The sequence below is a fragment of the Octopus sinensis genome, linkage group LG29, assembly GCF_006345805.1.
Source record: "Octopus sinensis linkage group LG29, ASM634580v1, whole genome shotgun sequence".
Classification (NCBI taxonomy): Eukaryota; Metazoa; Mollusca; class Cephalopoda; order Octopoda; family Octopodidae; genus Octopus; species Octopus sinensis.
Window position 1 is genome coordinate 15,768,660 of NC_043025.1, and position 56,703 is coordinate 15,825,362.

The following is a 56,703-nucleotide window of genomic DNA, read 5'->3' on the forward strand; positions in this document are numbered from 1 at the left end:
GGTTCCTCTCCAAATCCCCAACATCAACAGAGCCCTGACTGTTTGTCTTGATTTGTATCACCTAACAACAGAAGATGATGAAGATTTCACACACACATACCAGAGAACTCCATAAATACATAAATATACAAATATATATATATGCATATATATATACAGGAGCGGCTGTGTGGTAAGTAGCTTGTTTACCAACCACATGGTTCCGGGTTCAGTCCCACTGCGTGGCACCTTGGGCAAGTGTCTTCTACTATAGCCTTGGGCCGATCAAAGCCTTGTGAGTGGATTTGGTAGATGGAAACTGAAAGAAGCCCGTCGGATATATGTATATATATATATATATGTGTGTGTGTGTATGTTTGTGTGTCTGTGTTTGTCCCCCCACTATCACTTGACAACCTATGCTGGTGTGTTTATGTCCCCGTCACTTAGCGGTTCGGCAAGAGAGAACCGATGGAATAAGTACTAGGCTTAAAAAAGAATAAGTCCTGGGGTCGATTTGCTCGACTAAAGGTGGTGCTCCAGCATGGCCACCGTCAAATGACTGAAACAAGTAAAAGAGTATATCATGGCCTCTGCCCTTCCCTTGGATAACATCAGTGGCGTGGAGAGGAGAGGCTGGTATGCATGGGCATCTGCTGGTCTTCCATAAACAACCTTGCCTGGACTTGTGCCTGGGAGGGTAACTTTCTAGGTGCAATCCCACGGTCAGTCATGACCAAAGGGGGTCTCTGCATATATATATATATAAATTAGAAAAAAATCACCTTTTATCAATTCAAAATGGACAATTAAATTACGCCATCTAGAAAATTACATATAATAAAAATATTAAAATTAAATAATAGTTATCGCCATACTAATAATAATATACCGATGATTAAGTAAATTGCAAAATAATAAATAAAACGTATAAATTTGTATATATGGATTTGTAGTGGACTGTCGGTTGTGGTTGAATGTCTTCATAGTGTATTCTTCATTTGTTCTGATATTTTTCGTACCTTTCTTTAATTTATGGGGCTTAGATGTTTTTCGTATTTTTCATTAGTAAATAATTTTTGCGATTTTCATTGATAATTTATTCTGTTTACACTAAGACTTCACACGTTTAATTTTTATAAACACTAAGACCTTTATATTTTTCTACGTTTAAAATTCAGTTATATTATTTTCCTTCGACAAGCTAAGTAACGGTTTTTGCTTATAAATATTATTTGGCTTTTGAATTATATTGGGTTTGATTATTATTGTTATTATTATTGTTGTTGTTGAAATATTATTATTTTTATATATATTGATAGATATAAGTTATGATGGTTATTAATTATATCTATTTATTTAGAATACTTTATTATTTTTATAAAGGGACTTAACATATTACATATAATTTAATTTGAGAATTAGTTTTGTTAGACAATATATTATTTAATAATTAGGTAGTATATTTATTAAGTAGTATTACATTTAAGTAAATTAGTTTTTATATTAATTGATATTTGGTCAACTATATTATTGAGTGATATATTAAATCTATAGATATACATATATATTAATTATATAGTTAGTTTATATAATGGGTGTGTGTATATTTGAACCATTTCTTATTTTTGATTCCGGTATTTATGGCTTGTACTAGCATTGTGTATATTAATTAATTTTAAGGATTTTACTATTAATTGCTTAATGGATGTTAGACTGTATTTGGATGTTTATTAAATAAATATATTAATTAATAATTTGATTTAATGTATATAGTTTAAAGTGTTGTATTTAGTTTTCACTTAATGTATATTTTTTATCATATATATATATTTTAAAAGATTATTTACATATATTTATTAATTAATCATTTTATTATTGTAGTTATTTTTAACCTGATGAGTGGCTATATTTATATTGAAGTGATTTTACTACTACTACTATTATTTTTACTATTATCATTTCTTAAATATAGCCACGAAACATGTGTCGTTATTATACCAAATATATACATTTTATTTATTATTTTGCACATTACTTAATCATCGGTATATTTTTATCCTATATTTAATATTTCTATAATATGTAATTTTCTAGATGGTGTAACTTAATCGTTCATTCTGAATTGATAAAAGGTGTTTTTTTCTAATTTATATATATACACATTTTGTGAAATTTGATTTAGTATTTCTAAATTGAATTTTTCCCTGTAAGTTTGGAATAATATTCCCTCAAATTATTATTATATATATACATACATGTTGCTGAAAAGAGCTGAGTACGGAAATGGGCAAAAAGAGAAATGACCAATGGACCTAGTTATGGATTCCATTAGTTATTTACATTTTTATGCAGTGTTTTGGTTTTACAATCTCAATACTGTTGTGGTGGTCAGGTCTTTTCAGGGACATGTGTAACTAAAGAATTTCTACTCCCAAATTTAAAACCATTTTAAAGGGTATTTTTCTTTTCTTTCTTCTTCTTCTCATCCTCACACTGTCCTCACTTACCTCTGATCCAATTTCTCTCCACGGTAAAAGATTTGAGTGATGCTCGAATGGTCCCGCAAAGATAACCTTCAAGGAAAAAACAAGAATCAATAAATTAAAGCATAAATATACAAAACTGTAAATATAGGCACACGAATGGCTGTGTGGTAAGTACCAACTACACAGTGCCGGGTTCAATCCCACTGCATGGTACCTTGGACAAGTGTCTTCTAATACAGCCTTGGGCTGACCAAAGCTTTGTGAGGTATTTGGTAAAAGGAAACTGAAAGAAGCCCCGGTGTGTGTATATATATATATATATATACACACACATTGGGCTTCTTTCAGTTTCCACCTATCAAATCCACTCACAGGGCTTTGGTCAGTCCAAGGCTATGGTAGAGGGCACTTGCCCAAGGAGCCATGCAGTGGGACTGAACCCAGAACCATGTGGTTGGAAAGCAAGCTTCTTACCACACAGCCACACCTCATGTTTCAGTCATTGGACTGTGGCCATGCTGGGGCACTGCCTTGAAGAAATTTTAGTCGAATGAATTGACCCCAGTGCTTTCTTTTTTAGCCTGGTACTTATTCTATCAGTCACTTTTGCCAAACTGCTAAGTTACAGGGACATAAATACACCAACACCGGTTGTCAAGCAGCAGTAAGGGACAAACATTGACACAAGGACACACAGACATACATCATAACTTAGCAGTTCAGCAAAAAGAGACCTGCAGAATAAGTATCAGGCTTAAATAAAGAAGTATTGGCGTCGATTCATTCGGCTAAAATTTCTTCAAGTCAGTGCCCCAGCATGGCCACAGTCTAATGACTGAAACAAAAGATAAAAGATAAGACAAAAGATTGGCTTTCACACAATTTCTGTCTACCAATTCCACTCACAAGACTACAGAGAGACTTGCCCAAGGTGCCATGCAGTGGTCAGGAAGTTGCTTGTTCCTTCCCGAGCCATGCCTGGAGCTTAGGTGTTTCGCTCATAAACACACACATCGCCCGGTCTGAGATTCAAACCGGCGATCCCTTGATCACATGTCCGCTGTTGTTTGTTTGTTCCTTCTCGAGCCATGCCTGGCTCATAAGGGCCGGTTTCCTGGTTTCCTTGGCGCATAGGTTCCCCACCTGGATGGGACGCCTGTCCGTCGCAGGTGAGCTGCAAGGTGCTGGGGGAAAGAGTGAGAGAAAGTTGTGGCAAAAGAGTCAGCAGAAGTTCACCATAACCTTCTGCCGGAGCCGCATGGAGCTTAGGTGTTTCGCTCATAAACACACACACATCGCCCGGTCTGAGATTCGAACCCGCGATCTCTCAACCGCGAGTCCGCTGCTCTAACCACTAGGCCATGTGCCTCCACATACAAGACTATAGTAGGAGATATTGCCCAAGGTGCCATGCAGCGGTTGGGAAGTAAGTATCTTAACAAAATAAAATATAGAAAATACCAATAAAATTTTCTAAAAAAATTATAAGGACTTACAGGGGGTTCCTTAAGGTCCAGTGAGAAAATGAGTTTGTGAACGGCAGCGGTGGTACCACTACCCACGAATATGACAGCATCATGTTCGCTGGCGTTAGCAGCATTTCGTATGATATCTCTAGAATAAGAAATACAAACAGTATATTAATAATATAGGTTTGTGATTTTGCTTTATGTCTATTTTTCAATGCCTGCATGGGTTTGATCAGAGGTTCTCAAACTTTTGGGGCAACAACCCCACCCTTATGGCCACATAATACCCTCAGTGCCCCCACCCCTATTTTTATGTATAAATAAAATTTTACATTTTACCAATTTATATATACTATGAATAATTTAATATTTAATGTAATATTATATAATTTGTATACAATACTATAATAATATTATAAATTCATAAGCGTCCCCCAATGCCTCTTTTTTCTCTACCACCCCCCCTTAGACACCAGTACTCACCTAGACCCTCTCAATACCCACCGGGAGGAGGGGGCAGTAATGCCCACTTTGAAAACCTATGGGTTAGATGAAAACATATTACTGAGGCATTGTTTCACAGATGGATGCTCTTCCTGTCACTAACATTTATCCGTTTTTTCCCCCAAGTGAGGGAGTTTCCATTACACTTTACGTCCAAAGCTAAAAAAAGTATTTATCAACAGGTGTTTCTTATGTGCCACCGACACAGGTGCCATTTACACGTCACTGGCAACAGTCAAAGACAACAGTTTCATTTGGCTTAACAAGTCATCATTTAATGTCCATTTTCCATGCTGGATGGCTAAAAAGGAAGTGGCAAGGCCAGGGGCCACACCAGACTCCATAGTCTGTTTTGGCATGGTTTCTACATCTGGATGCCCTTCCTGATGCCAACCACTCAAGAATGTACTGGGTGCTTTTTATGTAGCTCCCGCACTGGTATCGATTCTGCTGTGGCAGATGGGCCTTCTTGAGTATAGCCAATGCCCCAGATATCTCGGTCCTTAATCATTTCCTTTTCATAAGGGTCAGTGTTTTGAGATTGGCCTTCCTTCAATACTTTGCCCCATGTCTTCCTGAGTTCTCCTCTTCCACAAGTTCCAAGTGGTCAGCACTTTGACAATGATATTTTGGCCTTTGTGTCCAACATCTTATGATCAGCAACAATTACAGAGCCAAGCAGACTTAAGCCAATCCAGCTCCTTAGTCCAGGGTGCTCAGTCACCAATCCGCAATATGGTCACATTAAATGGAGAGCAATTTTTTAATACATTTAAAAACAAAGAAAAGGCAGCTCAAATATCAGTAAAATATGGTGCTGTTGGCACATAGAAAGCACTCAATCCACTCAGTAATGTGGTTGGTATTAGGAAGGGCGGTGAGCTGGCAGAAACGTTAGCACGCCGGGCGAAATGCATAGCCGTATTTCGTCTGTCATTACGTTGTGAGTTCAAATTCCGCCAAGGTCAACTTTGCCTTTCATCCTTTCGGGGTCGATAAATTAAGTACCAGTTACGCACTGGGGTCGATGTAATCGACTTAATACCTATATCAGTCCTTGTTTGTCCCCTATGTGTTTGGCCCCTTGTGGGTAATAAAGAAATAGGTATTAGGAAGGGCATCCAGCCATAAAAAACCTGCTAAAACAGACAGAGAAGCCTGGTGCAGTCTCCTGTCTAACCAGCTTCTGCAAAACAGGCCAACCCATACCAGCATGGAAAACAGACATTAAATGATGATGATGATGATGATGATAAATGTAAAGAAAACAATGCTTTCATTAATAATAATAAAAAAACCCATAAAAATTATAATTTCCATTTCATCAATGTTCTACAATTCTCAGTAAATTTGGAAAGTGATTGATTCTCCAAGACGGTGGTGCCATAACTTACCTTGCTTCGTGTCGATACAAAGTGGTCTGCAGGGAGGTTATGCTGGTGGTAGTGTGAGTATTTCCATACTCTGGTAACACTTCATTCCTTATGTAGTCTTCAATGAAAGACAGAGCTCTGGAACGAAACAGAGAAGGCATCATCTTTCAATAACTTACTTTATTGGTCTCTTCTACTGAACTGCTAGGTGACAGGGACATAAGCAAACTAACAACAAACACAAAGACAAACGCTGGCAGAGTAAAGGAGCACTCTGTCGGTTATGACAACAAGGGTCCCAGCTGATATGGTTAACAGAACAGCTTGCTTGTGAAATTAACATACAAGCAGCTGAGTACTCCACAGACACTCTCTTTACTCTTTTAATTGTTTCAGTCATTTGACTGCGGCCATGCTGGAGCACCGCCTTTAGTCGAGCAAATAGACCCCGGGACTTATTCTTAGTAAGCCCAGTACTTTTTCTATCGGTCTTTTTTGCCGAACCGCTAAGTGATGGGGACATAAACACACCAGCATCAATTGTCAAGCAATGCTAGGGGGACAAACACAGACACACAAACACATACACACACATATATATATATACATATATACTTCGGGCTTCTTTCAGTTTCCGTCTACCAAATCCACTCACAAGGCATTGGTCGGCCCGAGGCTATAGCAGAAGACATTTGCCCAAGGTGCCACGCATGCGTGCGTGTGTTTGTGTGTTTGTGTTTGTCCCCCTAGCATTGCTTGACAACCGATGCTGGTGTGTTTATGTCCCCGTCACTTAGTGGTTTGGCAAAAGAGACCGATAGAATAAGTACTGGGCTTACAAAAGAATAAGTCCCGGGGTCGATTTGCTCGACTAAAGGCGGTGCTCCAGCATGGCCGCAGTCAAATGACTGAAACAAGTAAAAGAGTAAAGGAGATCATTTACATCCACTGGATCCCTAGAGATAGTACTTTGTGGAAGTTTTGAGCAAGTCCAGGAAAAGAATTCATCACAAATAGACAAAGGCACCTGCACCAGGAAAATGGAGTCCACGGTTCCATCCTGGTAACCAACCTCTTGACAAAGATGGGCATCAAATCTGTCCCTCGCCCTCCTTACAATCGGGGCCTTGCTCCCTGTGACTTTTGATTGTTCCACAAGTTAAAGGAGAACCTCAGGGGCAGCTGTTTTGAAGGCATGGAGAAGATGAAGGAGGTTGTTACAAGGGTCCTGGGCCCTTCCACTTTGAAGGTCTTCCATAGGGCCTTCACAAAGTGGCCGGAACACTACAAAACGTGCATTGAAATCAGAGGACCCTACGTTGAAGGGGATTAGAGTTTTGTACTTCTTCGAAATAAATAAATGTCAGGAAACTTCGGGAATGCATCTTGTGTGTGTGTGTGTCTGTTGATAGACAGACAGACAGATGGTCATGTGTGTGTGTGCGTGTCTGTAAGTTTCTCCTTGTCCTGACTGCACATGACAGCTGTAAACAAGAATCGCTGTAATGCAAGAGGTGCCCTTCATTTCCAATCTTCCACAAAAACATGTCTGGCCAAGGGGAAAGAGGTGAGGGTTGGTGACAGGAAGGGCATCCAGCCGTGGAAAACATCTGCTTCAACAAATTCCATCTGACCCATACAAACTCAGAAAACTATGATGGTGATGATGATGGTGGCGGGGCTTAAATATACTGATGTGTATGTGTGTGTGTGTGCGCGTGGACAGATGTGCATTCACTTACCTTCCGGATGCCACGTAATCCAAATAGAGAACTGAAAGGGAGAAAAGAAAAATGAGAGAGAAATAAAGAACACATTTAAATGATGATGATGATGGTGGTGGTGGTGGTTGTGTTGATAACAATGATGATAATGATGATCGTGATGATGATGATAGTGGTAGTGATGATAAGGCGGTGAGCTGGCAGAAACGTTAGCGCGCCGGGCGAAATGCTTAGAGGTATTTCGTCTGCCGTTACGTTCTGAGTTCAAATTCCGCCAAGGTCGACTTTGCCTTTCATCCTTTCAGGGTCAATAAATTAAGTACCAGTTACACACTGGGGTCGATGTAACCAACTTAATCCGTTTGTCTGTCCTTGTTTGTCCCCTCTGTGTTTAGCCCCTTGTGGGTAGTAAAGAAATAGATAGTGGTAGTAGTGGTGATGATGATGATGAAAACCAGAAAAAAAGAAAATACCTTCAAAACATTGGAACAGAACAAGACGGCAAGCTGAGAGAATCGTTAGCACAGCCAGGGCCAGTTTTTCCTTTCAAAACTAAGTACCAGTTAAATACTGGGGTCAATTTACACAACTTAGCTCCTACCCCAAAACTGCAAGCTCCATGCCAAAATTCAAAACCAGCCAGTTTTGAAACCACTACACTCAGGGAGTGGTTGGCATTAGGAAGGGCATCAAGCCGTAGGAACTTTGCCGGATCGGATTGGAGCCTGGCGCAGCCTCCCAGCTTCCCAGACCCCAGTCGAACCGTCCAACCCATGCCAGCATGGAAAACAGACATTAAATGATGATGATGATGATGATGATGATAAACTCGAAAAACCAACATGGCGCATCAATTTATTAGTTTATTCTTTTATTTGTTTCAGTCATTTGACTGCGGCCATGCTGGAGCACCACCTTTAGTCGAACAAATCGATTCCAGAACTTACCCTTTGTAAGCCTAGTACTTATTCTATCAGCCTCTTTTTGCCAAACTGCTAAGTTACGGGGATGTAAACACACCAGCATCGGTTGTCAAGCGATGTTGGGGGTACAAACACAGACACAAACATATATACACTTATATATATATACTCTCCCTATATATATATATATATATATATATATATAGGGAGAGTTTACGAAAAAACAAAAGATGAAGACAGGTGGTGTACAAAACAAACAGATGTATTAGTATAACGCTCAGGAATAGAAAAAGTCTTTTACGTTTCGAGCCTATGCTCTTCTACAGAAAGGGACACAGAAAAAACAAGGAGAGAAAAAAGATGTGTGTAGTGGCTACCGATCTATCATGGCGTCTCATGATATATATATATATATGTGTGTGTCTGTGTGTGCGTGTGTGTATACAATGGGCTTCTTTCAGTTTCCATATACCAAATCCACTCACAAGGCTTTGGTCGGCCTGAGGCTATAACAGAAAGCACATGCCCAAGATGTCATGCGGTGGGACTGAACCCAGAACCATGTGGTTGGGAAGCAAGCTTCTTACCATAGAGTTACTGTCATTGGAATGTGGCCATGCTGGGGCACTGCCTCTAGGGTTTAGTCAAACAAATTAACTCCAGTACTTTCTTTTTAAGTTTAGTCCTGTATTTAAAGCTGTGGATCTTTTCAGTTTGAACGGCAGTTTTTTCCCAGCGGTGTCATATGAAATTGTCACCCATAATTATGACCCTAGTATCGATCTATTGCATTTCAATCTGTTTTAGGGTTAGGGGTGGGCAGAAGGGTATCTTTTTTTCTTCACAAATCTAAATAAACCCAATCTGTTTCTTAAACGAGGGACATATTCATACGGCACAGAATATTTTCACCTCAATAGACATCATTGATTGGTTGAAATTACAGAAATTGAGATAAAAAAACAACAAATATCTTAGAAACTATAGAATTTTCTCAATAAAGCCAAGAGAAAAAGATGTTTTATAAACACATTCTACCAGTATACGAAGTTTAAAAGTGTTTAGTTACCTAGAAATTATTTTTTAAAAACTGCTGTTCAAACCGAAAAGATCCAAAGCTGTATATGTCTATGGTACCTCCACACTTAGAGTTTACATCACCATGTTGGAATGCTTATCTTGCTCGGCATATCAATCTCCTGGAAACTGTTCAGAAGCATGCAACCAAATGAATAGCCACCGTCAGGCATCTACCATTCTCAGAAGGTTTTGCTTCCTTGGGCTTTAAAGGCTCCAACATCTGACAACTGACTTGGTAGACACCTACAAGATTATCCACCATCTTTCCAAAAACCTTGGGCATCTTTTTTGAATTCCTTTTACCTAACGCTCATAGACACACAGCACCAATGACTTTTGGAAACTTCAATACATGTGTGTGTAGGAGCGAAGGATCAAGTTGTAGGAAGTTAGTGAGCTTCAACCAGTTCGTAGAAGATATAAAAAAAAATTTTTTAACTTTCAGAACAACAGTGGTTTCCTGGTGCAAAACGTTGTAAATTTGGTAAATTTTGCTATCGGATTTTTTTGCGTGAATCAAGTACCCTGATCTCCAATGCGCGGCAAACCCTTTATTTTACCGTGAACGTTTCCCGTATCGGAGTATGATAAGCTGAAAAAGGGGTACTACTAGCGAACAATGGTCCCGGTGCGCGCACACGCGCAGTGGCGCTAGCTAGTCGTGACTAGTCGATCCTTACTTTGTGTTATTTATTTTGTTTAAAAAAATTATTTACTTTGTGTAAAAAAAAATTATTTATTTTGTGTTTTATTTACTTTGCCAGGTAGTCGTTTTAGGATCGACTAGTCACGACTAGCTAGCGCGGATGCGCGACTGCGCGTGTGCGTGCACCAGGACCACTGTTCGCTAGTAGTACCGAAGAAAGGTTATTTGGCGTAACTTCGGTATAGGTACCGGATACATTTGAAGAAAGTGTTTTTTTTATATATATATGGGGTGTTAGGGGGTGGGAGAAAAGAGTTTCTGTTATCTTCAGAAATGTAAACAAAGCCACTTCCGGTACTTACGGTACCTATACCGAAGGATCGCCGGGTTATTTTATAGTTCACGGTTAGCAACAAGGGTTGTTGTATATGAGAATAAATATCCAAAAAATCGGAAATCCAGGCTACATATGTTTCACAGCTTGCGGAACCTCGGAAGTAATAATTATCCAAACGAGGGGTGGACCGCAAGCTACCCTTCAGACCAAGGATACCTCGATTACATATGAAATATACATTGTCCTTAGGGGGTCCCTTGGTAACTCGCAGCAGATTCCATCACACACACACACATACAAACATACACATGTAAGTGGCTGTGTGGTAAGTAGCTTCCTTACCAACCACATGGTTCCGGGTTCAGTCCCACTGCGTGGCATCTTGGGCAAGTGTCTTCTGCTATAGCTCCGGGCCGACCAATGCCTTGTGAGTGGATTTGGTAGACGGAAACTGAAAGAAGCCCATCGTATATATGTATATATATATATATATATATATATGTATGTGTTTGTGTGTCTGTGTTTGTCCCCCTAGCATTGCTTGACAACCGATGCTGGTGTGTTTACGTCCCCGTCACTTAGCGGTTCGGCAAAAGAGAACCGATAGAATAAGTACAGGGCTTACAAAAGAATAAGTCCCGGGGTCGATTTGCTTGACTAAAGGCGGTGCTCCAGCATGGCCGCAGTCAAATGACTGAAACAAGTAAAAGAGAGAGAAAGAGAGAGTAAGCATTCACACACACACAAAGTGGCATGTATATATATATATATATACCTTGTCTTTGACCATAGGGTCCAGTGAAGACGTTGCGGTCGAGGCTGTCCCTGATATTCTCCAATAATCGCGGTTTTGCGTCGTCTGAAAACATTTCGGTTTCGGTAACAACAACATGTGGCCGGAAGAAGTTTAACGGTGAACCGGTGTGCGGTGTCCGGGGGAAAATAGTCTCCACTGGTATATTAGGCCCTCTCTACCAGATTCCGATATTCTTTCGTTTTATGATCACAAAATGAAAGTGGATCTTTTCCTTTTGAACGGCACTTTTCAACACAATTTCTAGTTAACTAAACACTTTAAAACTTCGTATACTGGAATAATGTGTTTATAAAACATCATTTTTCTCTTGGCTTTCTTGAGAAAATTGTAATTTGTTTGTTTAACGTAGTTTAATTTTTCGAATTTTAACCAATCCTATGCTCTCTTTTGAGCTAAAATCATTTGCTGCGAATAAAACTGAGACAACATCATACACACGCAGTGAGGATATTTAGCTCAGGTTTGTGGGGCATGCATCGTTACTTCAAGCATTTGTCTGGATGTGCTCATGTCATCCTGGTCCGGACAGTGTCCCAGTCAGTTCCCAGCTCCGCCGTGACCATGTGGTTTGGAGCTCACCAACACGAGCCGTCACCCCAGCCAGATCCTCAGAGAAAAGAACACGGTACTCAGGATCCAACTCGGAAAATCGACCAACTGGACCAAACAATTTCATTTGTATTCTTTTATTCATTTACTTGTTTAAATCATTTGACTGCGGCCATGCTGGAGTAGCTCCTTAAAGGGTATTAGTCGAAGAAATCAATCCCAGGACTTATTTTTCCAAAGTCTAGTTCTTATTCTATCGGATTCTTTTGCCGCACCGCTAATTTACGGGTACGAAAACTCACTAACAACGTTGTGGAGTAAACAAAAATTTGCGCAAACGAACGGGGGGGGGGCTGGGGAAAGGACTTTCAGAAAATTCACAAGATCTGATTTATGTGCAATTAATTGATTATACTTCAAAAATTCACAAAATATTCTAACAATTTTTTTTATTATGCAGTTCCTAATAATATCTCATTCTAAAAATGATATGTTTATTAGGGTTCAAAGGACCTGGGTACCTTGGTGGATTCTTCCTTTTCGCCTTCGGCCCAATGCGCCCATGCTGCCAACAAAGCACGCGGAGTTCTGTTCTTGATTCGACGGTCATTCGGAATGCTCACAGCAGCCATATTCCTACCGCTCTATGTCACGCTGCTGAGACCCATATTGGAGTACGGGATTCAAGCCTCTTCTCCTTATCTCCTCAAAGACATACATCATCTCGAAAGAGTCGAGAAGCTGGCTACCTGAAGATGCTCGACCTTTATTCTCTAGAAAAACGACTCCGCCGTGGTGATCTCTTTCTTGCTCACAACATCATAAGCGGAAAGTGTAACCTCTCGAAAGAGCTGTTCTTCACTCCTGTTCCAGAGCATCGGCTGCGGGGTCACACCGAAAAGCTCTATCTACGACGATTTCATCTCAATTGAAGGAGAGGGGCTTTCTCCGTCCGGATTGCGGATCCGTGGAATAAGCTGCCAGACGAGATAGTGAAGATGCCGACAACCGCTCGGTTCAAAGTCTCCCTTGACCACAAGTGGCCTGAACTCTTTGCATGAACACCCACCCTGTACATAACTCCCTGTCCCCCTACATGGCCTTGCTTTTGCTTTTTTTGCCAATAAAAATTGAATTGAATTGAATTGAAATATAGTAAAATAGGAATGAAAGAGATCCATTGGTAAACAAAAAAGTGGTTAAGAAACACTGCAGAAGACACGTCTTCAAGGTGTCTTGTGGTGTTATGCAGTGGAACTGAACTTGGAATCGTGGTTGGGAAACCAACTTCTCGAACACACGGCCGTAAGTAAAATTTTGAAACGGCTGAGGCGAGAGGTTGTGTAATATCTCTCTGTTTTTGAAAATAAAAGGGATCTTTTCGGTTTGAACGGCAGTTTTTTCTAGCGGTGTCATATGAAATTGTCATCCATAATTATGACCCTAGTATCGATCTATTGCATTTCAATCTGTTTTAGGGTTAGGGGTGGTCAGAAGGGTATCTTGTTTTTCTTCACAAATCTAAATAAACCCAATCTGTTTCTTAAACGAGGGACATATTCATACGGCACAGAATGTTTTTTTACCTCAATAGATGTCATTGATTGGTTGAAATTGCAGAAATTGAAGGAAAAAACCAACAAATATCTTAGAAACTATAGAATTTTCTCAATAAAGCCAAGAGAAAAAGATGTTTTATAAACACAATCTACCAGTATACGAAGTTTAAAAGTGTTTAGTTACGAGGAAATTATTTTAAAAAACTGCCGGTCAAACCGAAAAGATCCAAGGAATCCCAAAAAAAAGTGGGGAGAGACACCTATTCGATATGTCGGTAGGTAATTTATTTTATATGAACCAATGAATCGTCAACCTGTGAAGTTAACCTTGGCAGAATTTGAACTCTCAACACAGTTAAGCCGAACTGCCTCAGCACTGTATATAATAACTTCATTATTATTATTATTATAGAATGACCTGCAGCTATTTCCTTTCTCTCGTCCATTCATTCCTCCCATCATTCGACCCCTCTTTTTATTTTATTCTCTTCAATCATTCATCGAAAGTTTTAAGAACTTCTTTACTCAGTTCACCTTTCAACCTTCGTCTCTCTCTCTCTCTTTCACTATTACTTTCCCCATCTCTTACTCTCCCTCTCTTCTCTATTTACTCTTTTACTTCCCTCCCCCTCTCTCTCTCTTTTCTTTACTTTACTCTTTTACTTCCCTCCCCCTCTCTCTCTTCTTTATTTTACTCTTTTACTTTCCTTCCTCCCCATCCTCTCTCTCTCTAACGCTTATCACAAGTGTACACTCCCCCTCCAGCTCTCACTCCTCCCTTTTCTCTCCCTTCTCTTATTCCCTCTCTTTCCGCTCTCTATCTATCATATTTCTCTCTCACTCTTTCTCTTTATTGCTTGTTTTCTCTCCCTATCATAATTCCCATCTCCCCCTCTCTCACTCCTTGTTCTCTCCCTAATTACATTTCCCATCCCCCTCTACCTCTCACTCATTGATCTCTCTAATTATCACGTCTCCCACTCATCTTTCCCCCTCTCTCTCTCTCTCAGGCTATCATAATCCCCCTCTGTTCTCTCTATCAATTCATCTACTTCCCTTTCTCACTCGGTCTCCCTCCCTTTCTGTCCTCTCTCTTTTCATATTTTCTTTCTAATTTACACACACTCTCTCTATCATATTCCCTTTCACCTTTTCTCTCTCTACCTATATATCACACTCTCATTGCCTCACTCTCAATCCACTTTATACTTCCCTCTATTCTCCTTCTCTCTCTCTTCCTTCTACTCTCTCTCGCTCTCTCTCAATTCTACTCTCTCTCTTTTCCTTCTACTCTCTCTCTTTCCTTCTACTCTCTCTCTCTCTTCCTTCTACTCTCTCTCTCTTTTCCTTCTACTCTCTCTCTCTCTCTCTTCCCTTCTTACATCACTTTCGAAACGTCATCAAAACCAGTGAACTACGTTTACCACACAGCAAGACGGTAAGCTCTTCGTTTTCGTCCGTCGGTGTTTGTTATTTCATCTTTTCTTCATCCTTCGTTATATTTCCACCCGTAACTCACCCCCTGGGACAACCTCACCAGTCACTCGAAGCCTTTGGTCTTCAACTCTCATTAATTTTACAACTTTATCTCTAACTTTTCTGTAATCGCATCTACGTGAGCGTAATTTCGCGGCCCATCCCAACACAGGTCTCTCTACATATTCACACTCCGTAGTCTCCCCCCTTCAGGCATACCTCCACATGTGTAACCCCGCTCCCCGCGCCGACTTTGTTGCCTCATAACAAAATTGGTGAACTGTACCCATATATACTAACATACATCATTTATACCTACGAAATGAAACTTGAAATTTCGAAAAAAATTGTGACTTGTGTCTGTAACTATGTATGTATGTGTGTGTTTGTGTTCAACAGTTTTATTTTTCGTGTTAAATAACGATAAAACCGTGATCTGCTGACTCTGAAAGGTATTTGTAGAAAATTTCGTCAAAAAGTAGCTACTTTTCTGCAAGTTATGAGAAAATAAAGTCGACCCTTGCGAAATTTCCGAAACTCTTCTCAACCACTCACGGAAAAACTTTTTTTCTTTTCTTTTACAACAAATTCTGGTATAAACGAAATCTACACCATCTGAAGCGTATTTATTGAAAATTTCACTTTCGGTATTCATTTTTCTAGACGTTATGAGGAAACAAAATCTGTGGAGGGAGGGCATATGTGGAGGTATGCCAATATGGGCAAGTTTGTGTATCTGATATCAATAATATGAGGCAGAATCATTCGCACCGGGGAAAAAGTTTAGAGCCATTTCGTGAGTTCAAATTTCTCCGAAGTCGACTTCACCTTTCATCCTTTCGGGGCCAATAAAATAAGTACCAGTTACGCACTGGGGGTCGATATCATCGCCTTACTCCCTGCCCCGAACTCGCTGGCCTTGTACCAAAATTTGAAACAAATAATACGGATAGGGCTTACGACTCTATTCAGGGGGAATATCCGCATATATCAGGGCCATAAAGAACATTCACATTCCGCAACAGATCCTTTATTGTAATGTTTAATTCCACCCTTAAGTTTTGTCAATGTTTCTTTGTGTTGTAATCTGACCTTATTTGTTTGTGTTTGCTGGGAGACAATATTTAGGTGTTACATAATCGAAAACCAGTGACTTGGCGATAACATACATGTACTGGAATGGATTTAACATCCTTAAATGTCAACGAAATTATATAAGACGATGTCGAAGGTCGTTTGTGCTTGTCAGACCTGAGCCACGACACCTGTGACCAGTGGCATTCCAACTGTGACCATCCTGTCTTCTATTCAGATATACTCTATCTAGGACGACGTTATGTAATGTATGAGTCCTTGTAGTAGTAGTAGTAGTTTAGCCCCAGGTCAATCCTGATCGAGCAGACCTGTGATCAAAGATGGTCCAAAAAATTGTGGCCATCCTGTCCTTTATTCGGGCATAGAGCATCGAAGACTGAATTATCTAGCGTGTTCGTTGTTGTTGTTGTTGTTGTTTAGCCCTAGGTCAGTCCTGATCCATCAGACCGATAATCAAAGGAGATCCAGCTGTGATCATCCCATCTTTTATTCAGGCATAGTGTATCTAGGACAAAGTGATTTAATGTGTCTTTTTTCCTTGACGCTGTTGTTTATTCTCAAGACAGCCGTGATCTGGTCGACCTCTCACCAAAGATCTATCATCAGCTGTGACAATCACGCTCATTATTCAAGTTAATTACATCCAGGCCTGCATTATATAATGTGTCCTTCCTCTGTTAAAGACATAGGCTGCGACGTCAGTGGAGATTTTGTTACTATTTCCAGTGAAAATTTTGACACCATATTTACGAATAATGAAGGTTTAAGTGAAGTTAAAGGTCTCTGTACGTTTCCGAATGTCTGGATGTGTGTGTGTATTGATATATTACATAGGCGCAGGTGTGGTTGCGTGGTAAGAAGTTCCCTTCCCAACTACACGGATCTCGGGTTCAATCCCACTGCATGGCACCTTGGGCAAGTGTCTTTTACTATAGCTCGACGCCGACCAAAATTTTGTGTGCTGATTTGGAAGACGGAAACTAAAAGAAGCCTGTCCTACATATCTATATGTGTGTCTGCCTGACAACCGGTGTTTGTTTGTTTGCGTTTCAGTAAATTAGCGATTCTAGAAGAGCCGCATAGGAAATATAGCAGGCTTTAAAAATTACTGATCAATTCGTTCGACTAAAAGCCCTTCGAGGTGGTGTCCCGGCATGACCACCATCCGAGAGAGAGAAAGAGAGAGAATCTATGTCCATTTACAGACTTCCTACTGAGTTATCTCCCTTCTAACTTGTTTTATAAGATTTGTCATTCTTGGTATGTGCCATGTATTATGTAATCTACCATTCATATGTATATAGGTAGATATATATTCTTGGAATGTTGAATATATTATGTAATATACATACATACATTATGTAACATATATATATATACATATGTATTTCTTATATAATAGAAAGTCTGTTGAGATAACTTTATAAATACCATGAACTAAGATCACACTGAAATGTTAATATGAATCGAATGAAATCAGTAAAGTAGTTTTCAAGATATTAGGGATTTTCAGGTATAAATACCCAAAATGGTGCATAATGGGAAAATGTTCCAAAACTAATCTTCATTCTGAAAGGGAAGAAAATTTTATCTTTCTATTGGTCTGTGAGTTGGCAACGAAAAAATACGATTTTTTTATAATTTCTATTTTCACTTTTGTTAAACACAATATTTTAATCATTTAGAAATATTTTTAAGTGAATGTGATTTCAAAAATGTAAATTGTTTGTACAGTAAGTATTTATGTTTTAGCTTTCTTTTAACAGACAATATATTAATGTTTCTGAAATTATTTTCAAATGAATCCCATTACAAAAATTTTTTTGGCATATTCAAAAAATATTCTAAAGTGAAAATTACTTTAAAAATACGGTAAATATTTTGTAAAGGATTCGTTTGTAACCTCAGTGTGAAATAGTTTCTTTCGAGTGCAATACAATGTATCACACCATACCATGCAACAACAGTTGCCCAGTGACCCAGCAGGTCATGGGTAGTCTAGTATATATGTGTGTGTATGTATATATATATATATATATGTGAATAAATAAATGGAGTCGAACGAAGATGTTAACAAAATTCCTTTACTCTCGACATATGTTTCGAAGACATGGTTTTATTCCAAAGGAATAAACGGTGCAAGATGCAATCTCCTCATCAGGAAAGAAAGGGAGCCTCTCTCAACAACAAGACAAAACAAAAATTGCGATGGCTGCCTACATGGTAAACAAACCATGTTGTCTTCGAAACATATGTCGAGAGTAAAGGAATTTTGTTAACATCTTCGTTCAACTCCATTCATTTATTTATTCATATATAACACACAAATTTCTGCACATGAACCCAGAGTTTCTACCCTTGGACAGGTCGCTTCAACCGTGTTTCTAACGTGAATTTGCTACCCTGGTTTCGGTTCATCGAATTTTCCATTTTGACAGTAAACATAGGATAATTCATTCACCTATCGAAATATATATATATATATATATTATATATATATATATGTGTGTGTGTGTGTGTGATTCTTATCTATTTATATATATATATTATAGAATTTTATCTATCTATATATATATCATTATATTTATATATGTTGAATTTTATATCCATTCTGTAGATATAAATGAATATATGAATATGTGTATGTATTTAATCTTTGAGTGTGGATCTTCGTAATGTTCCTTTAGTTCCTGCTCGCATTGCCTCCCTTCAAATAAAGGAGTGGAATACAGCTCATTTGGAGCACTACAACTCCAGTTTGTATTATATTTGGAGTATTGTTATTACTAGCGATCCTAAGATATAACTGTGTATTTTGTTTATATATATATATATATAAGTCATAAGATACAGTGTACATTTAAACACATAAGGAATCCACTCATGGAAATCAACACGCTAGAAAGAACAGCTAGGTTCTATAACCACAAAAATTAGGGATAAAATTCGACAGGAACGAAATGAAAAAATAAAAACATTTTACCATCAAGTTCCCTGGATCAATTGGTTCTTGATTTTAGTTTAGCAAGCAAATAATATTTGCTCACGAGGTGAAATCAGGAACCAATTGGTCCAGGGAACTTGATGGTAAAATGTTTTTATTTTTTCATTTCATTCCTGTCGAATTTTCTAGCATGTTGAATTCCTGTAAGTGGATTCCTTATGTATTTAAATGTACACTGTATATTATGACTAATTCATAGTCTTTTGGGACTAAATTTTTATTCGTTAGGCCACTGGAAGTGAAAATTTTAATTAATTTTCCATTTCCCTTTGATATGTTTAAGTATATATATATATGGAGGCGCAATGGCCCAGTGGTTAGGGCAGCGGACTCACGATTCCCAAACAGGGCGTTGTGAGTGTTTATTGAGCAAAAACACCTAAAGCTCCATGAGGCTCCGGCAGGGGGTGGTGGCGATCCCTGCTGTACTCTTTCGCCCCAACTTTCTCTCACTCTTTCTTCTGTTGGCCTGCTCGCTTAGCCAGCGGGGTGGCGTCATTTAAAGGCTAAAACAATTCGAAGCGCATTGTGACCAGCGATGTGTCCCAGTTTGTATTTTTCTACATATAATAATATATATAGCGGCACCCGTACCCTCTTTGGCCTTGTATGTAAGTACGTATTTCTTTAAATTTGGTACTACTCTATAACACTGTCTCTCTCTCCTACATTTCTCTGCCTTTCACACTTTGCACTCTACTTTGATCTGTCTCTTTCTCTCTCTCTCTCTCTCTCTCTCTCTACTTCTCCTCCTTTTCTCTTTTCTTGCCTCTTATTCTTTGGTCTCCTCTTCCCCCACTCTCTCACATTTCTCTGACTTTCTCACTTTGCACCTCACTGATTCTGTCGCCAAGCCAATCCTTGGCACGCTCTCTTTCTTCTCCCCTCTTTAATTCCTTCTTTCTCTCTCTTCTCCCCGCTTTGGTGCCTTCGTCCCTTTTCTCTCTCTCTCTCTCTCTCTTTGATTCCTTTGCCCCCTTTTTTTCTCTCTCTTCTCCTCTTGCGTGACCGCTGGTCAACCAGCCTTTCGGCTTCTAACCAGCGCCACGAGAACATCGTTTTCTTCGTCTGCCGAAAAAGGCATTTTTTTCCAAATACGCCAGCTAAACTAAGTTGTACTGTTTATTAGTCGTAAGACACCCGCTGTTTTTGTCCTGTTATTACTATTATTGTTTTTTTGTATTTATATTCGTGTGGCATCGTCCGTTTTTCTGTCCCTGTTTCGTATACATTCGATCCTTCTTCCAAGAAATCTAATGCTCGTAGCTTAGTTTTTCCTTGGGGCTGGCCGGATCGGAGCGATCTCAAGATTAATCAGCCGAAATTGCAAGGATGATCCGGTTCTTGACTGAAGATTGAAGGCTTCAAATGTCCCATCCGTGTTTTTTGTATCGTCTTCTAAATGTTTTACGTTCTTGTCCCAGTTTGTATTTTTCTACATATAATATATATATATATATATATATATATATATATATATGCATTGTACTGAAAACAAAAGACAAAGATAGGTGAAGGAACAAGAAGCAGTTGTTTGGCCCTTTTTTTTTTCTCCTCTCTTATTTTTCTCTTGAACTCCTTCTTACAGGTTCTTTATGGTGTCGGGGTTTCTGAGGCGAACATTAAAGGTCGGTTTTGCTTGTGGCACCGTTGCTACAACCGCAGTCCTGCTCCAAAAGAATGGCTGGGAAGTGTCATCCCTCGGTGTCTTTCGATTCAGCAGGGCAGGGTTCGCTGCTTTGTACCTTGCTTGTGACTACAAAATCTCCCTATGGAACCTAGACCCAAATGCCAAAGATTATGAAGCAATTAAGTCAAGCATCCACACCAGGTCTGCAGAGAGACTACGCAACGTCTGTTTGGAAAATGGTGGTGTTTTCATCAAAGTGGGTCAGCATATTGGATCTTTGGACTACCTGTTGCCCAAGGAATACGTAAGCACAATGGCATTGCTCTATGACAAGGTACCTATCACCCCAGTTGATAAAATGTTCGCCGTTTTCAAAAAGGAATTCAATCAAGAGGTAAGAGAATATAATTTGTTGTAAATATTTATGTTGTAGGCATCATCATCATCATCATCCATCATCATCATCATTATTCAGCATCCCTTTCTTACATGGTGGCACAGATCGGATAGTTTGACAGGGGCTGCCCAACCAAACAGCGCCACCAGTCTCCAATTCTCTTTTCTCTTTTTACTTGTTTCAGTCATTTTGACTGCGGCCATGCTGGAGCACCGCCTTTAATCGAGCAACTCGACCCCAGGACTTATTCCTTGTAAGCCCAGTACTTATTCTATCGGTCTCTTTTGCCGAACCGCTAAGTGATGGGGACGTAAACACACCAGCATAGGTTGTCAAGCAATGCTAGGGGGACAAACATTTGCTAAAATTTGGTTAAAGTGATTCAAACTGCAGACTCAATGCAAAATGGTCACATTTAATTCAAAGCGTTAAAAATGTTATGAAAACAATAGGTATGTGTTCACAAAGTCCAAACGATTAATACGAAAAAACCCTCCAGGCTACATCCCGAAAATTCATTTCTTTGCCAAATTTCTACAATGTTTACGGCGATTCATTTTTATATCTTGATTTTTTATTGTTCATGCAATTTACGCATGCTTGCACGCGTGGTGAACACAGTTCACGTCAAACAGCTGACTGAGTAAAGTTCACTATTCAATGCATGGATAAGGCCTAAACAAACACATTATTGATTTTTGCGCTTGCGAGATGAATTTCGGAACAGAAATAGCGCAGTTCAATTTTCATTCGCCTAAACTTTAAGTGACCCATTTTTGGTGGTTCTACGATTTGTTGGCTAGGAGGAGATGTGCCGGGAAGTTAAACACACAGACACACACAAGTTGAGTTTTATATATATAGATGTACATTATACACACTCACACACGTAATTTCTTTGTCTCTGTTTTGTTTTCCCAGCCCAAAGATGTGTTCTCCTACATTGACCCCAACCCAATTGGCTCAGCATCCCTGTCTCAGGTCTACAAGGCACAGTTGAAAGATGGCACAGACGTCGCCGTGAAGATCCAATACCCTCAGGTGAAAGCAAGGTCATACGTTGACATTAAGACCATGACGGTAAGTTGGGCTGTCGGGGGATTAGGGGTTTGTGGGATTGCAGAAGGATCAGGGTGAGGGTAGAGGTGGCTTGTGGATGAGGGGGTGAGACATCCTGTGGGGAATTTTGCATGAGTATATATGGCTGTGTGGTAAGACCTTTTCTTCCCAACCACATGCATCCAGGTTCAGTCCCACTTCCTGTATACATAGAGTTGTAAAAGTAAATTTATTTGTCAATATGGAGATATCCAAATGCTTGTAATATTTGCATTTATCTTCTGAATATATTTAGCTTTTGTATCTATAGATATCAAGCCTAACCCTAACTGTATATATACAAAATATGGGGGTTTAGTTCACGGGTGATCTAAACAACTAGGTACTCTAGGCAAATGCTGTAACAGGTTACCAGGGCTCCAGCCTCATCACCGAGACAGGACTTGTGGAACCATTGTAGGGTTCCGATATAATTGTTAAAGGAACAACAAACACTAAAGCAAGACAAACATCTGAAGTCATAGACATTATTATTATTATTAGAAAAATTCAAAAATATATATAGATTCAGATGAATATAGTAATTAAGTCAGAGGCACCAGAATTCTGTATGGTGTTATCCATATAAATCCATGGGGTGATTATAATCAAAATAAGCAACAAGAATATCTTAGGTAATTTGGTACAATCATTTCATGCTACTTCATTTTATTAAACATTGTAAGTTCCATCAAATGGACAATACATATTCTTATTGAAATGAAAATAAGAATATGTATTGTCTGTTTGATGGAAGACTTCTATAAATGGCTGAAGATTGCTCAACATTTTAAAACTAATGTAATATAATGTTTAATAAAATGAAGTAGCATGAAACAATTGTACCAAATTACCCAAGATATACTTGTTGCTTATTTTGACATATATATATATATAGATATATACATGTTTGTGTGTGTATGTATGTACACACACACACACGTATGTAGCTGAATCAGTTTCTGGTTAATTCGATATTTTTGTATTTCTCCCAGTTTTTAGTGAAGGCCATAAAATACATTTTCCCTGGTTTTAAATACACTTGGTTGGCTCAAGAAACCGAGAGGAATCTGCCACTGGAATTGGATTTCCTTCAAGAAGGCAAAAACTGTGAAAAAGTCTCCAAAATGCTTCAACATTTCAGTTTTTTAAAAGTAAGTGCAGCTCCTCTGCTTATGATTTACCTTCTATATAAACATACCTATACATCATCATACAGTGTGTCCCCAAAAAATGTATACACACCTTAAATAATTGTAAATTTGTTATTCTTTGTAAGCCTAGTACTTATTCTATCGTTCTCTTTTGCCGAACCACTATGTGTATACATTTTTTTGGGACACCCTGTATATGGGGTCGATTTCTTCAACTAAAGGTGGTGCTCCAGTATGGCTGCAGTAAATGACTGCAACATATAAAAGAGTAAAAAAGTATATACATACACACACACACATACACACACATAGACACATATCTTCTTCTTCCTATCTAGTTTCAGCTCATGAGCTGTGGCCATGCTGGGGCACTGCCATTCGGTGTTGCTACATGATTTTACTTCATGAATGCTTTTTAGCAATTGCCATTTGGTGCATGAGAGAGTTCGATGCAGCTGCCCTCATCTGCACCTCCTGCCGTGAAGTTGGTTCATCTGGGACACCTGACAGGAAGAGATCCAGTTTCATTTTAAAGACATCTGCATCCACCCTATGCAGGTCTCTTAGGTTCTTCGGGAGGATATTGAATAGCTGTGGACCTCTGAAGCCCAGGCTATCACAGTATCTTGTCCTACATCTTGATGGCAAATTTGGAGTCCTTGGCACCATGCAGTGGCACCCAGTTCTGGCATTTGTGTAACTCTCGATGCCAAAGTTTGGGACAAGTCCTTCCAGGATCTTCCAGATGTATATATATATATTTCACCTTTTTGATACCAGCCCACCTGTGACCACCTCTCCTGATTCTCTAATACAAACTTCCTATTTTAAACTGATCTCAATTGAAACCTCCCATCAAAATTCCTTGTTAATTTACGTTCCACACACCAGCTTTGTAATGGCAATGATTTTTGGTTGTCTTTCGTTTTTTTTTGTTTTTTTTAAATTCTTCATTATTCTCAAAATGAATTGCAACAAAGGCAGTATATTTCTACAGAAATATCCTAGTTATATGATTTAACCTTCCAGAATTTCCATCCTGTTTGTCTTTGATGCCAACCCTCCAAAGATTGTCCCTGCTACAATCTTCTTGTTTTCAACTGATCAAAATTAAAATCTTCCATCAAGATTCCATGTTAATTAATATTCCAAAGACCAAATTAACTGAAACAAAGGCTGTGTATAATCAACAGAACTATCCTAGTCACATGGTTCAGCTTCCGGATCTTTCCAACCTCCCACAGACTATCCTTGGTTCTAAGAATCAAACTCCTTCTTCAAACTGATCAAAATTTCAAGCTTAACAATGTCGAATTTATTTTATTAAATTCTTTATTATTTCCGAAACAAAGACAAACTTGTAGAAAAGATTGTTTGCCAACATAACATGGCAGGCCTGGTTTAGGACGAATGTTGCTGTAATTTAGCCCCAGGAGACATCGTCTCCAGCTGGCTCTATGACACGATCCGTGTCCTTATATTTTGAAACAAGGGAATCTTGCCCCCCTGCCTCACTCAGATCAAAACAATATCTGTGTATCGTGATTTCTGGGTTATTTCCCTTCATCAGCTCAGAATAAGAAAGTGTATTTCCAGAGAAATATGCTAACAAAAGGGATTAAGATGTAGTCACTGTGTATTTTCTCTAAAACAAGACACCTATTCTTGTCCCTTTCTTTTAATAATAATAATAATAATAATAATGAAATTATTGTATACAGTGCTCAGGTGCACCACAACTTGTCAAAAAGTGCGTATAAAGTATATGCAGTAATGTACAAATGTCTGGGAAGCGAACAATGCATGAGTCAGATACATGCTTGCTTGTGTGTATGGAGGGGAGAAAATCAGGTGTAGTGTTGGCGAATCTCAGGAAGCATGGAAGTTTTGAAGGATGCAGTGCTCCGACAACTAACAACTGATGCTGGCAGTTTGTTCCATGCTTCAGCGTGTGTATGGAGGGGAGAAAATCAGGTGTAGTGTTGGCGAATCTCAGGAAGCATGGAAGTTTTGAAGGATGCAGTGCTCCGACAACTAACAACTGATGCTGGCAGTTTGTTCCATGCTTCAGCGTGTGTATGGAGGGGAGAAAATCAGGTGTAGTGTTGGCGAATCTCAGGAAGCATGGAAGTTTTGAAGGATGCAGTGCTCCGACAACCAACAACTGATGCCGGCAGTTTGTTCCATGCTTCAGCGTGTGTATGGAGGGGAGAAAGATCAGGTGTAGTGTTGGCGAATCTCTCAGGAAGCATGGAAGTTTTGAAGGATGCAGTGCTCCGACAACCAACAACTGATGCCGGCAGTTTGTTCCATGCTTCAGCGTGTGTATGGAGGGGAGAAAGATCAGGTGTAGTGTTGGCGAATCTCGGGAAGCATGGAAGTTTTGAAGGATGCAGTGCTCCGATAACTAACAACTGATACTGGCAGTTTCTTCCATGCTTCAGCAACTCTCAGCGTGAAAAAATGTTTCTGAAAGTCATGGGAGCTGTGCTGTTTTCTGACTTTGTAAATATGTCCACGGGTGTTAGACGGGTGGAGTTTGAAAAGGTGCTCAGAGTTATTGTTTGTACGATGGTTGATAATTTTATCGGTGTCTGCCAAGTCAGCTGCCAGACGTCGGAGTTTCAATGTATCCATGCCCAGGGAAGTAAGGCGTTCAGGATATGGCAAATGCCTGATGGAGGGTATTCTCTTGATTGCACATCGCTGAACAGCTTCCAGACGATTGATATTCTGGGCAAGATAGGGGTTCCAGACTGGTGATGCAAATTCCAGGTGAGGTGTTTAGCCCTTCACAATTCATACTCACCTTCACCTAAAAGCAAGAGCTTTTTCCTTTTCCATTTTCCATGCCTGTCTTGCAAGTGACTCAGCAACCCCACAAGTACCAGTCCCTGAAAACAACACCCAGTACAACTCTGTGAAGCTGTTGGTGTGAGGGAGGGCATCGAGCTGGAGAAACCACCCAGTGCCCACTTTAAAGGGGTTGGCGTTAGAAGGGGCATCTGGATGAAGAAACCAGGTGAAAGCCAACACGGAAACTTGATGCAGCTCACTGGATCCTGTCAAACCGTCCAACCCATGCTAGCATGGAAAATGGATATTAAATGAGGATGAGCATATTGACATGGATGGATGTGTAACGAAGGATCTGTTATCAATTCACTGAAAGGGTGTCGATGTCCGATCTAGTAACATATAAATTTTATAAGGCAATACAGACGAAGTCAGGTTAAAAGGTGAAAAGACAGTAGTTCTGGTTTGTTTATTGCGATGTCGTACGTGTGTCTGGTGGGAGAAAGACAGCCTCTGATATACAGCTTCGTGTTAGTTTGTTGAAGTTGGTTGATGGTCGTTGGCGCTATGTCGTAGCACGAGTGGAGGTTGTCAGAGCCTGGCGAATGCACGTCCGATCGCAATGCTGTCTAGCCGAAGAGAGAGATTTGAGCTTGGCGGGCTTGAGGGAACGTTTTCCCGCACATGCGCATGGGGAAGACTTCCGGTGGCCACCCGGAAGTAGTCCCATTCTGCGCATGCGCGCTGAACCCTACACAGTAGCATCACTACAGATGAATGGCTGGTGTAGACTTAGTAAATACCCCAGTATATTTCTGGTATTTTGTAATCTGTAAATGAATCTCTTTACTTGAGTCAGTAAGAGACCCCCTCCATGCAGGGTTCAAGAAACAACACTTCGTTCATTGGTTTCTTCCTGTTGAATTCTGTTCTTTTGTAAGTTAGAATGGGTTAGATGAACAAATGTATGGAAGCGTTGCTGTACAGCCGTATGCTCTTCCTGTTGCTAACTTTTATGTGTTTTACAAGCAGGACAGTCTTTTGTTTTGCTTGTCTTTGAAAGAAATAAGCTACTGGAGAATATATTGACAAGGAAATGACTGCGGAGAAGAACTCCAACTGTAACTCATGTGATTGCAGACAGACTGTCAGCATTCTCACACACACACACACACACACATAAATATGTGTTTATATATATAGGCACAGGAGTGGCTGTGTGGTAAGTAGCTTGCTTACCAACCACATGGTTCCGGGTTCAGTCCCACTGTGTGGCACCTTGGGCAAGTGTCTTCTACTATAGCCTCAGGCCGACCAAAGCCTTGTGAGTGGATTTGGTAGACGGAAACTGAAAGAAGCCCGTCGTATATATGTGTGTATATGTATGTGTGTGTGTGTGTGTCTGTGTTTGTCCCCCTACATCACTTGACAACCAATGCTGGTGTGTTTACGTCGCCGTCACTTAGCGGTTCGGCAAAAGAGATCCGATAGAATAAGTACTGGGCTTACAAAAGAATAAGTCCCGGGGTCGAGTTGCTCAATTAAAGGCGGTGCTCCAGCATGGCCGCAGTCAAATGACTGAAACAAGTAAAAGAGAGTAAAGAGTAATCTATATCTGGTGGTGGTTGTCTACTCCTCATGCAGAGTCTGACCAGCTCTTGTAATTACACCATTAGATCCCATGATGGCGTCTGATGTGGCTTTTTGAACCAGACAACATATTGAAAAGACACCCACATAGAATGCATGTGTCTGATTTGGATCACCATGAACTGCAGTTAAATTCTGGTCTTTGTGGATCTTAGAATGTCTTTTAAGGCTTTTGTTAGATTTGCAGACCTTTCGGCAAACACGGCATTGAACGATGTGCACAGATATATAGTTTTTGTTCCTTCTCGAGCCATGCCTGGTTCATAAGAGCCGGTTTCCTGGTTTCCTTGGTGTATAGGTTCCCCACCTGGACGGGACACCGGTCTGTCGCAGGTGAGCTGCAAGATGCAGGAGGAAAGAGTGAGAGAAAGTTGTGGTGAAAGAGTCAGCAGAAGTTCACCTTTACCTTCTGCCGGAGCCACGTGGAGCTTAGGTGTTTCGCTCATAAACATACACATCGCCCAGTCTGAAATTCGAACCCACGATCTCTCAACCGCGAGCTCGCTGCTCTAACCACTAGGCCATGTGCCTCCACACATATATAGGCAGAGTAGTTGGTGGAGGTTTGTTTTTCATGGGTCCACAGATGAGATTTGAACCCAGCAAAAGAAAGGCAGGGTCTGTCACAAACTGGGAACACAAAAAGGTCCCCTGAGATTTTCACCTTCTCGTTAATCACAACATTCTTCTTTAAATCTCTCTTGAGCCTTGCATGTGACATCCTGACCTCCTCAAATGCTTTCACTCCACTCCGCACTTTTGTTCACCAACCAGCTTGATCTGAAGCAAGGGTTCCTGTGGCCTTTGGATTCATTCTAAGGGACTTCCTGGTAGTCCTTATTCCGTCCTTAACCCTTTAGCATTTAAACCGCCTGTTTTATGTTCAAACTGGCCATATCTGGTCTCTCACACCAACCCTACAATATCGTTTTAAAAATTAACAGCTACCTCATCAAAATCTCATAGCTACAAGATAATGCAGGATTAGTTCAAAACAATGTGGATAAAAAAGGATTAATTTTGGTAGAATAATGTGAACACTAAAGGGTTAAACCAGCGCTACTGATAACATGTAATCCAGTGCAACCTGTTGCATGATCAGGTCAGCGACTAAACTGGCAACCCCCACCAGGCTTGCTTGTATGTGCATAGGTGCAGGCGTGGCTGTGCGGTTAAGAACTTTGCTTCCCAATCACATGGTTCTTAGTTCTATCCCACTCTGTTCATATGACAGGCAAAACCTTAGGACAAGATTTGGTTGACAGAAACTGAAAGTAGCCTATCGTCATGAGGATATGTGTATATATGTGTGTGAGTGTGTATATATGTGTGTGTGTGTATATATGTGTTTGTGAGTGTGTATATGTGTGTGTATGTGTATATATGTGTTTGTGAGTGTATATATGTGTGTGAGTGTGATTTGTATGTATATATATGTGAGTGTGTATATGTATGTGTATATATGTGTTTGTGTGTGTATATGTGTGTATATATGTGTGTGAGTGTATATATATATGAGTGTATATGTATGTGTATATATGTCTGTGAGTGTGTATATATGTGTGTGTGTGAGTGTATATGTGTGTATATATGTGTATATATGTGTGTGAGTGTATATATATATGAGTGTATATGTATGTGTATATATGTTTGTGTGTGTGAGTGTATATATGTTTGTGTGTGTGTGAGAGTGTATATGTATGTATATATGTGTGTATATGTATGTATATATGTGTGTGAGTGTATATGTGTATATATGTGTTTGTGAGTGTGTATATGTGTGTGTATTAATATGTTTTTATGTTTATTTATAATAAAAGAGATTTTTACATTAATCTGATGGGTTCCTCCATACTTTTGCAGAGGACAAATTTGTTATCCTTAAACAAGTGTGTGTGTGTGTGTGTGTGCATTCATGTAGCAGACCAAAGTCTGTATCCATGGGGCTACATTGTTATATAAATATTGTATTGATTTCTTTGTTGTGTCCTGTTGTTGTTGTTGTTGTTACATCCTAAATTTGATGCATCAAAAGATTTTACCAATTCTTTCAACAGATTCCCAAGATATACTGGAAGTATTCTTCTGACAAGATTCTGACCATGGAATTCTGCCAAGGTACAGCCATTGATGATCAGGATTTCATGAAGAATAACAAAATATCAGTGAATGAGGTACAGTGAGTTACCATTTCTGCATCACACACACTCCCATTCACAAATAGTCTCATATCTCTATACACCACACGCAACCCTTTATACACTCATCCATACATACATCCTTTCAGTTTGTTTATGGCAGCGGTTCCCAACGTTTTTGCATTCGCGACCCCTTACCCAAAAGCTTGAAACACACGCAACCCCCTACTAATTAATGTTATCCCAAGCCACTTCTAGTAAGGCTATGTGACATGCCCCCTGCCAAGGCTTCGTGACCCTCTCCCCTGGGGTACCACTGGTTGGGAACCCCTGGTTTACAGGGAAATGTTTTGGGATGATCTCATGTCAGATGATGATCAGTATCATCATCATCATTTAAGGTCCTCCTTCGGTGCGGAGATGTGTTGGATAGTTTGATAGGAGCTGGCCATGTGGGAGCAACAACCAGACTTCTGTGTCTGATTCAACATGTATCTATGTACTCTTTTACTTGTTTCAGTCATTTGACTGTGGCCATGCTGGAGCACCGCCTTTAGTCGAGCAAATCGACCCCAGGACTTATTCTTTGTAAGCCCAGTACTTATTCTATCGGTCTCTTTTGCCGAACCGCTAAGTGACAGGGACATAAACACACCAGCATCGGTTGTCAAGCAATGCTAGGGGGACAAACACAGACAAACAAACACATACACACATACATATATACAACAGGCTTCTTTCAGTTTCCATCTACCAAATCCACTCACAAGGCATTGGTCGGCCCGGGGCTATAGCAGAAGACACTTGCCCAAGATGCCACGCAGTGGGACTGAACCCAGAACCATGTGGTGGGTAGGCAAGCTACTTACCACACAGCCACTCCTGCGCCTATGTATGTATATATGCATGTAATAATGATAATAATCCTTGGGCAAGTGTCTTCTATTATAGCCTCAGGCCGACCAGAGCCATGTGAGTGGATTTGGTAGACAAAAACTGAAAGAAGCTTGTCGTATATGTGTGTGTATGTTTGTGTGTCTGTCCCACCAACATCGCTTGACAACCAATGTTGGTGTGTTTACATCCTATAACTTAGTGGCAAAAGAGACTGATAGAATAAGTACTGGGCTTACAAAGAATAAGTCTTGGGTTCGATTTGTTTGACTAAAAGCAGTGCTCCAGCATAGCCACAGTCAAATGACTGAAACAAATAAAAGAAAAAGAAAAGAATATTTAATATCCACACACATACAAATATTCATTCATGGTACCGTTAATACATCAGCCGTGACATCTATTTGAACCTTGATCTCTCTATTCACTCCTCTCTCTCCCACAGGTCTCCCAAAAGCTTGGTGAGGTGTTCAGCGAAATGATTTTCACCCATGGCTATGTTCACTGCGACCCACATCCTGGTAATTTACTCGTTAACAAAATGAAGAACGGAACCACACAAATAACCCTTTTAGATCACGGCTTGTATCAGGTAAGGGGTCACCTCTAGTTTGTCTGATCAAGGACTGTTGTCCTTGCCTTTGTTTCTGCCCTTATTATTGTTGTTCTTGACCCTCCAGGTCCATCTTGAGTATATAACCAAAAGGTCTTCCAATCATGACCATCACATCATAATGTATATTTTCCTTATGTGCTCTTTGCTTATTTAAAACATTAGGATATAATCTAAGGTAGATTTGGCTGCTATTTCTACCAGGCCTAGCTATCATGTAGAGGTCTCCCTCATTGGCTCATACATACATATATACATAGATAAGAGAGTAGGGTGTGATTTGAGGTAGATTTGGCTGCTATTTCTACCAGATCTAGCTACCATGTAGAGGTCTCCCTCATTGGCTCATACATACATATATACATAGATAAAAAAATAGGGTGTGATTTGAGGGAGATTTGGCTGCTATTTCTACCAGGTCTAGCTACCATGTAGAGGTCTCCCTCTTTGGCTCATACATACATGAAGCTGAAGCTTGATTTGAGGGAGATTTGACTGCCATTTCTAGCTACCATGTAGGCGTCTTCCTCATTCACTTGTACATACATACAAGGGGCTGCTAAAAGTTCCTGGTTTTAAGGGTATCAGGAAAGGCCTGGTTGGAGGCCCAACCTTTTGAGTTCTTTTACAGGGCTTAGGAAAACTGAAGGAACCCCTGCAATGAGTGTTTGAACCTGAGAGGGGAATATGTTGAATAAAATCCTTCTGTATTTTCTTTTACCTCAAGTCAGGAACTCCTCAGCATACCCTTGTATATACATAAAACAGTGGGGTGTACTGGTGGGAGATTTGGCTGCTATTTCAAGGAAGCCTAGCTACCGTGTAGAGGTCTCCCTCATTGGCTCATACATACATATATACATACAGAAGTCAATAGGGTGTGATTTGAAGGAGATCTGGGTGCTATTTCTAGCAGGTCTAGCTACCATATAGAGCTCTCCCTCGTAGGCTCTTACATACACATACATAAGACTGTAAGGTGTGTTCTGAAGGAGATCTGGCTGTTATTTCCAGCAGGTCTAGCTACCATGTAGAGGTCTCCCTCATTGGCTCATACATAGATATATACATACATAAGACAGTAAGGTGTGTTCTGAAGATCTGGCTGTTATTTCTAGCAGGTCTAGCTACCACGTAGAGGTCTCCCCCACCCCATTGACTCCTAAAAATGAACTTATTGTACAGATTGCTCAGGTGCACTACATATATATACATCCATAAGACAGGGTGTGATTTGAGGGTGAGTTGGCTGTGCAGTGTGTGTGTGTCTCTTAGCCCCCCCCCCCGATCCCTTGCTGCTATCAATTGAGGCCCAGCTGCAACATTCTTCAAATGTTTATGCAAACAGCTGCACTTCTTCCAGACATCTTGCTCTGGCTTGTGTCTGGATAATGTCAATAGAGTGGGGAGGGTCCATGAGGTGTCGTGCAAACCTTATTGGACCTAAAACTTTGCACAGGCATTGCCGACCTCTGCTTGATATGTGCTGCTTATTTTTTTTCTCCCTATATATATTTATTTTATTTTCAGTATATATGTATCTTTATTTTTAGTATATATTTATATATTTATTTATTTTTGGTACATTTTTATCCTATTTTTATTCGGAAGTCCTGCAGCGATGGGAAGTTGGTGAAGCATGCAGACCTGACAGGTTGGGAGCATGTAGTCAGCGACCTGCACATAGATAGCCCGTGCCAAATTTAAAGTCATCTCCTTGTCACCCAAGACAGCAGTAGGATTCAGTTGCTGCATGGGTGTCTGAGCAGCTCCATTTGGAGAGGGCACTGCTCACCCAGAGGACAGGGAGGTTCTCGAAAAGGTGAACCAAAAATTGCCCATCTTTCTATATTTTATCAGTTTAACGCAACTGACGGATGTCCACCCTGCACTTTATTTACAAAATCTGGATGGAACTTGAATATTTCATGTTGGAATGTGTGCACTCTGTTGGATAACAAGAGTGATTGTAGGCCTGAAAGACGCACTGCACTTGTTGCTCACGAGCTGAACTGCTATAACATTGATATAATATAGCTGTACTTTCAGAGACTCATATAGAAGGTGATGGTCAGCTTGAAGAAGCAGGAGGTGGATACACCTTTTTTTGGAAGGGGAGGCAGAAGGGGGAGCGCAGAGAGACTGGTGTTGGCTTTGCAGTTCGATCTGACATTCTTAAGAAGTTGCACCTGAAAGGTGGGTGGTTTACTACTCTAATAATTGCCTGTGCACCTACTTTGACTAGCTGCGATGAAAATAAAGCTATATTTTATACCCAGCTGAGAGCCATGCTTAGGAAAATTCCCATTTCTGATAAAGCCATTCTACTGGGAGATTTCAATGCCAGGGTTGGAACAGACTGGCAAACATGGAACTCTCTAGGATGTTTTGGTGTGGGGAAAATGAATAGCAATGGTCTCATGCTGCCGGAGCTTTCCGATGAACATGGACTTTACATCGCAGGCACTCATTTGATGCACAAAGGGGATCACACAACAACGTGGATGCATCCAAGGTCTAAAGTTTGGCACTTGCTGGATTATGTCATCATCCGCAAATGTGACATCTATGACGTTTGTAATGTCAAGTCCTTTCAACCGATGTTGGTGTGTTTACATCCCTGCAACATAACAGTTTGGCAAAAGAGACCAATAGAATAAGTACCAGGCTTAAGAGAGAAACCATAAGTAGTGGGATCAATTGATTTGCCTAAAATTTTTCGAGGTGGTGCCCCAGCATGGCCTCAGTCTAATGAGTGGAACAAATAAAGGATAAAAACTAAATTTTAAAAAAAACCCAAATCAGCCCCTTTTTGTTTGTTTTCCCTTTTTTTATTTCCAGTCTTGTTATTTTTTTCTCTCTAAACATTATCAATGCATTTCTCTCCCCCCTCTCTCTCTTCTCCCTCTCTCTCTCTTCTCCCTCTCTCTCCCTCTTGTATGGAGAATCTGTACACCCCCGTGTTTGACTAAGTGGACTCTACTAGTTAGTATAAATGAGCATGCGCAGAACAGTCTGAGAAGAGATAACATGGAAGATGCACAGTTGGAGAGTAATGGAGAACATCAGGAATGTTTGCTATTATCACCTTGACCGACCAGTCTGTCGGGCGTCCATTTGACACCGCTGGTCACAGCATGCTGTCCACTCGTCTCTGGATCGCGCCTTTCTCATCCACGTGATCCCAATCGTCCTCCTGAAATTGTAACTCCACCATTGTGGAGGCCTTCCGGTTGGTCTTTTCCACTCGCGTGGGTACCACTCGATGACTGCACGGGTCCACCGATTATCGGTGAGCCGGGCGACGTGTCCAGCCCATCTAAACTTGCTGCGTGTATACTCTGCGATCTCTCACACCGGACTTCTTTCTGATGATCTCGCTACTAATGTGCTCTCTCAACGAGATACCAAGCATTGACCTTTCCATGGCTCTTTGAGCCGTTACCAGTCTCTGCTCTTCTCTCTTTGTTGTAGCCCATGTTTCACTACCATATAACATTGCAGGTAGAACTGTACTGTTGATGAGGTTGGCGCGGGTGGTCCTGTCCAACCTTCCCTTGAGCACATCCCTTAGGCCATTAAACGCCTTCCATCCGGCCCTTACTCTCCGTGAGATCTCCTTTTCGATATCTTGGCACATATTCACTTCCTGTCCCAGGTAGACATATTCCATTACCTCCTCTATTTCGTCACTGCCGATGACCATTCGACATCAAAAGCTCTGCAGTAGGTCTCAAGATGAACCGCATGAAAACAAAGTTCATGCGGTCAGACAACATTTGCTATTATAACAGTGACGACAAGAAGTTGTACATCATATCACTTTCTCTCTCATTTCTCAACTCTCCTTCTCTCCTTACTCAAGACTCTCTCCGATGAGTTCAGGCTGAACTACTCCCATCTCTGGATGTCCCTCATCAATGCCGATGTCGCAGCCATTCGCCAGGCAGCCTCCAATCTCAACTGTGGTGAGCTCTATGGCCTCTTCTCCTGCATCGTCACCGCAAGATCCTGGGACGCAATTCTACACGGTATTAAGAAGAAACCAACATCACAATCAGAGGTAAACACATTGGTTTGGCGTTTTTTCTTTCACTTCTCCCTTCACTCATTCATTTTTCTTTCATTGAACTTCCTTCGTCCACTTATGCCTCCCTCACTTTTCTTTCATTCAATTTCCCTCGTCCCCTTCCTGACTTATTCATTTTTCCTTCATTCAATTTTTTTCCATCAACTCATTCTCTCCCTCATTCATTTTTCTTAATTAGTTTCCTTCTTTCACTCATTCTCTCTCCATTCATTCATTCATTATTCTTTCATTTTTTCTTTCTTTCACTCATTTATTAATCTAAATCATCTCATTCCTTCAGTCACCTCATTCCTTCAGACACATCTCATTCCTCTTACCGTTTCCATTCTCTCCATTTTCTCTTTTATCCACCAGATGGAGCAAATCCAAGACAATGCAACCAGGTACATCGTGGAAATCTCGGACGTCCTCAACCGGATCCCTCGCGAAATGTTGCTCGTCCTAAAAACCAATGACGTCTTACGTGGCATCGAATCCAAGCTTCAGATCAGCAAAGGGGCCGAATCGTTTCTTGCGATGTCTCGATATTGCGTACGAACCATTGCTGAAGCTGAAGAATTCTTCTGCGACTCAATCATGTGTAAACTCAAAGTTAGGCTCCGACTCAGCTGGTATTTGCTGAAAATCCGTCTCATTGGATTTTATCTACGATTCTTTAATTTCTAGAATATTCAGATCATAAACCTTCTTTCATGCATTTACTGGTTTCGGTCATCAGACTTTGGCCATGCTACAGCACCGCCTTTACGGGTTTTAGTTGTTTGATTGATCACCAGTACCTATTTTACGGCAGCGTGCTGGCAGAATCTTTAGCATGCCAGGCAAAATGCTTTCTGGCATTTCCTTGTGCTCTACTTTGTCAGTTCAAATACCACCAAGGTCGACTTACTCTTTCGTCCTTTCATGGTTGTTAAAATTAAGTACCAGTTGAGCGCTGGAGTCAATTTAATTGACTTACCCCACTCCTCCTAACATTGCTGGCCTTGAGCCAAAATTCAAAACCATTTTATTTGCCTCCTGTTATCGAGTGGCTAAGTTGTATATTTCATGCAAGGGGACATAACTTGATGTCGGTAAACGTAAACACAGATGTAGACACAAACAACAACACACATATCTGTGGCCTCCGTATGCGTCTTGTAAAACTATGAGGCTTTTGTACCTAGAAAATTCCTCTTTTAGGTGCAAGAGTTTCATCGGAAGATTTTGGTGGGGTGGGACTGGCCTCTTGTTGCCCATACATGTCTCCCCTCTGCACACATCCAATGATATCCAAGAGAAAATGGCAATGGCTGACACAGTTCTTAGCAAGTGGAGTCACAGGTGTTGCAGTCTTAGTCAGCAAACAAAATGCAGGAACAGCCACTGCAAGTCATGCTGTCCGACACTTTGACAGTTTCCTTAATCTATTACCTTGGTCTGACTTTGTTTTTATAAATGCTAGCCCCACTAAAAGATGCAAGGCATTATTGGTTTCAGTGGAATTTGAACTGAGACTGCAAGGAACAGGAAAAATAACTGCAAAGTCTTTTATCCTAATCTCTAATGACTTTAATGATTGAGGACAATACACTGAAACACTTAGGTCATGCATGTATACATTATAATACATGCATGAATGCATACATGCAACTATGCGTGTATAAGAAAATGAGATGACACTGGGAAAATAATGGTTATGTTATGAACTTCATTAGCTTGCAGCTGTTTCTGCTATAAGGTGCAAGGGTCTCGTTGTTGAGTGCCTGAGTAACACCTTAGAGCTTCATCAGTTCATCAGAACCTTGGATATGAAGTGCTATTTAAATATATGTGTGTGTATGTATGTATGTATGTATGTATATATGTATGTTTACGAAAAAAACAAAAGACGAAGACAGGTGGTGTACAAAACAAACAGATGTATTAGTATAACGCTCAGGAATAGAAAAAGTCTTTTACGTTTTGAGCCTACGCTCTTCTACAGAAAAAATATGTATATATATATATACACATATGTGTGTGTATATATATATGTATATATATATATATATATATATATACGTGTGTGTGTGTGTGTGTATATATATATATATGTTGATATTTCACTTGGGCATTGCAATTTTTATAACCTGGTATTAGAATTTGACATACATTCACTTCAGAACGAAACATCAGCTGAGTAAAGCGCAAACTCCAATGAAGTTATAGGGTGATGGTCACGCATTCAATTGATGTGGGACCCAAGCATCAAGCCTGATGACATAACCAGGTTGTTGAGGGTATCTAGAATCATCCTGGTTATATAACGGGGGTAGATCTCAGCTAATTCCTTCCCTTTGCCACTGTTAATCTCAGTCGGCTGATTAGAGCTTGGCTCTCCTTGATTGGAAAAGTTTCCTCATAGAAATCTTGGAAACCACTTCTGGCAGACACATTCCGTACCAACATCCTCTCCGTACACGGCACATGTCTTCCTGTGGGTGTCTGATGCTTTGCTGCTTTTTGCTAGAATATGAAAGCCTCGGGTATTGATCCGGTTTGTTTTTGTTCTCCATTTTCCAGGATGATCTCAAACACACAAGACACAGCCTCACTCATCACATGCTCACATCGAACTATTTTCTCGACTTATCTAATAATTACGCATGAGTAAAGGAAAAGAGCTGTGCAAACTTTTCGGCCAACCCGGTCTAGGAGGGGTTCTGAAAAGCTGCTGGCTTTGGGTAAAAGAAAATGGAGGAAAAGTTAATTATGATTTTATTCAACATATTCCCCTCTCTAAGATTCACTCAGCCATTCCCTTTTTCTTCGCACACACACAGACGCTATTTATTAAAGCCAAAATTGTCTTGCCCCATTTTTATTCAGAGCTTTGCATTACCATTCATCGGACAGTATTGTCACAGTCGTCTCCTGGATGGTTATGTGAAACCCCAAGTAACAGCTTGTGAAGATTTTTGCAGATTTAATAAAGAATATAATTACTCCATCTTTGATGCTGGAGTTCTATTTTTACCACCTTGTTTTGAATTTATATGCTTTGTGTGTGCATATATATATATATATGCTTTATTTAAAGCAGCAGAAAATTCAACAAAACCTGAGTTTCCCGTTGCCGACAAACGGCAACGGGAAACTCAGAGTAACAGGTTTTGTTGAATTTTCTGTTGCTTTAAATAAAGCATATTACTCTACCATTAGTATTTGAGTACTCTTTTTTCCACCTTGTTTCACATTTATGTGTTTACTCCGGTATATATATATATATATATATATATATATATATATATTATAAATAGATGAGTGTATTTTTACCTTGTTAACAATTAACACGGAAAAAATAAATAAATAGTTACCAGGGCAGCAAAAATCTCACAAGTAAAGGTGTTGTAACTCCTAGTTTATAAAGGTAGAAACTTTGTGTTTACGTGGAATATTTTGAATAATATATGAATAAATAAATGGAGTTTAACGCAGGTGTAATCAAATATATATATATGTATATGTATATAATAATAATAAGGGTAAAATTAATTAATAATTAATGATTCCACCTAGTAGTGATTCGGTATGTAAAAGACCATTATCGGTAAATTTAAGCAATATTTATTATAATAAGGGTTAGGCAAAAGAATTTACTTCACCACACACTGAACTTTAGAAATAGCAGCCAAAAAGACTATTTCTTCTACTGGAAGAAACAACTCCCAGATAAGATATGCTCAAAAATATATCACGTAGGAAGAGAAAGAAAATAACGAAATTCACCTGGCATTAGATTATATATATATATATATATATATATATATACACGCACACACACACACACACACAGAAATGCACATATAGTCATATCTATATGCAGATATTTTTAGATGTATGTGCATATCTATATATGTATGCATGTGTACAGATATGTGTGTGTGTCTTTCACGTCATTCGGTCATTGCTGGAGCACACACACACACTGAAATTTAAGGAGGTATAATTAGGCTGGAACATGTGTAGAGTTATCACCTATGTTTGCTGGAAACATTGAATATGTTAACACATTTAAAAGCGAGAAATTAATGAAATGCTTTGCAGTGTATAGTTACAGCTCTTTACATTCTGAGTTCAAATCCTGCCACAGTCACTATTGAATTTTATACTTCTACTGGATTGATACTTTTGAAATAAAATACCAGTGAAATACTAGGGGTTGATTTAAAATATTATTGATGGGAATGGAGGATCTTTACTAAATATCAGGCTTTTTTTGCAAAACAGAAAAAGATTGAATGAAGTTGATGTAAGAGTTATGTCCCTTATATAGTAGCTGTGATGTCATCCCGTCTCGCATGCTACTTGTTACGGGTGTAGAATGAAACAGGGTATATATATATATATATGTGTGTGTGTGTTGAGTGTTCGAAAAGGTGTACAGATATTGTATATTAAGTAAAAGGAAGCAGTCAGAATTTTGGATAATTCTTTATTAGCTTTCGTTTAACTGAACTCTTCAAGAAAATTAAAACCAAGATGTGTGTGTGTTTGATATTCATAAAAGATATATGTGTATATGAATTTAGATATATGTATGGACCTATCTATGGTTTTTGTATGTATATATATGTTCTATAAATGTCTATATGCATATGTATACTCTTTTACTTGTTTCAATCATTTGACTGCGGCCATGCTGGAGCACCGCCTTTAATCGAGCAACTCGACCCTGGGACTTATTCTTTTGTAAGCCCAGTACTTATTCTATCGGTTGCTTTTGCCGAACCGCTAAGTGACGGGGACATAAACACACCAGCATCGGTTGTCAAGCAATGCTAGGGGGACAAACACAGAGTTAGATATACACATATATACATACATACATACATACATATATATATATATATATATATATATATATATATACAACGGGCTTCTTTCAGTTTCCGTCTACCAAATCCACTCAAAAGGCTTTGGTTGGCCTGAGGCTATAGTAGAAGAAACTTGCCCAAGATGCCACGCAGCGGGACTGAACCCGGAACCATGTGGTTCGTAAGCAAGCTACTTACCACACAGCCACTCCTGCGCCTATATGTATATATACAGATGTATATATATATGTGCATGTATACATGTGCATACCTATTCGTGTGTGTGTATTCACATCTTTCACTTGTGTAAGTCATTGGACTGCAGTCATGCTTGGGTTCACACAGACACACAATGCAATGATAATTGTTAATTTATTAATTATGGCCTGTAACAATTCTTTTTTTTTAATACAAAAATACTCGTTGAATACCAGTAATTTCAGTGGGTCTGTTGCCTTGACTTATTTTGAAGAAGAAACAAGAAAACAATTTTTTGAAAATAAAAATTCTGAAAATCTTTTGTTGTGTCTTTCTTTAGTGGTGGTCGTGGTGGTCGTGTTTTATGGTTGACAGAGCTAGCCAGGTAGAAAACTACCTGAGACGAACAAACGATTATATATATACATATCTAAAATAATATGTGACAATTATTCGGTAGCCAAGATAAAACTCTGAGTTTCAGATGCCGAGGTGGAAATCCACAACACCATCTCTTTTGTTATCTGGTCATCTGAAAAAACGCTACGAAAAAAGACCGTTACACAAAGGGAAATTACTTATATAAAAGCGCTAATTCAAATGACCACTAATTAAAATAAGGTTAAAAGTTCATAGTAAACACGTAAGCATGCCTGCTCATACACACACATGTGCGCTTGCACACCCACGTGCGTACGTATACATCACTATGAAAACGTACACATCTTCACTCGCATTTTTCGCCAAATGTATATGCATATATATACAAATTCATACACACACACATGCGCACCATAAAAGTTCATACATACGCACAAGCACAAGAAAAAACATGGTTAAGGGTAACAATACAGGGAAAAAAGCATAAGGAAGTATACAAAGAGTAAACCACGTTCATACACACACACACCCATATATGTACATACCCACACGTTTATATATGCATACATAATATTGAGGTCTCTTTCTTTTGTTATCTTATCGTTTTTAAATAAATAATTAAATAAAATATTAAAAATATATATATATATTTATAAGGTTAAATTATTAATTTAAATAATTTTTTAAAATTTTAACTTTAATTTAAATATTTTAATTGGATTTTTATATTTTTTAATTAATTTTATTTCTATGTATTGGCTTATGATTTTCACTGTTTGATTTGCCTAATAGTGGTTTTATCTCTAATTTAATTTATATTTATACCATAAAATTAGATTTAATCCTAAATCTAATTTTTCCCTGTAAGTTTGGATTTACTCCCTATTATTATTATTATTATATATATATATAAAAGTTGTCTAAACGTCCCTAAGTCAGGGAAAAGATGCACTCGTATATCTGTCAAAAACAGTGGGTATGTTATCCAAAATGTATTAAATATCCACCACAGCTGATTTTGCTAATTGGTTTCACACTAGGGATTCAACAGATGGTTAAGTAACAATCTGATTATATAACCCTATGCTCATCAGAGGTAGCTACCTCTGATGAGCATAATGTATGTATGATATCGGTACACTTCAGATAATATGTGTGTGTGTATATTCAAGGATTGTATTTATATATGCACTGATTATGAGAGCTTACTCAAAATGAGGTAAATTGAGAATGGATGATGTGATAGCTCTATACAAAATGCAGAGGTTCTGCAATGTCACACATTGCAAGATTCCCAGACAACAGGTGGACCTGTGCAGTTGCCAAGAGATTTCAAAAAGGCCCCTATGATGATGAGAAGATGATTTAGTGAAGCAATTTGGCTCAAGATGGAAAAGAATGGCACAATCAAGACAGAATTGGGAGTACGTTGTGATCAGTGGTGTAGAACGGCCCCTGATGGCCTGGTTGATGCTGCAATACAGAACCCTTTATCTCATACTGCTCTGTGACACCTGTCATGTGGCACACCGTGTATCATTACAAGCAGTGTCAATTTGATGGAGGGAGTGAGCTAATACAGTTGGTCCCTAGAAACATCATTTGTGCAGGTTGTGGGACCTTCTTCTGCTGTATACAATAGGAGAGTCTCTGATATATTGTAGAAATGTCTGCTTATATACGCGTGTGTGTGTGTGTAAGGCGGCGAGCTTGCAGAATCGTTAGCATGCCGGACAAAATACCGAAATACTCAGCAGTATTTCGTCTGCCGTTACGTTCTGAGTTCAAATTCTGCAGAGGTCGACTTTGCCTTTCATCCTTTCGGGGTCGATAAATTAAGTACCAGTTTAACACTGGGGTCGATGTAATCGACTTAATCCGTTTGTCTGTCCTTGTTTGTCCCCTCTGTGTTTAGCCCCTTGTGGGTAGTAAAGAAATATATACACGTGTGTTTTGTTGATGGTAATGCTGTTTCTATGGTTACAGTAGTGCTGATGATGGTGGTAGTGGTGGTGACGTTAGGTTCTGAGTTCAAATTCCACCAAAGTCGACTTTGCCTTTCATCCTTTTCAAGATCAATAAAATAAGTGCCAGCTATGCACTGGGGTCAATGTAAATGACTTGCCCCCTCTCCCAAAACTTCAGGCTTTGTGCCTGCAGTAAGAAAGGATTATTATTATGATTACTATCTCTCAAAACGCTAAGGCCAAATGTGTTATACTGTCATGTGACTAGTTGAAGGAAAAGGCAAAGAGCAAGAGAGAAAGTTCTGAGTTCAAATTCTGCTAAGGACTTTGCCTTCTATTTTCTCAGGGTCAAAGTACCAGATGAGCATTGACTTACCCCTGCCCCCCAAAATAGAAAGGGCTGCTGTTGTTGTTGTTGTTAATAATACTAAGGCAGAATTGTTGGCAAGTGGGATGAGGTGCTTGGTGGCATTTCTTCGTGTTCATGTTTTGAGTTCAAATTCCACCGAGGTTGTCTTCACTTTCCATTATTTCAGGGTCAATGAAAATAAAAATCAGTCAAGTACTGGGGTCAGTATTATTGATTAGCTCCCCACCAGATACAAACAAAAAAAAAATCTCAGGATCATCACAGTATCACAATATCTATCAGATGTTGTTACACATCACTGGTCACAATGCCCTTCATGTTATCTTAGCTCTCGAATGATGCCCCTCTGCTGGCTAGACAAGCAGGCCAATATTTCCTCTGATCGGAAAGTTGGTCTGTCACAGGGAAACCCACTTACAGCTGAGTGGACTGGACCAACATGAAACATAGTGTTTTAAGTTAAGTTAATTATTTGGCTCAAAAAGCAAAAAGCATGGTCATGGAGGGTGTTCATGCAAAGAGTTCAGGCCATTTGTGGTCAAGAGAAACTTTGAACCGAGCGGTCGTCGGTATCTTCACTATCTCGTCCGGCCGCTTATTCCACGGATCCGCAACCCGGACGGAGAAGGCCCCTCTCCTTCGATTGAGATAAAATCGTTGCAGATAGAGCTTTTCGGAGTGACCCCGCAGCCAACGCTCTGGAGCAGGAGTGAAGAACAGCTCTTTCGAGAGGTTACACTTTCCGCTTATGATGTTGTGAGCAAGAATGAGATCACCACGGCATCATTGTTTTTCTAGAGAATAAAGGTCGAGTGTCTTCACCCTTTCTTCATAAGACAAATGCTTGAGACCAAGAACCATGCGGGTAGTCAGCTTCTGGACTCTTTCGAGATGATGTATGTCTTTGAGGAGATAAGGAGAAGAGGCTTGAATCTCGTACTCCAATATGGGTCTCAGCAGCGTGACATAGAGCGGTAGGAATATGGCTGCTGTGAGCATTCCGAATGACCGTCGAATCAAGAACAGAACTCTGCGTGCTTTGTTGGCAGCATGGGCGCATTGGGCCGAAGGCGAAAAGGAAGAATCCACCAAGATACCCAGGTCCTTCACCTGGTCGGTTTGCTCAAGAATACAATGCACTGCCTAGTCCTAGAACTGAACCCACAATCTATCACTCATGACTGCAACACCCTAACCACTGGTCCACATGCCTTCACTTTAGGATTATATTATGAATATTTATTATTGTGTATCTGTCCTTATGTTCTGAGTTCAAATTCCACTGAGGTCAGCTTTGCCTTTCATCCTTTTAGGATCGATAAATTAAATACCAATTAAACACTTGGTATAATCAACTAGTCCTCACCCCCAAAATTCAGGCCTTGCACCTTTAGTAGAAAGGATTATTATCATTACTAGCAGGACCCGTGAATATTTCACAGAATTGATGATAAACTTATTGGGTTATTTCTGAAAACTTTATCCCAAAAGTGTATCCTGTGTTGTGTCTGTATGGAAAGATAGTCGCTCGTTAGCTAATCATTAAAAAGTGAAGGAAATTGGAATATGATGATTACTTAATGAACTTTATATATACAATTTATATACTTTATGCACAATTTTATAGACTCAATACACAGCACACTCCCTGTTTCTCTCTCACTCTTCACCTTACCCTCTTTTTCTCTCTCCTTTTTCTTTCATTCCTTGTCTTTCCCTTCTACTAATCACATGAAAGCATTACAGTTGGGCTCAGTAATGGAGGGAAAAAAATTACCGTAAATCCTCAAGTATAGTCCGCCCTTGAGTATAATAGACTGGATTTTTAGGGGGCTGTACTTCTGAAAAACCTAAACCTTGTGTATAATACACACCCATTCTCTAACTTGAGTCGTGCGTAATTAAGCCAGCAGCACCTAGTCGAACAAACACTTCCGTGCATGTGTAATACAATAATGGTGATGTTCTTAACTGTTATATGGGAATGTAAATATATTTGCAAATTGTTTTTGTTACATATTATTCTGTGTTCTGAATACTTTTGTTTTAATAAATGTTGCTTACTGCAAGTTATGGATGATTCTTTTATGACTTCATTGCTTTCAGGCTTAGCTTAAGGTATTTTCATGCCTGACATCACAAAATGTGTCTGAATAAACATTGCCGGACAGCAAGTAGAGACTCGGACATTGCTTAGAAAATATTTTTCATTTTTAACCTCGTATATAGTACGCACTAGGGACTTTGACTTTTAAATTTTGGGGAAAAAAATGCGGATTATACTCGAGGATTTACAGTAGTTCAAAAAATAAAAATTGCTGGCCTTGTGCCAAAATGTGAAATCATTATAATTGTCCCCTTTTCCCTTTTATATACTCTTTTACTTGTTTCAGTCATTTGACTGCGGCCATGCTGGAGCACCGCCTTTAATCGAGCAACTCAACCCCAGGACTTATTCTTTGTAAGCCCAGTACTTATTCTATCGGTCTCTTTTGCCGAACCGCTAAGTGACGGGGACATAAACACACCAGCAACGGTTGTCAAGCAATGCTAGGGGGACAAACACAGACACACAGACACACACATGCATATATATATATACATATATATGACAGGCTTCTTTCAGTTTCCGTCTACCAAATCCACTCACAAGGCTTTGGTTTGCCCGAGGCTATGGTAGAAGACACTTGCCCAAGATGCCACGCAGTGGGACTGAACCCAGAACCATGTGGTTGGTAAACAAGCTACTTACCACACAGCCACATTTCCTTCTCTCCATTTCCTTCTTTTACCTTCTTTCCATTATTTTTCTTTTTAACATCAAATTTTATTTGGGCTTTTTTTCCATTTAAAAGTACTTTTTTTTTGTCTTTTCTTCTTCCTTTTTTTTATTCCACTTTCAGTCTTCCTCCTCCTCCCTCTCCCCCTTAACCCCTCCCTCCTCCTCTCCACTGCATACCTACCCCTCCCAGCCCCTCTCCTTACAGGAAATCTATCTTTCTAAGGAAGAGGTGCAGCTGTTTGCATAAACATTTGAAGAATGTCGCAGCTGGGCCTCAATTGATGGCAGCAAGGGATCGGGGGGGACTAAGAGAGAGACACACACACACACAGCCAACTCACCCTCAAATCACACCCTGTCTTATGGATGTATATATATGTAGTGCACCTGAGCAATCTGTACAATAAGTTCATTTTTAGGAGTCAATGGGGCAGGGGAGACCTCTACGTGGTAGCTAGACCTGCTAGAAATAACAGCCAGGTCTCCCTCAAACAACACGCTACTCTCTTATGTATGTATATATGTATGTATGAGCCAATGAGGGAAACCTCTACATGGTAGCTAGACCTGGTAGAAATAACAGCCAGATCTCCCTCAAACAACACCCTACTCTCTTATGTATCTATATATGTATGTATGGCCAATGAGGGAAACCTCTACATGGTAGCTAGACCTGCTAGAAATAACAGCCAGATCCCCCTCAAACCACACCTACTATTCTTATGTATGTATATATGTATGTAGAGCCACTGAGGATACATCTACATGGTAGCTAGACCTGCTAGAAATAACAGCAAGATCTCCCTCAAAACAAACGCTACTCTCTTATGTATGTATATATGTTATGTATGAGCCAATGAGGGATACCTCTACATGGTAGCTAGAACTGGTAGAAATAACAGCCAGATCTCCCTCAACAACAACCCTACTCTCTTAGGATGTATATATGTAGGTACAAGCCAATGAGGGAGACCTCTACATGGTATATACCTGCTAGAAATAACAACCAAATCTCCCTCAAACAACACCCTCCTACTTTATGTATGTTATATGTTATGTATGAGCCAATGAGGGGATCCTCTTACATGGTTAGCTAGACCTGCTAGAAATAACAGCAGACTCCCTCAAACAACACCCTACTCTCTTATGTATGTATATATGTATGTACGAGCCAATGAGGGAGACCTCTACATGGTAGCTAGACCTGCTAGAAATAACAACCAAATCTCCCTCAAACAACACCCTACTCTCTTATGTATGTATATATGTATGTATGAGCCAATGAGGGAGACCTCTACATGGTAGCTAGACCTGCTAGAAATAGCAGCCAAATCTCCCTCAAACAACACCCTACTCTCTTATGTATGTATATATGTATGTATGAGCCAATGAGGGAGACCTCTACATGGTAGCTAGACCTGCTAGAAATAACAGCCAAATCTCCCTCAAACAACACCCTACTCTCTTATCTCTCTCTATATAAACGGCAGTTTGTCTGTCTGTGTGTCTGTTTGGTTGTACCCTCACCCTGACCACGGCTTCAACCGATTCTGATGAAACTGACACACACATAGCCCAATGTCATAATTCAAAACTAACGCAGCGAAAATTTTGAAAAAGTCCCCCAGTTCTGAAAAAAAATCGATAAATTCGACATGGGGTCGAGAATCAGAAACACAAACACAGACTGTCTAGGGGACGCAACTCGACCTTTTTAACTCTCAACTCCATCAATATCCAGCTACTTGAAGCTATTCCTGGTGATGTCCACGTCTACAAATCTATTGATAGGACAGCAGACCCCGCCGAGCTTGCCGATTATCCTGTTGAATTCCTGAATTCACTTGAACCGCCAGGCCTGCCGCCACACATCCTGAAGTTAAAAGTTGGTGCGCCCATTATGCTCATCAGGAATTTGGTTCCACCTAAACAGTGCAACGGCACACGTCTGGTTGTGAAACATTTGCCACCACATTTAATAACGGCCACAATACTTACCGGTTGTGGGAAGGGAGAGGACGTCTTCATTCCACGCATCCACCTTCAACCGTCGGGCGCTGACCTACAAATCCACTTCAGGCGTTCTCAGTTTCCTGTTAAACTCTGCTTCGCAATGTCCATCAATAAATCCCAAGGCCAAATGCTACAAGTCGATGGGTTACAGTTGGGCGAACAGTGCTTCGCCCACGGTCAACTCTACGTGGGCTGTTCACGCGTTGGGAGGCGCAATGTTTTCGCCCAAAGGGACAGCTAGGAACATCGTATACACAGAAGTATTCAAGTGAAGAGAAGACATTGCAACCTACACATGCGCCTTCATTCCCTAGAGGGAAAGGACTAGATTGGGATTAGTCGTTGCCTACTAGGGGCCCTTACATACCCGGGCAATGCCGGGCTATGCTGCTAGTGTATGTATATGTGTATTTATGAGCCAATGAGGGAAAGCTCTACATGGTAGCTAGATCTGGTAGAAATAACAGCCAAATCTCCCTCAAACAACACCCTACTCTCTTATGTATGTATATATGTATGTATGAGCCAATGAGGGAGACCTCTACATGGTAGCTAGACCTGCTAGAAATAACAGCCAGATCTCCCTCAAAAAACACCCTACTCTCTTATGTATGTATATATGTATGAGCCAATGAGGGAGACCTCTACATGGTAGCTAGACCTGCTAGAAATAACAGCCAGATCTCCGTCAAACAACACCCTACTCTCTTATGTATGTATATATGTATGTATGAGCCAATGAGGGAGACCTCTACATGGTAGCTAGACCTGGTAGAAATAACAGCCAAATCTCCCTCAAACAACACCCTACTCTCTTATGTATGTATATATGTATGTATGAGCCAATGAGGGAGACCTCTACATAGTAGCTAGACCTGCTAGAAATAACAGCCAAATCTCCCTCAAACAACACCCTACTCTCTTATGTATGTATATATGTATGTATGAGCCAATGAGGGAGACCTCTACATGGTAGCTAGACCTGCTAGAAATAACAGCCAAATCTCCCTCAAACTACAACCTACTATCTTATGTATGTATATATGAATGTATGAGCCAATGAGGGAGACCTCTACATTGTAGCTAGACATGCTAGAAATGACAGCCAGATCTCCCACAAACAACACTCTACTCTCTTATGTATATATGTATGTATCAGCAGCCAATGAGGGAGACCTCTGCATGGTAGCTAGACCTGCTAGAAATAACCTGCCAGTTCTCCCTCAACAACACCCTACTCTCTTATGTATGTATATATGTATGTATGAGCCAATGTGGGAGACCCTCTACATGGTAGCTAGACCTGCTAGAAATAACAGCCAAATCTCCCTCAAACACACCCTACTCTCTTATGTATATATGTATGTATGAGCCAATGAGGGAGACCTCTACATAGTAGCTAGACCTGCTAGAATAACAGCCAAATCTCCCTCAAACAACACCCTACTCTCTTATGTATGTATATGTATATATGAGCCAATAAGGGAGACCTCTATATGGTAGCTAGACCTGCTAGAAATATCAGCCAAATCTCCCTCAAACAACACCCTACTCTCTTATGTATGTATATATGTATGTATGAGCCAATGAGGGAGACCACTACATGGTAGCTAGACCTGCTAGAAACAACAGCCAGATCTCCCTAAAGCAACACCCTACTCTCTTACGTATCTATATTTGTATGTATGAGCCAATGAGGGCCACCTCTACATGGTAGCTAAACCTGCTAGAAATAACAGCCAGATCTCCCTCAAGAACCACCCTACTCTCTTACGTATCTATATATGTATGTATGAGCCATTGAGGGAAACCTCTACATGGTAGCTAAACCTGCTAGAAATAACAGCCAGATCTCCCTCAAGCAACACCCTACTCTCTTATGTATGTGTATATGTACGTATGAGCCAATGAGGGAGACCTCTACATGGTAGCTAGACCTGGTAGAAATAACAGCCAAATCTCCCTCACACCACACCCTACTCTCTTATGTATGTATATATGTATGTATGAGCCAATGAGGGAGACCTCTACATGGTAGCTAGACCTGGTAGAAATAACAGCCAGATCTCCCTCAAACAACACCCTACTCTCTTATGTATGTATATATGTATGTATGAGCCAATAAGGGAGACCTCTACATGGTAGCAAGATCTGGTAGAAATAACAGCCAAATATCCCTCAAACAACACCCTACACTCTTATGTATGTATATATGTATGTATGAGCCAATGAGGGAGACCTCAACATAGTAGCTAGACCTGCTAGAAATAACAGCCAAATCTCCCTCAAACAACGCCCTGCTCTCTTATGTATGTATATATGTATGTATGAGCCGATGAGGGAGACCTCTACATGGTAGCTAGACCTGGTAGAAATAACAGCCAAATCTCCCTCAAACAACACCCTACTCTCTTATGTATGTATATATGTATGTATGAGCCAATGAGTGAGACCTCTACATGGTAGCTAGACCTGCTAGAAATAACAGTCAAATCTCCCTGAAACAACACCCTACTCTCTTATGTATGTATATATGTATGTATGAGCTAATGAGGGAGACCTCTACATGGTAGCTAGACCTGCTAGAAATAACAGCCAAATCTCCCTCAAACAACACCCTACTCTCTTATGTATGTATATATGTATGTATGAGCCAATGAAGGAGACCTCTACATTGTAGCTAGACCTGGTAGAAATAACAGCCAGATCTCCCTCAAACTACACCCTACTCTCTTATGAATGTATATACGTATGTATGAGCCACTGAGGGAGACCTCTACATGGTAGCTAAACCTGCTAGAAATAACAGCCAGATCTCCCTCAAGCAGCACCCTACTCTCTTATGTATGTGTATATGTACGTATGAGCCAATGAGGGAGACCTCTACATGGTAGCTAGACCTGGTAGAAATAACAGCCAAATCTCCCTCACACCACACCCTACTCTCTTATGTATGTATATATGTATGTATGAGCCAATGAGGGAGACCTCTACATGGTAGCTAGATCTGGTAGAAATAACGGCCAAATCTCCCTCAAACAACACCCTACTCTCTTATGTATGTATATATGTATGTATGAGCCAATGAGGAGACCTCTAAATGGTAGCTAGACCTGCTAGAAATAACAGCCAAACTCCCTCAAACAACACCTACTCTCTTATGTATGTATATATGTATGTATTAGCCGATGAGGGGAACCTCTACATGGTTTAGAGACCTGCTAGAAATAACAGTCAAATCTCCCTCAAACAACACCCTACTCTCTTATGTATGTATATATGTACGTATGAGCCAATGAGGGAGGACCTAACATGATAGCTAGACCTGGTAGAAATAACTGCCAAATCTCCCTCAAAAACACCCTACTCTAATATGATGTATATGTACGTATGAGCCAATGAGAGGGAGACCTCTGCATAGTAGCTAGACTGCTGGCTAATAATAACAGCCAAATCTCCCTTCAAAAACACCCTACCTCTTATGTAGGTAGATATATGTATGTATGAGCCAATGAGAGAGACCTCTACATGGTAGCTAGATCTGCTAGAAATAACAGCCAAATCTCCCTCAAACAACACCCTACTCTCTTATCTCTCTCTATATAAAATGCAGTTTGTCTGTGTGTGTTTTGTGTGTCTGTTTGCTTGTACCCTCACCCTGACCACGGCTTTCCAAACCCAAGATGAAACTTGACACACACATAGCCCAATGTCATAATTCAAAACTAACGCAGCGAAAATTTTGAAAAAGTTCCCCCAGTTCTAAAGAAAATCGATAAATTCGACATGGGGTCGAGAATCAGAAACACAAACCGCAAACTGTCTAGGGGACGCAACTCCACTTTTTTTACTCTCAAAAAAAATTTACATCATTTTTTCCATTCTTTTGCTATTTTTGACTATAACTCTCTAAAAATGCTTATAGTATTCCCTACAAACCTGAGCAACGCCGGGCAATACTGCTAGTGTATGTATATATGTATGTATGAGCCAATGAGGGAAACCTCTACATGGTAGCTAGACCTGGTAGGAATAACAGCCAGATCTCCTTCAGACAACACCCTACTCTCTTATGTATGTATATATGTAAGTATGAGCCAATGAGGGAAACCTCTACATGGTAGCTAGACCTGCTGGAAATAACTGCCAGTTCTCCCTCAAACAACACCCTACTCTCTTATGTATGTATATATGTATGTATGAGCCAATGAGGTAGACCTCTACATAGTAGCTAGACTGGCTAGAAATAACAGCACCCAACTCCCTCAATCAACACCCTACTCTCTTATGTATGTATATGTATGTATGAGCAATGAGGGAGACCTCTACATGGTAGCTAGACCTGCTAGAAATTACAGCCAAATCTCCCTCGAACAACACCCTACTCTCTTATGTATGTATATATGTATGTATATATGTATGTATGAGCCAATGAGGGAGACCTCTACATGGTAGCTAGACCTGCTAGAAATTACAGCCAAATCTCCCTCAAACAACACCCTACACTCTTATGTATGTATATATATATGTATGAGCCAATGAAGGAGACCTCTACATGGTAGCTAGACATGCTAGAAATAACAGCCAGATCTCCCTCAAACAACACCCTACTCTCGTATGTATGTAAATATGTATGTATGAGCCAATGAGGGAGACCTCTACATGGTAGCTAGACCTGGTAGAAATAACAGCCAAATCTCCCACAAACAACACCCTACTCTGTTATGTATATATGTATGTATGAGCCAATGAGGGAGACCTCTACATGGTAGCTAGACCTGCTGGAAATAACTGCCAGTTCTCCCTCAAACAACACCCTACTCTCTTATGTATGTATATATGTATGTATGAGCCAATGAGGTAGACCTCAACATAGTAGCTAGACCTGCTGGAAATAACAGCCAAATCTCCCTCAATCAACACCCTACTCTCTCATGTATGTATATATGTATGTATGAGCAATGAGAGAGACTCTACATGGTAGCTAGACCTGCTAGAAATACAGCCAAATCTCCCTCGAACAACACCCTACTCTTATGTATGTTATATAGTATGAGCCAATGAGGGAGCCTTTACATGATAGCTAGATCGGTAGAAATAACAGCCAAATCTCCCTGAAACAAAACCCTACTCTCTTATGTATGTATATACGTATGTATGAGCCAATGAGGGAGACCTCTACGTGGTAGCTAGACCTGCTAGAAATAACAGCCAAATCTCCCTCAATCAACACCCTACTCTCTTATGTATGTATAAATGTATATATGAGCCAATGAGAAAGACCTCTACATGGTAGCTACACCTGCTAGAAATATCAGCCAAATCTCCCTCAAACAACAACCTACTCTCTTATGTATGTATATAAGTATGTATGAGCCAATGAGGGAGACCTCTACATGGTAGCTAGACCTGATAGAAATAACAGCCAGATCTCCCTCAAGCAACACCCTACTCTCTTATGTATCTATATATATGTATGTATGAGCCAATGAGGGAGACCTCTACATGGTAGCTAGACCTGCTAGAAATAACAGCCAGATCTCCCTCAAACAACACCCTACTCTCGTATGTATATATATATGTATGTATGAGCCAATGAGGGAGACCTCTACATGGTAGCTAGACCTGGTAGAAATAACAGCCAAATCTCCCACAAAGAACACCCTACTCTGTTATGTATGTATGAGCCAATAAATGAGACCTCTACATGGTAGCTAGACATGCTAGAAATAACAGCCAAATCTCCCTCAAACAACACCCTACTCTCTTATGTATATTTATATATGTATCTATGAGCCAATGAGGGAGACCTCTACATGGTAGCTAGACCTGCTAGAAATAACAGCCAAATCTCCCACAAACAACACCCTACGCTCTTATGTAGGTATATACGTATGTATGAGCCAATGAGGGAGACCTATACATGGTAGCTAGACCTGGTAGAAAAGACAGCCAAATCTCCCTCAAACAACACCCTACTCTCTTATGTATGTATATATGTATGTATGAGCCAATGAGGGAAACCTCTACATGGCAGCTAGACCTGCTAGAAATATCAGCCAAATCTCCCTCAAACAACACCCTACTCTCTTATGTATGTATATATGTATGTATGAGCCAATGAGGGAGAACTCAACATGGTAGCTAGATCTGCTAGAAGTAACAGCCAAATCTCCTTCAAACAACACCCTACTCTCTTATGTATGTATATATGTATGTATGAGCCAATGAGGGAGACCTCTACATGATAGCTAGACCAGGTAGAAATAACAGCCAAATCTCCCCAAAACAACACCCTACTCTCTTATGCATGTATATATGTATGAGCCAATGAGGGACACCTCTACATGGTAGCTAGACCTGCTAGAAATAACAGCCACATCTCCCTCAAACAACACCCTACTCTCTTATGTATGTATATATGTATGTATGAGCCAATGAGGGAGACCTCTACATGGTAGCTAGACCTGCTAGAAATTACAGCCAAATCTCCCTCAAACAACACCCTACTCTGTTATGATGTATATATATGTATGAGCCAATGAGAGAGGCCTTTACATGGTAGCTAGATCTGGTAGAAAAAACAGCCAAATCTCCCTGAAAACAACACCCTACTCTCTTATGTATGTATATATGTATGTATGAGCCAATGAGGGAGACTTGTACGTGGTAGCTAAACCTGCTAAAAATAACAGCCAAATCTCCCTCAATCAACACCCTACTCTCTTATGTATGTATATATGTACGTATGAGCCAATGAGGGAGACCTCTACATGGTAGCTAGACCTGGTAGAAATAACAGCCAAATCTCCCTCAAACAACACCCTACTCCTTATGATGTATATATGTACGTGAGCCAATGAAGGAAACCTCTACATGGTAGCTAGACTGCTAGAGAAATAACAGCCAATTCTCCCTCAAACAACACCCCCTACTCTCTTCTGTGATGTATAATGTATATATGAGCCAATGAGAAAGACCTCTACATGTAGCTAGACCTGCTAGAAATGTCAGCCAAATCTCCCTCAAACAAACACCCTACTCTCTTATGTATGTATATATGCATGTATGAGCCAATGAGGGAGACCTCTACATGGTAGCTAGACCTGGTAGATATAACAGCCAAATCTCCCTAAGCAACACCCTACTCTCTTATGTATATATATATGTATGTATGAGCCAATGAGGGAGACCTCTACATGGTAGCTAGACCTGCTAGAAATAACAGCCAGATCTCCCTCAAACAACACCCTACTCTCGTATGTATGTATATATGTATGTATGAGCCAATGAGGGAGACCTAACACATGGTAGCTAGACCTGGTAGAAATAACAGCCAATCTCCCACAAAGAAACCCTATTTTATTGTATGTAATGAGCCAATGAGGGAGACCTCTACATGGTAGCTAGACCTCTGGAAATAACAGCCAGATCTCCCTCAAACAACACCTACTCTCTAATGTATTATATATGTCTGTATGAGCCAATGTGGCAGACCTCTACATGGTAGCTAGATCTTGTAGAAATAACAGCCAATCTCCCTCAAACGTCACCCTTATCTCTTAGTATGTATATATGTATGTATGAGCCAATGAGGGAGACCTCCACATGGTAGCTAGACCTGCTAGAAATAAACAGCTAAATCTCCCTAAACAACACCCTACTCTCTCAGTATGTATATATGTATGTATGAGCCAATGAGGGAGACCTCTACGTGGTAGCTAGACCTGCTAGAAATAACAGCCAAATCGCCCTTAAGCAACACCCTTACTCTCTAAATATGTATGAGCCAATGAGGGAGACCTTTACATGGTAGCTAGATCTGGTAGAAATAACAGCACCAAAGCTCCCTCAAACAACACCCTACTCTCTTATGCGGTATATATGTATGTAGGCAATGAGGGAGACCTGACGTGGATAGCTAGACCTGCTAGAAAAAACAGCCAAATCTCCCTCAAACAACACCCCCTCTCTTATGTATGTATATATGTTTGTATGAGCCAATGAGGGAGACCTCTACATGGTAGCTAAGATCTGGTAGAAAATAACAGCCAAATCCCCTCAAACAACACCCTACTCTCTATGTGGATGTATATATGTACGTATGAGCCAATTAGGGAGACCTCTACATGTTAGCTAAACCTGGTAGAAATAACAGCCAGATTCTCCCTCAAAACAACACCCTACTCTCTTATGTATGTATATATGTAAGTATGAGCCAATGAGGAGGACCTCTACATGGTAGCCTAGACCTGCTAGAAATAACAGCCAAATCTCCTCAAAAAAACACTACTCTCTTATGTAGTATATATGTAGTATGAGCCAATGAGGGAAACCTCTACATGGTAGCTAGACCAGCTAGAAAATATCAGCCAAATCCCTCAAAAACAACACCTACTCTCCTATGTATGTATATATGTATGTATGAGCCAATAAGGGACAACCTCTACATGGTAGCTAGACCTGCTAGAAATAACAGCCAAAATCTCCCTCAAAAAACACTCTACTCTCTTATATGTATAAATGTATGTATGAGCCAATGAGGAGACCTCTACATGGTAGCTAGACCTGGCTAGAAATTACAGCCAAATCTCCCTCAAACAACACCCCTACTCTGTTATGTATGTATATATGTATGTATGAGCCAATGAGGGAGGCCTTTACATGGTA

At 40.0% G+C, this 56,703-nt stretch overlaps 2 protein-coding genes across 6 annotated transcripts in view; one reads left to right on the plus strand and one right to left on the minus strand.

Moving 5' to 3' along the window:
• The window catches only part of LOC115226226, a 51,098-nt gene extending 39,641 nt beyond the window's left edge, over positions 1-11,457 (minus strand). For both annotated transcript variants that reach the window (XM_029797249.2, XM_036514814.1), the window contains exons 1-6: positions 11,300-11,457; positions 7,557-7,587; positions 5,836-5,952; positions 3,965-4,082; positions 2,490-2,555; positions 1-61 (exon numbers count right to left, since the gene is read on the minus strand). The exon at positions 1-61 is cut by the window's left edge and continues 5 nt beyond it. In XM_029797249.2, coding sequence (XP_029653109.1) covers positions 1-61; positions 2,490-2,555; positions 3,965-4,082; positions 5,836-5,952; positions 7,557-7,587; positions 11,300-11,393 — 487 coding nt within the window. In that variant the 5' untranslated portion in view covers positions 11,394-11,457. The remainder of the gene's footprint in view (positions 62-2,489; positions 2,556-3,964; positions 4,083-5,835; positions 5,953-7,556; positions 7,588-11,299) is intronic.
• A 3,276-nt stretch (positions 11,458-14,733) lies between these two features.
• On the plus strand, positions 14,734-37,149 carry LOC115226179 (aarF domain-containing protein kinase 1). Of its 4 annotated transcripts, none has more exons than XM_029797180.2 (8): positions 14,734-14,887; positions 20,613-21,048; positions 21,973-22,131; positions 23,145-23,303; positions 29,807-29,923; positions 31,227-31,373; positions 35,260-35,457; positions 35,839-37,149. In XM_029797180.2, exons 2-8 carry the CDS (start codon positions 20,620-20,622, stop codon positions 36,148-36,150), a joined length of 1,521 nt encoding a protein of 506 aa, XP_029653040.1. In that variant the 5' UTR covers positions 14,734-14,887; positions 20,613-20,619; the 3' UTR covers positions 36,151-37,149. The 4 variants fall into 4 exon arrangements, with proteins under 4 accessions (XP_029653040.1, XP_036370710.1, XP_036370711.1 ...); XM_036514817.1 differs by lacking the exon at positions 14,734-14,887 and adding an exon at positions 14,953-14,984; XM_036514816.1 differs by lacking the exon at positions 14,734-14,887 and adding an exon at positions 16,243-16,263.
• Positions 37,150-56,703: the final 19,554 nt, after the last annotated feature.

What these genes read in the sequence shown, in the direction of transcription:
- LOC115226179 (XM_036514816.1), top strand. An exon ending in AACATTTCAGTTTTTTAAAA is followed by an intron (nt 23,304 to 29,806) that starts GTAAGTGCAGCT and finishes TTCTTTCAACAG; the next exon opens with ATTCCCAAGATATACTGGAA. An exon ending in ACAAAATATCAGTGAATGAG is followed by an intron (nt 29,924 to 31,226) that starts GTACAGTGAGTT and finishes TCTCTCCCACAG; the next exon opens with GTCTCCCAAAAGCTTGGTGA.